This window comes from Eschrichtius robustus, unplaced genomic scaffold, assembly GCF_028021215.1.
Source record: "Eschrichtius robustus isolate mEscRob2 unplaced genomic scaffold, mEscRob2.pri scaffold_26, whole genome shotgun sequence".
Lineage (NCBI taxonomy): Eukaryota > Metazoa > Chordata > Mammalia > Artiodactyla > Eschrichtiidae > Eschrichtius > Eschrichtius robustus.
The window spans coordinates 10,951,413-11,023,501 of NW_027175249.1; positions in this window are offsets into that span (position 1 = coordinate 10,951,413).

The window sequence follows — 72,089 nt, forward strand, 5'->3', positions numbered from 1 at the left end:
AATTCAGGCACTGACAATGTCCCTAACTAAGTCCTTGACACTACTCCTAACTCAGGGCCATACACTATCCTTAATTAAGGCTCTGACACTACTCCTAACTAAGGCACTGACACTGTCCGTAACTAAGGCCTTGACACTATTCTGAACTCAGGCTCTGACACGGTCCCTAACAACGGCCCTGACACTACTCTGAACACAGGCACGGACACTGTCTCTAATAAGGCCGCGACCTTTCACCTATCTCAGGCCCCGACATTCTCCCTAAATAAGGCCTGGGCACTACTCTTTGCACAGGCACTGGCACTGTCCCTAACTAAGGCCCTGACACTACTCCTAAATCAGGCCCTGAAACTACTCCCTACTCTGGCACTGACACTGTCGCTAACTAAGGCCCTGACATTACTCCCAACACCGCCGCTGACACAGTCCTAACTAAGGCCATGACACTACTCCTAACTGAGGCACTGACACTCTCTAACTAAGGCCCTGAGACTATTCGTCACTCAGACCCTGACACTGTACCTAACTAAGGTCCTGACACTACACCTAATTCAGGCACTGACACTGTCCTTAACTATGTCCGTGACACTACTCCTTACTCAGGGCATTACAGTGTCCCTAAATATGGCCCGGAAACTACTCCTACATCAGACCCTGACACTGTCTCTAACTAAGGCCTTGATACTACTCCCATCTCAAGCACTGACACTCTCCCTAACTAAGGCCTTAACACTACTCTGAACATAGACACTGACACTGTTAATAACTAAGGCCCTGACACTGCTCCCGACACAGGCACTGTCACATCCCTAAGTAAGGCCATGACACTACTCCTTACTCAGGCACCGACACTGTCCCTAACGAAGGCCCTGAGACTACTCCTCACTCAGACCCTGACACTGTCCCTAACTAAGGCCCTGACACTACTAACAACTCAGGCACTGACACTTTCCCTAACTAAGACTTTGACAGTACTCCTAACTGAAAGACTGACACTGTCCCTAATTAAGGTCGTGACACTACAACTAACTCAGGCCATGTCACTGTCCGTAACTAAGGCTCTGATACGACGCCTAACTCAGGCACTGACACTGTCCCGAACTAATGTCCTCACACTACTCCCAACTCAGGCCCTAACACTACTCCTAATTCAGGCACTGACAATGTCCCTAACTAAGTCCTTGACGCTACTCCTAACTCAGGGCCATACACTATCCTTAATTAAGGCTCTGACATTACTCCTAACTAAGGCACGGACACTGTCCGTAACTAAGGCCTTGACACTATTCTGAACTCAGGCTCTGAACCTGTCTCTAACTACGGCTCTGACAATACTCCTAACTGAGTCCCTGACACTGTCCCTAACTAAGGCCCTGACACTAATCCCATCTCAAGCACTGACACTCTCCCTAACTAAGGCCTTAACACTACTCTGACCACTGACACTGACACTGTCAATAACTAAGGCCCTGACACTACTCTCAACTCAGGCACTGACACTGTCCCTAACTAAGGGATGACACTATTCCTAACACAGGCCCTAACACTACTCTTAACTCAGACACTGACACTGTTCCTAACTAAGTACGTGACACTACTCCAAGCTCAGGGCCTTACACTGTCCCTAACTAAGGCTCTGACATTACTCCTAACTCAGGTACTAAGGCTGTCCCTAACTAAGGCTCTCACACTACTCCAAACACAAGCACTGACACTGCCCCTAACTAAGGCCCGAAAACGACTCCTGACTCTGGCCTTGACAGTGTCCCTAACTAATGCCGTGACACTATTCCTAACTCAGGCACTGACCCTCTCCCTAACTAAGGCCCTGACACTACTCTTAACACAGGCAGTGACACTGCCCCTAACTAAGGCCCTGGCACTACTCCTAACTCAGGCACTGACACTGTCCCTAATTAAGGTCGTAACACTACTCATAACTCAGGCACTGACACTGACCCTAAATTAGGCCAGGACACTACTCCTAACGCAGGCCCTGACACTGTCCCTAAGTAAGGCCCTGACACTATGCCTAACTCAGGCACTGACACTCATCCTAATCAAAGCCTTTATACTACTCTTAACACAGGCACTGGCACTCTCCTTAGCTAAGGTCCTGACATTACTCCAAATTCACGCGCTGACACTGTCCCTAACAAAGGCCCTAAAACTAATCCTAACACAGGCACTAACACTACTACTAACTCAGGCACTGACACTTTCCATAAGTAAAACCCTCACACTACTCCTAACTGAGGCCCTGACACTGTCCCTAATTAAGGTAGTGACACTACTCCTGACTCAGGCACTCACACTGTCCCTAACTAAAGCCATGACATTACTCCTAACTCAGGCACTGACACTGTCCCTAACTAAGGATCGACACTACTACAAATTCAGGCTCTAAGAGGATTCCTAACTCTGGCACTGACTCTGTCCCTATCTAAGTCTGTGACAGTATTCCTACTTCAGGGCTTTACAAGGTCACAAACTAAGGCCCTCACACTACTCGTAATTCAGGCCCTAACACTACTCCCAACTCAGGCACTGAAATTGTCCCTAACTAAGACATAGAGACTACTCACAACTCAGGCAGTGAACTTTTCCCTAACTAACGCCCTGACACTTTTCCCAACTCAGCCAGTGACACTGTCCCTAATTAAGGCCCTGACACTACTCCTATCTCAGGCACTGACAGTGCCCCTAACTAAGGCACAGACACTACTCCCAACACAGGCACTGAAATTGTCCCTAACTAAGGCCATGACACTTCTCCTAACTCAAGCACTGACACTGTCCCTACCTAAGGCCCTGACACAACTCCTAACTCAGGCACTGACACTGTCCGTAACTAAGGCGCTGACACTACTCCCAACACAGGCGCTGACACTGACCCTAACTAAGGCCATGACACTTCTCCTAACTCAGGCACTGACACTGTCCCTAATGAAGGCCCTGAGACTACTCCTCACTCAGACCCTGACACTGTCCCTAACTAAGGCCCTGACACTACTCCAAACTCAGGCACTGACACTTTCCCTAACTAAGACTTTGACAGTACTCCTAACTGAAACACTGACACTGTCCCTAATTAAGGTCGTGACACTACAACTAACTCAGGCAATGTCACTGTCCGTAACTAAGGCCCTGATACGACGCCTAACTCAGGCACTGACACTGTCCCGAACTAATGTCCTCACACTACTCCCAACTCAGGCCCTAACACTACTCCTAATTCAGGCACTGACAATGTCCCTAACTAAGTCCTTGACACTACTCCTAACTCAGGGCCATACACTATCCTTAATTAAGGCTCTGACACTACTCCTAACTAAGGCACTGACACTGTCCGTAACTAAGGCCTTGACACTATTCTGAACTCAGGCTCTGACACGGTCCCTAACAACGGCCCTGACACTACTCTGAACACAGGCACGGACACTGTCTCTAATAAGGCCGCGACCTTTCACCTATCTCAGGCCCCGACACTCTCCCTAAATAAGGCCTGGGCTCTACTCTTTGCACAGGCACTGGCACTGTCCCTAACTAAGGCCCTGACACTACTCCTAAATCAGGCCCTGAAACTACTCCCTACTCTGGCACTGACACTGTCGCTAACTAAGGCCCTGACATTACTCCCAACACCGCCGCTGACACAGTCCCTAACTAAGGCCATGACACTACTCCTAACTGAGGCACTGACACTCTCTAACTAAGGCCCTGAGACTATTCGTCACTCAGACCCTGACACTGTACCTAACTAAGGTCCTGACACTACACCTAATTCAGGCACTGACACTGTCCTTAACTATGTCCGTGACACTACTCCTTACTCAGGGCATTACAGTGTCCCTAAATATGGCCCGGAAACTACTCCTACATCAGACCCTGACACTGTCTCTAACTAAGGCCTTGATACTACTCCCATCTCAAGCACTGACACTCTCCCTAACTAAGGCCTTAACACTACTCTGAACATAGACACTGACACTGTTAATAACTAAGGCCCTGACACTGCTCCCGACACAGGCACTGTCACATCCCTAAGTAAGGCCATGACACTACTCCTTACTCAGGCACCGACACTGTCCCTAACGAAGGCCCTGAGACTACTCCTCACTCAGACCCTGACACTGTCCCTAACTAAGGCCCTGACACTACTAACAACTCAGGCACTGACACTTTCCCTAACTAAGACTTTGACAGTACTCCTAACTGAAACACTGACACTGTCCCTAATTAAGGTCGTGACACTACAACTAACTCAGGCCATGTCACTGTCCGTAACTAAGGCTCTGATACGACGCCTAACTCAGGCACTGACACTGTCCCGAACTAATGTCCTCACACTACTCCCAACTCAGGCCCTAACACTACTCCTAATTCAGGCACTGACAATGTCCCTAACTAAGTCCTTGACGCTACTCCTAACTCAGGGCCATACACTATCCTTAATTAAGGCTCTGACATTACTCCTAACTAAGGCACGGACACTGTCCGTAACTAAGGCCTTGACACTATTCTGAACTCAGGCTCTGAACCTGTCTCTAACTACGGCTCTGACAATACTCCTAACTGAGTCCCTGACACTGTCCCTAACTAAGGCCCTGACACTAATCCCATCTCAAGCACTGACACTCTCCCTAACTAAGGCCTTAACACTACTCTGACCACTGACACTGACACTGTCAATAACTAAGGCCCTGACACTACTCTCAACTCAGGCACTGACACTGTCCCTAACTAAGGGATGACACTATTCCTAACACAGGCCCTAACACTATTCTTAACTCAGACACTGACACTGTTCCTAACTAAGTACGTGACACTACTCCTAGCTCAGGGCCTTACATTGTCCCTAACTAAGGCTCTGACATTACTCCTAACTCAGGTACTAAGGCTGTCCCTAACTAAGGCTCTCACACTACTCCAAACACAAGCACTGACACTGCCCCTAACTAAGGCCCGAACACGACTCCTAACTCTGGCCTTGACACTGTCCCTAACTAATGCCGTGACACTATTCCTAACTCAGGCACTGACCCTCTCCCTAACTAAGGCCCTGACACTACTCTTAACACAGGCAGTGACACTGCCCCTAACTAAGGCCCTGGCACTACTCCTAACTCAGGCACTGACACTGTCCCTAATTAAGGTCGTAACACTACTCATAACTCAGGCACTGACACTGACCCTAAATTAGGCCAGGACACTACTCCTAACGCAGGCCCTGACACTGTCCCTAAGTAAGGCCCTGACACTATGCCTAACTCAGGCACTGACACTCATCCTAATCAAAGCCTTTATACTACTCTTAACACAGGCACTGGCACTCTCCTTAGCTAAGGTCCTGACATTACTCCAAATTCACGCGCTGACACTGTCCCTAACAAAGGCCCTAAAACTAATCCTAACACAGGCACTAACACTACTACTAACTCAGGCACTGACACTTTCCGTAAGTAAAACCCTCACACTACTCCTAACTGAGGCCCTGACACTGTCCCTAATTAAGGTAGTGACACTACTCCTGACTCAGGCACTCACACTGTCCCTAACTAAAGCCATGACATTACTCCTAACTCAGGCACTGACACTGTCCCTAACTAAGGATCGACACTACTACAAATTCAGGCTCTAAGAGGATTCCTAACTCTGGCACTGACTCTGTCCCTATCTAAGTCTGTGACAGTATTCCTACTTCAGGGCTTTACAAGGTCACAAACTAAGGCCCTCACACTACTCGTAATTCAGGCCCTAACACTACTCCCAACTCAGGCACTGAAATTGTCCCTAACTAAGACATAGAGACTACTCACAACTCAGGCAGTGAACTTTTCCCTAACTAACGCCCTGACACTTTTCCCAACTCAGCCAGTGACACTGTCCCTAACTAAGGCCCTGACACTACTCCTATCTCAGGCACTGACAGTGCCCCTAACTAAGGCACAGACACTACTCCCAACACAGGCACTGAAATTGTCCCTAACTAAGGCCATGACACTTCTCCTAACTCAAGCACTGACACTGTCCCTACCTAAGGCCCTGACACAACTCCTAACTCAGGCACTGACACTGTCCGTAACTAAGGCGCTGACACTACTCCCAACACAGGCGCTGACACTGACCCTAACTAAGGCCATGACACTTCTCCTAACTCAGGCACTGACACTGTCCCTAATGAAGGCCCTGAGACTACTCCTCACTCAGACCCTGACACTGTCCCTAACTAAGGCCCTGACACTACTCCCAACTCAGGCACTGACACTTTCCCTAACTAAGACTTTGACAGTACTCCTAACTGAAACACTGACACTGTCCCTAATTAAGGTCGTGACACTACAACTAACTCAGGCAATGTCACTGTCCGTAACTAAGGCCCTGATACGACGCCTAACTCAGGCACTGACACTGTCCCGAACTAATGTCCTCACACTACTCCCAACTCAGGCCCTAACACTACTCCTAATTCAGGCACTGACAATGTCCCTAACTAAGTCCTTGACACTACTCCTAACTCAGGGCCATACACTATCCTTAATTAAGGCTCTGACACTACTCCTAACTAAGGCACTGACACTGTCCGTAACTAAGGCCTTGACACTATTCTGAACTCAGGCTCTGACACGGTCCCTAACAACGGCCCTGACACTACTCTGAACACAGGCACGGACACTGTCTCTAAAAAGGCCGCGACCTCTCACCTATCTCAGGCCCCGACACTCTCCCTAAATAAGGCCTGGGCACTACTCTTTGCACAGGCACTGGCACTGTCCCTAACTAAGGCCCTGACACTACTCCTAAATCAGGCCCTGAAACTACTCCCTACTCTGGCACTGACACTGTCGCTAACTAAGGCCCTGACATTACTCCCAACACCGCCGCTGACACAGCCCCTAACTAAGGCCATGACACTACTCCTAACTGAGGCACTGACACTCTCTAACTAAGGCCCTGAGACTATTTGTCACTCAGACCCTGACACTGTACCTAACTAAGGTCCTGACACTACACCTAATTCAGGCACTGACACTGTCCTTAACTATGTCCGTGACACTACTCCTTACTCAGGGCATTACAGTGTCCCTAAATATGGCCCGGAAACTACTCCTACCTCAGACCCTGACACTGTCTCTAACTAAGGCCTTGATACTACTCCCATCTCAAGCACTGACACTCTCCCTAACTAAGGCCTTAACACTACTCTGAACATAGACACTGACACTGTTAATAACTAAGGCCCTGACACTGCTCCCGACACAGGCACTGTCACATCCCTAAGTAAGGCCATGACACTACTCCTTACTCAGGCACCGACACTGTCCCTAACGAAGGCCCTGAGACTACTCCTCACTCAGACCCTGACACTGTCCCTAACTAAGGCCCTGACACTACTAACAACTCAGGCACTGACACTTTCCCTAACTAAGACTTTGACAGTACTCCTAACTGAAACACTGACACTGTCCCTAATTTAGGTCGTGACACTACAACTAACTCAGGCCATGTCACTGTCCGTAACTAAGGCTCTGATACGACGCCTAACTCAGGCACTGACACTGTCCTGAACTAATGTCCTCACACTACTCCCAACTCAGGCCCTAACACTACTCCTAATTCAGGCACTGACAATGTCCCTAACTAAGTCCTTGACGCTACTCCTAACTCAGGGCCATACACTATCCTTAATTAAGGCTCTGACATTACTCCTAACTAAGGCACGGACACTGTCCGTAACTAAGGCCTTGACACTATTCTGAACTCAGGCTCTGAACCTGTCTCTAACTACGGCCCTGACAATACTCCTAACTGAGACCCTGACACTGTCCCTAACTAAGGCCCTGACACTAATCCCATCTCAAGCACTGACACTCTCCCTAACTAAGGCCTTAACACTACTCTGACCTCTGACACTGACACTGTCAATAACTAAGGCCCTGACACTACTCTCAACTCAGGCACTGACACTGTCCCTAACTAAGGGATGACACTATTCCTAACACAGGCCCTAACACTACTCTTAACTCAGACACTGACACTGTTCCTAAGTACGTGACACTACTCTTAGCTCAGGGCCTTACACTGTCCCTAACTAAGGCTCTGACATTACTCCTAACTCAGGTACTAAGGCTGTCCCTAACTAAGGCTCTCACACTACTCCAAACACAAGCACTGACACTGCCCCTAACTAAGGCCCGAACACGACTCCTAACTCTGGCCTTGACACTGTCCCTAACTAATGCCGTGCCACTATTCCTAACTCAGGCACTGACCCTCTCCCTAACTAAGGCCCTGACACTACTCTTAACACAGGCAGTGACACTGCCCCTAACTAAGGCCCTGGCACTACTCCTAACTCAGGCACTGACACTGTCCCTAATTAAGGTCGTAACACTACTCATAACTCAGGCAATGACACGGACCCTAAATTAGGCCAGGACACTACTCCTAACGCAGGCCCTGACACTGTCCCTAAGTAAGGCCCTGACACTATGCCTAACTCAGGCACTGACACTCATCCTAATCAAAGCCTTTATACTATTCTTAACACAGGCACTGGCACTCTCCTTAGCTAAGGTCCTGACATTACTCCAAATTCACGCGCTGAAACTGTCCCTAACAAAGGCCCTAACACTAATCCTAACACAGGCACTAACACTACTACTAACTCAGGCACTGACACTTTCCGTAAGTAAAACCCTCACACTACTCCTAACTGAGGCCCTGACACTGTCCCTAATTAAGGTAGTGACACTACTCCTGACTCAGGCACTCACACTGTCCCTAACTAAAGCCATGACATTACTCCTAACTCAGGCACTGACACTGTCCCTAACTAAGGATCGACACTACTACAAATTCAGGCTCTAAGAGGATTCCTAACTCTGGCACTGACTCTGTCCCTATCTAAGTCTGTGACAGTATTCCTACTTCAGGGCTTTACATGGTCACAAACTAAGGCCCTCACACTACTCGTAATTCAGGCCCTAACACTACTCCCAACTCAGGCACTGAAATTGTCCCTAACTAAGACATAGAGACTACTCACAACTCAGGCAGTGAACTTTTCCCTAACTAACGCCCTGACACTTTTCCCAACTCAGCCAGTGACACTGTCCCTAACTAAGGCCCTGACACTACTCCTATCTCAGGCACTGACAGTGCCCCTAACTAAGGCACAGACACTACTCCCAACACAGGCACTGAAATTGTCCCTAACTAAGGCCATGACACTTCTCCTAACTCAAGCACTGACACTGTCCCTACCTAAGGCCCTGACACAACGCCTAACTCAGGCACTGACACTGTCCGTAACTAAGGCACTGACACTACTCCCAACACAGGCGCTGACACTGACCCTAACTAAGGCCATGACACTACTCCTAACTGAGGCACTGACACTCTCTAACTAAGGCCCTGAGACTATTCGTCACTCAGACCCTGACACTGTACCTAACTAAGGTCCTGACACTACACCTAATTCAGGCACTGACACTGTCCTTAACTATGTCCGTGACACTACTCCTTACTCAGGGCGTTACAGTGTCCCTAAATATGGCCCGGAAACTACTCCTACCTCAGACCCTGACACTGTCTCTAACTAAGGCCTTGATACTACTCCCATCTCAAGCACTGACACTCTCCCTAACTAAGGCCTTAACACTACTCTGAACATAGACACTGACACTGTTAATAACTAAGGCCCTGACACTACTCCCGACACAGGCACTGTCACATCCCTAAGTAAGGCCATGACACTACTCCTTACTCAGGCACCGACACTGTCGTAACGAAGGCCCTGACACTACTACCAACTCAGGCACTGACACTTTCCCTAACTAAGATTTGACAGTACTCCTAACTGAAAGACTGACACTGTTCCTAATTAAGGTCGTGACACTACAACTAACTCAGGCCATGTCACTGTCCGTAACTAAGGCCCTGATACGACGCCTAACTCAGGCACTGACACTGTCCCGAACTAATGTCCTCACACTACTCCCAACTCAGGCCCTAACACTACTCCTAATTCAGGCACTGACAATGTCCCTAACTAAGTCCTTGACGCTACTCCTAACTCAGGGCCATACACTATCCTTAATTAAGGCTCTGACATTACTCCTAACTAAGGCACGGACACTGTCCGTAACTAAGGCCTTGACACTATTCTGAACTCAGGCTCTGAACCTGTCTCTAACTACGGCCCTGACAATACTCCTAACTGAGACCCTGACACTGTCCCTAACTAAGGCCCTGACACTAATCCCATCTCAAGCACTGACACTCTCCCTAACTAAGGCCTTAACACTACTCTGACCCCTGACACTGACACTGTCAATAACTAAGGCCCTGACACTACTCTCAACTCAGGCACTGACACTGTCCCTAACTAAGGGATGACACTATTCCTAACACAGGCCCTAACACTACTCTTAACTCAGACACTGACACTGTTCCTAACTAAGTACGTGACACTACTCCTAGCTCAGGGCCTTACACTGTCCCTTACTAAGGCTCTGACATTACTCCTAACTCAGGTACTAAGGCTGTCCCTAACTAAGGCCCTCACACTACTCCAAACACAAGCACTGACACTGCCCCTAACTAAGGCCCGAACACGACTCCTAACTCTGGCCTTGACACTGTCCCTAACTAATGCCGTGACACTATTCCTAACTCAGGCACTGACCCTCTCCCTAACTAAGGCCCTGACACTACTCTTAACACAGGCAGTGACACTGCCCCTAACTAAGGCCCTGGCACTACTCCTAACTCAGGCACTGACACTGTCCCTAATTAAGGTCGTAACACTACTCATAACTCAGGCACTGACACTGACCCTAATTTAGGCCAGGACACTACTCCTAACGCAGGCCCTGACACTGTCCCTAAGTAAGGCCCTGACACTATGCCTAACTCAGGCACTGACACTCATCCTAATCAAAGCCTTTATACTACTCTTAACACAGGCACTGGCACTCTCCTTAGCTAAGGTCCTGACATTACTCCAAATTCACGCGCTGACACTGTCCCTAACAAAGGCCCTAACACTAATCCTAACACAGGCACTAACACTACTACTAACTGAGGCACTGACACTTTCCGTAAGTAAAACCCTCACACTACTCCTAACTCAGGCCCTGACACTGTCCCTAATTAAGGTAGTGACACTACTCCTGACTCAGGCACTCACACTGTCCCTAACTAAAGCCATGACATTACTCCTAACTCAGGCACTGACACTGTCCCTAACTAAGGATCGACACTACTACAAATTCAGGCTCTAAGAGGATTCCTAACTCTGGCACTGACTCTGTCCCTATCTAAGTCTGTGACAGTATTCCTACTTCAGGGCTTTACAAGGTCACAAACTAAGGCCCTCACACTACTCGTAATTCAGGCCCTAACACTACTCCCAACTCAGGCACTGAAATTGTCCCTAACTAAGACATAGAGACTACACACAACTCAGGCAGTGAACTTTTCCCTAACTAACGCCCTGACACTTTTCCCAACTCAGCCAGTGACACTGTCCCTAACTAAGGCCCTGACACTACTCCTATCTCAGGCACTGACAGTGCCCCTAACTAAGGCACAGACACTACTCCCAACACAGGCACTGAAATTGTCCCTAACTAAGGCCATGACACTTCTCCTAACTCAAGCACTGACACTGTCCCTAAGGCCCTGACACAACTCCTATCTCAGCCACTGACACTGTCCCTAACTAAGGCGCTGACACTACTCCCAACACAGGCGCTGACACTGACCCTAACTAAGGCCATGACACTTCTCCTAACTCAGGCACTGACACTGTCCCTAATGAAGGCCCTGAGACTACTCCTCACTCAGACCCTGACACTGTCCCTAACTAAGGCCCTGACACTATGACCAACTCAGGCACTGACACTTTCCCTAACTAAGACTTTGACATTACTCCTAACTGAAACACTGACACTGTCCCTAATTAAGGTTGTGACACTACAACTAACTCAGGCAATGTCACTGTCCGTAACTATGGCCCTGATACGACGCCAAACTCAGGCACTGACACTGTCCCGAACAAATGTCCTCACACTACTCCCAACCCAGGCCCTTACACTATTCCTAATTCAGGCACTGACAATGTCCCTAACTAAGTCCTTGACACTACTCCTAACTCAGGGCCATACACTATCCTTAATTAAGGCTCTGACACTACTCCTAACTAAGGCCCTGACACTACTCCTCACTCAGGCCCTGAAACTACTCCCTACTCAGGCGCTGACTCTGTCCCCTACTATGGCCCTGACACTTCTCCCAACACAGGCGCTGAGACAGTCCCTAACTAAAGCCATGACACTGCTCCTAACTCAGGCACTGACAGTTTCCCTAACTAAGGGATGACACTACTCCTTACTCAGGCACTGACACTGGCTCCAACTAAGGCCCTCACACTACTCCTAACTTAGGCCTTAACGCTACTCTTAACTCAGACACTGACACTGTCCCTAACAAAGACGGTGACACTACTCCTAACTCAGGGCCTTATACTGTCCCTAACTAAGGATCGGAAACTACTCTTAACTCAGGCACTGACACTGTCCCTACCTAAGGCCCTCCCACTACTCCTAACACAATCACTGACACCGTCCCTAACTAAGGCCCTAACACTACTGCTATCTCAGGCACTGACACTCTCCTTAACAAAGGCCTTGACACTACTCTTAACGCAGGCAGTGACACTGCACCTAACTAAGGCCCTGAGACTACTCCCAACTCAGGCACTGACACTTTCTGAAAGTAAATCCCTCACACTATGCCTAACTCAGGCACTGACAATCTCCCTAATTAAGGTCGTGACACTAAACCTAACTCAGGCCCTGACACTGTCCGTAAGTAAATCCCTTACAATACACCCAACTCAGGCCCCGACACTCTCCCATATAAGGCCTGGGCACTACTCTTAGAAGAGGCACTGACACTGTCCCTAACCAAGACCCTGACACTACTCCTAAATCAGGCCCTGAAACTACTCCCTACTCTGGCACTGACACTGTCGCTAACTAAGGTCCTGACACTACTCCCAAAACAGCCGCTGACACAGTCCCTCACTAAGGCCATGACACTACTCCTAACTGAGGCACTGACACTGTCCCTAACTAAGATACTGAGACTATTCCTCACTCATACCCTGACACTGTCCCTAAGTAAGGTCCTGACAGTACACCTAATTCAGGCACTGAAAGTGTCCCTAACTAAGTCCATGACACTACTGCTTACTCAGGGCATTACAGTGTCCCTAACTATGGCCCTGAGACTACTCCTACCTCAGACCCTGAAACTGTCTCTAACTGAGGCCTTGATACTACTCCCATCTCAAGCACTGACACTCTCCCTAACTAAGGCCTTAACACTACTCTGAACACAGACACAGACACTCTCAATAACTAAGGCCCTGACACTACTCTCAACTCAGGCACTGACACTGACCCTAAATTAGGCCATGACACTACTCCTAACGCAGGCCCTGACACTATGCCTAACTCAGGCACTGACACTCTTCCTAACTAAAGCCTTGATACTACTCTTAACACAGGCACTGGCACTCTCCCTAACTAAGGTCCTGACAATTATCCTAATTCACACACTGACACTGTCCCTAACAAAGGCCCTCACACTACTCCTAACACAGGCACTAACACTACTACTAACTCAGGCACTGACACTTTCCGTAAGTAAAACCCTCACACTACTCCTAACTCAGGCCCTGACACTGTCCCTAATTAAGGTAGTGACACTACTCCTGACTTAGGCACTGACACTGTCCATAACTAAAGCCATGACATTCCTCCTAACTCAGGCACTGACACTGTCCCTAACTAAGGATCGACACTACTACAAATTCAGGCTCTAAGAGTATTCCTAACTCAGGCACTGACTCTGTCCCTATCTAAGTCCGTGACACTATTCCTACTTCAGGGCTTTGCAATGTCACAAACTAAGGCCCTCACACTACTCGTAACTCAGGCCCTAACACTACTCCTAACTCAGGCACTGACATTGTCCCTAACTCTGACCTAGACACTACTCACAACTCAGGCACTGAACTTGTCCCTAACTAACGCCCTGACACTTCTCCCAACTCAGGCAGTGACACTGTCCCTAACTACGGCCCTGACACTACTCCTACCTCAGGCACTGACACTGTCCCTAACTAAGGCACAGACACTACTCCCAACACAGGCGCTGACACTGTCCCTAACTAAGGCCATGACACGTCTCCTAACTCAGGCACTGACACTGTCCCTGACTAAGGCCCTGACACTACTGCTATCTCAGGCACTGACACTGTCCCTAAGGGGCTGACACTACTCCCAACACAGGCGCTGAAAGTGTCCTTAACTGAGCCCATGACACTTCTCTTAACTCAGGCACTGATAATGTCCCTAACTAAGACCCACTCACTACTCCTATCTCAGGCACTGACACTGTCGCTAACGAAGGCCCTGACACCTTTCCCACCACAGGCTCTGACGCTGTCCCTAGTAGCTAAGGTCATGACACTTCTCCTAACTCAGGCACTGACACTATCCCTAACGAAGGCCCTGAGACTACTCCTCACTCAGACCCTGACAATGTCCCTAACTAAGGCCCTGACACTACTCCCAACTCAGGCACTGGCACTGTCTCCAACTAAGGCCCTGACACCACTCCTAAATCAAGCCCTGAAACTACTCCTTACCCTGCCACTGACACTGTCCCTAACAAATGCCCTGACACTACTCCCAACTCAGGCACTTGCACTGTCTCTAACTAAGGCCCTGACACTACTCCTAACTCAGGCCCTGACACTACTCCTATCTCAGGCCCTGAAACTACTCCCTACTCAGGCGCTGACACTCTCCCCTACTATGGCCCTGACACTTCTCCCAACACAGGCGCTGAGACAGTCCCTAACTAAAGCCATGACACTGCTCCTAACTCAGGCACTGACAGTTTCCGTAACTAAGGGATGACACTACTCCTTACTCAGGCACTGACACTGGCTCCAACTAAGGCCCTCACACTACTCCTAACTTAGGCCTTAATGCTACTCTTAACTCAGACACTAACACTGTCCCTAACAAAGACGGTGACACTACTCCTAACTCAGGGCCTTATACTGTCCCTAACTAAGGATCAGAAACTACTCTTAACTCAGGCACTGACACTGTCCCTACCTAAGGCCCTCCCACTAAGGCCCTAACACTCCTGCTAAATCAGGCACTGACACTCTCCTTAACAAAGGCCTTGACACTACTCTTAACACAGGCAGTGACACTGCACCTAACTAAGGCCCTGACACTACTCCCAACTCAGGCACTGACACTTTCTGAAAGTAAATCCCTCACACTACGCCTAACTCAGGCACTGACACTGTCCCTAATTAAGGTCGTGACACTACACCTAACTCAGGCCCTGACACTGTCCGTAAGTAAAGCCCTTACAATACACTTAACTCAGGCCCCGACACTCTCCCATATGAGGCCTGGGCACTACTCTTAAAAGAGGCACTGACGCTGTCCCTAACTAAGACATTGAGACTATTCCTCACTCATACCCTGACACTGTCCCTAAGTAAGGTCCTGACAGTACACCTAATTCAGGCCCTGAAAGTGTCCCTAACAAAGTCCATGACACTACTGCTTACTCAGGGCGTTACAGTGTCCCTAACTATGGCCCTGAGACTACTCCTACCTCAGACCCTGAAACTGTCTCTAACTGAGGCCCTGATACTACTCCCATCTCAAGCACTGACACTCTCCCTAACTAAGGCCTTAACACTACTTTGAACACAGACACAGACACTGTCAATAACTAAGGCCCTGACACTACTCTCAACTCAGGCACTGACACTGTCCCTAACTAAGGCCGTGACACTATTCTTAACACAGGCAGTGACACTGCCTCTAACTAAGGCCCTGGCACTACTCCTAGGTCAGGCACTGACACTGTCCAAAATTAAGGTAGTAACACTACTCATAACTCAGGCACTGACCCTGTCCCTAACTAATGTCGTCAAACTACTCCTAACTTAGGCCATAACACTATTCCTAACTCAGGCACTGACACTGACCCTAAATTAGGCCATGACACTACTCCTAACGCAGGCCCTGATACTGTCCCTAAGTAAGGCCCTGACACTATGCCTAACTCAGGCACTGACACTCTCCCTAACTAAAGCCTTGATACTACTCTTAACACAGGCACTGGCCCTCTCCCTAACTAAGGTCCTGACAATACTCCTAATTCACACAATGACACTGTCCCTAACAAAGGCATTCACACTACTCCTAACACAGGCACTAACACTACTACTAACTCAGGCACAGACACTTTCCGTATGTAAAACCCTCACACTACTCCTAACTCAGGCACTGACACAGTCCCTAATAAAGGTAGTGACACTACTCCTGACTCAGGCACTGACAGTGTCCCTAACTAAAGCCATGACATTACTCCTAACTCAGGCACTGACACTGTCCCTAACTAAGGATCGACACTACTACAAATTCAGGCTCTAAGAATATTCCTAACTCTGGCACTGACTCTGTCCCTATCTAAGTCCGTGACACTATTCCTACTTCAGGGCTTTGCAATGTCACAAACTAAGGCCCTCACAGTATTCGTAACTCAGGCCCTAACACTACTCCTAACTCAGGCACTGACATTGTCCCTAACACTGACCTAGACACTACTCACAACTCAGGCACTGAACTTGTCCCTAACTAATGCCCTGACACTTCTCCCAACTCAGGCAGCGACACTGTCGCTAACAAAGCCCCCGACATTACTCCCAACACCGCCGCTGATACAGTCCCTAACTAAGGCCATGACACTACTCCTAACTGAGGCACTGACACTCTCCCTAACTAAGGCCCTGAGACTATTCATCACTCAGACCCTGACACTGTACCTAACTAAGGTCCTGACACTACAATTAATTCAGGCACTGACACTGTCCTTAACTATGTCCATGACACTACTCCTTTCTCAGGGCGTTACAGTGTCCCTAAATATGGCCCGGAAACTACTCCTACCTCAGACCCTGACACTGTCTCTAACTAAGGCCCTGATACTACTCCCATCTCAAGCACTGACACTCTCCCTAACTAAGGCCTTAACACTACTCTGAACATAGACACTGACACTGTTAATAACTAAGGCCCTGACACTACTCCCGACACAGGCACTGACACATCCCTAAGTAAGGCCATGACACTAATCCTTACTCAGGCGCTGACACTGTCCCTAACGAAGGCCCTGAGACTACTCCTCACTCAGACCCTGACACTGTCCCTAACTAAGGCCCTGACACTACTCCCAACTCAGGCACTGACACTTTCCTTAACTAAGATTTTAACAGTACTCCTAACTGAAACAATGACACTGTCCCTAATTAAGGTCGTGACACTACAACTAACTCAGGCAATGTCACTGTCCGTAACTAAGGCCCTGATACGACGCCTAACTCAGGCACTGACACTGTCCCGAACTAATGTCCTCACACTACTCCCAACTCAGGCCCTAACACTACTCCTAATTCAGGCACTGACAATGTCCCTAACTAAGTCCTTGACACTACTCCTAACTCAGTTCCATACACTATCCTTAATTAAGGCTCTGACATTACTCCTAACTAAGGCACGGACACTGTCCATAACTAAGGCCTTGACACTATTCTGAACTCAGGCTCTGAACCTGTCTCTAACTACGGCCCTGACAATACTCCTAACTGAGACCCTGACACTGTCCCTAACTAAGGCCCTGACACTAATCCCATCTCAAGCACTGACACTCTCCCTAACTAAGGCCTTAACACTACTCTGACCACTGACACTGACACTGTCAATAACTAAGGCCCTGACACTACTCTCAACTCAGGCACTGACACTGTCCCTAACTAAGGGATGACACTACTCCTAACACAGGCCCTAACACTACTCTTAACTCAGACACTGACACTGTTCCTAACTAAGTACGTGACACTACTCCTAGCTCAGGGCCTTACACTCTCCCTAACTAAGGCTCTGACATTACTCCTAACTCAGGTACTAACGCTGTCCCTAAATAAGGCCCTCACACTACTCCAAACACAAGCACTGACACTGCCCCTAACTAAGGCCCGAACACGACTCCTAACTCTGGCCTTGACACTGTCCCTAACTAATGCCGTGACACTATTCCTAACTCAGGCACTGACCCTCTCCCTAACTAAGGCCCTGACACTACTCTTAACACAGGCAGTGACACTGCCCCTAACTGAGGCCCTGGCACTACTCCTAACTCAGGCACTGACACTGTCCCTAATTAAGGTCGTAACACTACTCATAACTCAGGCACTGACACGGACCCTAAATTAGGCCAGGACACTACTCCTAACGCAGGCCCTGACACTGTCCCTAAGTAAGGCCCTGACACTATGCCTAACTCAGGCACTGACACTCTTCCTAATCAAAGCCTTGATACTACTCTTAACACAGGCACTGGCACTCTCCCTAGCGAAGGTCCTGACATTACTCCTAATTCACGCGCTGACACTGTCCCTAACAAAGGCCCTCACGCTACTCCTAACACAGGCACTAACACTACTTCTAACTCTGGCACTGACACTTTCCGTAAGTAAAACCCTCACACTACTTCTAACTCAGACACTGACACTGTCCCTAATTAAGGTAGTGACAGTACTCCTGACTCAGGCACTGACACTCTCCCTAACTAAGGATAGACACTACTCCTAATTCCGGCTCTAAGAGTATTCCTAACTCAGGCACTGACTCTGTCCCTATCTAAGTCCGTGACACTATTCCTACTTCAGGGCTTTGCAATGTCACAAACTAAGGCCCTCACACTACTCGTAACTCAGGCCCTAACACTACTCCTAACTCAGGCACTGACATTGTCCCTAACTCTGACCTAGACACTACTCACAACTCAGGCATTGAACTTGTCCCTAACTCACGCTCTGACACTTCTCCCAACTCAGGCAGTGACACTGTCCCTAACTACGGCCCTGACACTACTCCTACCTCAGGCACTGACACTGTCCCTAACTAAGGCACAGACACTACTCCCAACACAGGCGCTGACACTGTCCCTAACTAAGGCCATGACACGTCTCCTAACTCAGGCACTGACACTGTCCCTGACTAAGGCCCTGACACTACTGCTATCTCAGGCACTGACACTGTCCCTAAGGGGCTGACACTACTCCCAACACAGGCGGTGAAACTGTCCTTAACTGAGCCCATGACACTTCTCTTAACTCAGGCACTGATATTGTCCCTAACTAAGACCCAGTCACTACTCCTATCTCAGGCACTGACACTGTCCCTAACGAAGGCCCTGACACCTATCCCACCACAGGCGCTGACGCTGTCCCTAGTAGCTAAGGTCATGACACTTCTCCTAACTCAGGCACTGACACTGTCCCTAACGAAGGCCCTGAGACTACTCCTCACTCAGACCCTGACAATGTCCCTAACTAAGGCCCTGACACTACTCCCAACACAGGCACTGGCACTGTCTCTAACTAAGGCCCTGACACCACTCCTAAATCAAGCCCTGAAACTACTCCTTACCCTGCCACTGACACTGTCCCTAACAAATGCCCTGACACTACTCCCAACTCAGGCACTGGCACTGTCTCTAACTAAGGCCCTGACACTACTCCTAACTCAGGCCCTGAAACTACTCCGTACTCAGGCGCTGACACTCTCCCCTACTATGGCCCTGACACTTCTCCCAACACAGGCGCTGAGACAGTCCCTAACTAAAGCCATGACACTGCTCCAAACTCAGGCACTGACACTGGCTCCAACTAAGGCCCTCACACTACTCCTAACTTAGGCCTTAACGCTACTCTTAACTCAGACACTGACACTGTCCCTAACAAAGACGGTGACACTACTCCTAACTCAGGGCCTTATACTGTCCCTAACTAAGGATCGGAAACTACTCTTAACTCAGGCACTGACACTGTCCCTATCTAAGGCCCTCCCACTACTCCTAACACAATCACTGACACCGTCCCTAACTAAGGCCCTAACACTACTGCTAACTCAGGCACTGACACTCTCCTTAACAAAGGCCTTGACACTACTCTTAACACAGGCAGTGACACTGCACCTAACTAAGGCCCTGACACTACACCCAACTCAGGCACTGACACTTTCTGAAAGTAAATCCCTCACACTACGCCTAACTCAGGCACTGACACTGGCCCTAATTAAGGTCGTGACACTACACCTAACTCAGGCCCTGACACTGTCCGTAAGTAAAGCCCTTACAATACACCCAACTCAGGCCCCGACACTCTCCCATATAAGGCCTGGGCACTACTCTTCGAAGAGGCACTGACACTGTCCCTAACCAAGGCCCTGACACTACTCCTAAATCAGGCCCTGAAACTACTCCCTACTCTGGCACTGACACTGTCGCTAACTAAGGTCCTGACACTACTCCCAAAACAGCCGCTGACACAGTCCCTCACTAAGGCCATGACACTACTCCTAACTGAGGCACTGACACTGTCCCTAACTAAGACACTGAGACTATTCCTCACTCATACCCTGACACTGTCCCTAAGTAAGGTCCTGACAGTACACCTAATTCAGGCACTGAAAGTGTCCCTAACTAATTCCATGACACTACTGCTTACTCAGGGCGTTACAGTGTCCCTAACTATGGCCCTGAGACTACTCCTACCTCAGACCCTGAAACTGTCTCTAACTGAGGCCCTGATACTACTCCCATCTCAAGCACTGACACTCTCCCTAACTAAGGCCTTAACACTACTCTGAACACAGACACAGACACTCTCAATAACTAAGGCCCTGACACTACTCTCAACTCAGGCACTGACACTGTCCCTAACTAAGACCGTGACACTTCTCTTAACACAGGCAGTGACACTTCCCCTAACTAAGGCCCTGGCACTACTCCTAGGCCAGGCACTGGCACTGTCCCTAATTAAGGTCGTAACACTACTCATAACTCAGGCACTGACTCTGTCCCTAACTAAGGTCGTCAAACTACTCCTAACGTAGGCCATAACACTATTCCTAACTCAGGCACTGACACTGACCCTAAATTAGGCCATGACACTACTCCTAACGCAGGCCCTGACACTGTCCCTAAGTAAGGCCCTGACACTATGCCTAACTCAGGCACTGACACTCTCTCTAACTAAAGCCTTGATACTACTCTTAACACAGGCACTGGCACTCTCCTTAACTAAGGTCCTGACAATACTCCTAATTCACACACTGACACTGTCCCTAACAAAGGCCCTCACACTACTCCTAACACAGGCACTAACACTACTACTAACTCAGGCACTGACACTTTCCGTAAGTAAAACCCTCACACTACTCCTAACTCAGGCCCTGACACTGTCCCTAATTAAGGTAGTGACACTACTCCTGACTTAGGCACTGACACTGTCCATAACTAAAGCCATGACATTACTCCTAACTCAGGCACTGACACTGTCCCTAACTAAGGATCGACACTACTACAAATTCAGGCTCTAAGAGGATTCCTAACTCTGGCACTGACTCTGTCCCTATCTAAGTCTGTGACAGTATTCCTACTTCAGGGCTTTACAATGTCACAAACTAAGGCCCTCACACTACTCGTAATTCAGGCCCTAACACTACTCCCAACTCAGGCACTGAAATTGTCCCTAACTAAGACATAGAGACAACTCACAACTCAGGCACTGAACTTTTCCCTAACTAACGCCCTGACACTTCACCCAACTCAGGCAGTGACACTCTCCCTAACTAAGGCCCTGACACTACTCCTATCTCAGGCACTGACACTGCCCCTAACTAAGGCACAGACACTACTCCCAACACAGGCACTGAAATTGTCCCTAACTAAGGCCATGACACTTCTCCTAACTCAAGCACTGACACTGTCCCTAAATAATGCCCTGGCACAACTCCTATCTCATGCACTGACACTGTCCGTAACTAAGGCGCTGACACTACTCCCAACACAGGCGCTGACACTGACCCTAACTAAGGCCATGACACTTCTCCTAACTCAGGCTCTGACACTATCCCTAATGAAGGCCCTGAGACTACTCCTCACTCAGACCCTGACACTGTCCCTAACTAAGGCCCTGACACTACTCCCAACTCAGGCACTGACACTTTCCCTAACTAAGACTTTGACAGTACTCCTAACTGAAACACTGACACTGTCCCTAATTAAGGTCGTGACACTACAACTAACTCAGGCAATGTCACTGTCCGTAACTAAGGCCCTGATACGACGCCTAACTCAGGCACTGACACTGTCCCGAACTAATGTCCTCACACTACTCCCAACTCAGGCCCTAACACTACTCCTAATTCAGGCACTGACAATGTTCCTAACTAAGTCCTTGACACTACTCCTAACTCAGGGCCATACACTATCCTTAATTAAGGCTCTGACACTACTTCTAACTAAGGCACTGACACTGTCCGTAACTAAGGCCTTGACACTATTCTGAACTCAGGCTCTGACACGGTCCCTAACAACGGCCCTGACACTACTCTGAACACAGGCAAGGACACTGTCTCTAATAAGGCCGCGACATTTCACCTATCTCAGGCCCCGACACTCTCCCTAAATAAGGCCTGGGCACTACTCTTTGCACAGGCACTGGCACTGTCCCTAACTAAGGCCCTGACACTACTCCTAAATCAGGCGCTGAAACTACTCCCTACTCTGGAACTGACACTGTCGCTCACTAAGGCCGTGACATTACTCCCAACACCGCCGCTGACACAGTCCCTAACTAAGTCCATGACACTATTCGTAACTGAGGCACTGACACTCTCCCTAACTAAGGCCCTGAGACTATTTGTCACTCAGACCCTGACACTGTACCTGATTAAGGTCCTGACACTACACCTAATTCAGGCACTGACACTGTCCTTAACTATGTCCGTGACACTACTCCTTACTCAGGGCGTTACAGTGTCCCTAAATATGGCCCGGAAACTACTGCTACCTCAGACCCTGACACTGTCTCTAACTAAGGCCTTGATACTACTCCCATCTCAAGCACTGACACTCTCCCTAACTAAGGCCTTAACACTACTCTGAACATAGACACTGACACTGTTAATAACTAATGCCCTGACACTACTCCCGACACAGGCACTGTCACATCCCTAAGTAAGGCCATGACACTACTCCTCACTCAGGCGCTGACACTGTCCCTAACGAAGGCCCTGAGACTACTCCTCACTCAGACCCTGACACTGTCCATAACTAAGGCCCTGACACTACTCCCAACTCAGGCACTGACACTTTCCCTAACTAAGACTTTGACAGTACTCCTAACTGAAAGACTGACACTGTCCCTAATTAAGGTTGTGACACTACAACTAACTCAGGCCATGTCACTGTCCGTAACTAAGGCCCTGATACGACGCCTAACTCAGGCACTCACACTGTCCCGAACTAATGTCCTCACACTACTCCCAACTCAGGCCCTAACACTACTCCTAATTCAGGCACTGACAATGTCCCTAACTAAGTCCTTGACACTACTCCTAACTCAGGGCCATACACTATCCTTAATTAAGGCTCTGACATTACTCCTAACTAAGGCACGGACACTGTCCGTAACTAAGGCCTTGACACTATTCTGAACTCAGGCTCTGAACCTGTCTCTAACTACGGCCCTGACAATACTCCTAACTGAGTCCCTGACACTGTCCCTAACTAAGGCCCTGACACTAATCCCATCTCAAGCACTGACACTCTCCCTAACTAAGGCCTTAACACTACTCTGACCACTGACACTGGCACTGTCAATAACTAAGGCCCTGACACTACTCTCAACTCAGGCACTGACACTGTCCCTAACTAAGGGATGACACTACTCCTAACTCAGGCCCTAACACTACTCTTAACTCAGACACTGACACTGTTCCTAACTAAGTATGTGACACTACTCCTAGCTCAGGGCCTTACACTGTCCCTAACTAAGGCTCTGACATTACTCCTAACTCAGGTACTAAAGCTGTCCCTAACTAAGGCCCTCACACTACTCCAAACACAAGCACTGACACTGCCCCTAACTAAGGCCCGAAAACGACTCCTGACTCTGGCCTTGACAGTGTCCCTAACTAATGCTGTGACACTATTCCTAACTCAGGCACTGACACTCTCCCTAACTAAGGCCCTGACACTACTCTTAACACAGGCAGTGACAATGCCCCTAATTAAGGCCCTGGCACTACTCCTAACTCAGGCACTGACACTGTGCCTAATTAAGGTCGTAACACTACTCATAACTCAGGCACTGACACTGACCCTAAATTAGGCCAGGACACTACTCCTAACGCAGGCCCTGACACTGTCCCTAAGTAAGGCCCTGACACAATGCCTAACGCAGGCACTGACACTCTTCCTAATGAAAGCCTTGATACTACTCTTAACACAGGCACTGGCACTCTCCCTAGCTAAGGTCCTGACATTACTCCTAATTCACGCGCTGACACTGTCCCTAACAAAGCCCCTCACACTACTCCTAACACAGGCACTAACACTACTTCTAACTCTGGCACTGACACTTTCCGTAAGTAAAACCCTCACACTACTTCTAACTCAGACACTGACACTGTCCCTAATTAAGGTATTGACACTACTCCTGACTCAGGAACTGACACTCTCCCTAACTAAGGATAGACACTATTCCTAATTCAGGCTCTAAGAGTATTCCTAACTCAGGCACTGACTCTGTCCCTATCTAAGTCCGTGACACTATTCCTACTTCAGGGCTTTGCAATGTCACAAACTAAGGCCCTCACACTACTCGTAACTCAGGCCCTAACACTACTCCTAACTCAGGCACTGACATTGTCCCTAACTCTGACCTAGACACTACTCACAACTCAGGCACTGAACTTGTCCCTAACTAACGCCCTGACACTTCTCCCAACTCAGGCAGTGACACTGTCCCTAACTACGGCCCTGACACTACTCCTACCTCAGGCACTGACACTGTCCCTAACTAAGGCACAGACACTACTCCCAACACAGGCGCTGACACTGTCCCTAACTAAGGCCATGACACGTCTCCTAACTCAGGCACTGACACTGTCCCTGACTAAGGCCCTGACACTACTGCTATCTCAGGCACTGACACTGTCCCTAAGGGGCTGACACTACTCCCAACACAGGCGCTGAAAGTGTCCTTAACTGAGCCCATGACACTTCTCTTAACTCAGGCACTGATAATGTCCCTAACTAAGACCCACTCACTACTCCTATCTCAGGCACTGACACTGTCGCTAACGAAGGCCCTGACACCTTTCCCACCACAGGCTCTGACGCTGTCCCTAGTAGCTAAGGTCATGACACTTCTCCTAACTCAGGCACTGACACTATCCCTAACGAAGGCCCTGAGACTACTCCTCACTCAGACCCTGACAATGTCCCTAACTAAGGCCCTGACACTACTCCCAACTCAGGCACTGGCACTGTCTCCAACTAAGGCCCTGACACCACTCCTAAATCAAGCCCTGAAACTACTCCTTACCCTGCCACTGACACTGTCCCTAACAAATGCCCTGACACTACTCCCAACTCAGGCACTTGCACTGTCTCTAACTAAGGCCCTGACACTACTCCTAACTCAGGCCCTGACACTACTCCTATCTCAGGCCCTGAAACTACTCCCTACTCAGGCGCTGACACTCTCCCCTACTATGGCCCTGACACTTCTCCCAACACAGGCGCTGAGACAGTCCCTAACTAAAGCCATGACACTGCTCCTAACTCAGGCACTGACAGTTTCCGTAACTAAGGGATGACACTACTCCTTACTCAGGCACTGACACTGGCTCCAACTAAGGCCCTCACACTACTCCTAACTTAGGCCTTAATGCTACTCTTAACTCAGACACTAACACTGTCCCTAACAAAGACGGTGACACTACTCCTAACTCAGGGCCTTATACTGTCCCTAACTAAGGATCAGAAACTACTCTTAACTCAGGCACTGACACTGTCCCTACCTAAGGCCCTCCCACTAAGGCCCTAACACTCCTGCTAAATCAGGCACTGACACTCTCCTTAACAAAGGCCTTGACACTACTCTTAACACAGGCAGTGACACTGCACCTAACTAAGGCCCTGACACTACTCCCAACTCAGGCACTGACACTTTCTGAAAGTAAATCCCTCACACTACGCCTAACTCAGGCACTGACACTGTCCCTAATTAAGGTCGTGACACTACACCTAACTCAGGCCCTGACACTGTCCGTAAGTAAAGCCCTTACAATACACTTAACTCAGGCCCCGACACTCTCCCATATGAGGCCTGGGCACTACTCTTAAAAGAGGCACTGACGCTGTCCCTAACTAAGACATTGAGACTATTCCTCACTCATACCCTGACACTGTCCCTAAGTAAGGTCCAGACAGTACACCTAATTCAGGCCCTGAAAGTGTCCCTAACAAAATCCATGACACTACTGCTTACTCAGGGCGTTACAGTGTCCCTAACTATGGCCCTGAGACTACTCCTACCTCAGACCCTGAAACTGTCTCTAACTGAGGCCCTGATACTACTCCCATCTCAAGCACTGACACTCTCCCTAACTAAGGCCTTAACACTACTTTGAACACAGACACAGACACTGTCAATAACTAAGGCCCTGACACTACTCTCAACTCAGGCACTGACACTGTCCCTAACTAAGGCCGTGACACTATTCTTAACACAGGCAGTGACACTGCCTCTAACTAAGGCCCTGGCACTACTCCTAGGTCAGGCACTGACACTGTCCAAAATTAAGGTAGTAACACTACTCATAACTCAGGCACTGACCCTGTCCCTAACTAATGTCGTCAAACTACTCCTAACTTAGGCCATAACACTATTCCTAACTCAGGCACTGACACTGACCCTAAATTAGGCCATGACACTACTCCTAACGCAGGCCCTGATACTGTCCCTAAGTAAGGCCCTGACACTATGCCTAACTCAGGCACTGACACTCTCCCTAACTAAAGCCTTGATACTACTCTTAACACAGGCACTGGCCCTCTCCCTAACTAAGGTCCTGACAATACTCCTAATTCACACAATGACACTGTCCCTAACAAAGGCATTCACACTACTCCTAACACAGGCACTAACACTACTACTAACTCAGGCACAGACACTTTCCGTATGTAAAACCCTCACACTACTCCTAACTCAGGCACTGACACAGTCCCTAATAAAGGTAGTGACACTACTCCTGACTCAGGCACTGACAGTGTCCCTAACTAAAGCCATGACATTACTCCTAACTCAGGCACTGACACTGTCCCTAACTAAGGATCGACACTACTACAAATTCAGGCTCTAAGAATATTCCTAACTCTGGCACTGACTCTGTCCCTATCTAAGTCCGTGACACTATTCCTACTTCAGGGCTTTGCAATGTCACAAACTAAGGCCCTCACAGTATTCGTAACTCAGGCCCTAACACTACTCCTAACTCAGGCACTGACATTGTCCCTAACACTGACCTAGACACTACTCACAACTCAGGCACTGAACTTGTCCCTAACTAATGCCCTGACACTTCTCCCAACTCAGGCAGCGACACTGTCGCTAACAAAGCCCCCGACATTACTCCCAACACCGCCGCTGATGCAGTCCCTAACTAAGGCCATGACACTACTCCTAACTGAGGCACTGACACTCTCCCTAACTAAGGCCCTGAGACTATTCATCACTCAGACCCTGACACTGTACCTAACTAAGGTCCTGACACTACACTTAATTCAGGCACTGACACTGTCCTTAACTATGTCCATGACACTACTCCTTTCTCAGGGCGTTACAGTGTCCCTAAATATGGCCCGGAAACTACTCCTACCTCAGACCCTGACACTGTCTCTAACTAAGGCCCTGATACTACTCCCATCTCAAGCACTGACACTCTCCCTAACTAAGGCCTTAACACTACTCTGAACATAGACACTGACACTGTTAATAACTAAGGCCCTGACACTACTCCCGACACAGGCACTGACACATCCCTAAGTAAGGCCATGACACTAATCCTTACTCAGGCGCTGACACTGTCCCTAACGAAGGCCCTGAGACTACTCCTCACTCAGACCCTGACACTGTCCCTAACTAAGGCCCTGACACTACTCCCAACTCAGGCACTGACACTTTCCTTAACTAAGATTTTAACAGTACTCCTAACTGAAACAATGACACTGTCCCTAATTAAGGTCGTGACACTACAACTAACTCAGGCAATGTCACTGTCCGTAACTAAGGCCCTGATACGACGCCTAACTCAGGCACTGACACTGTCCCGAACTAATGTCCTCACACTACTCCCAACTCAGGCCCTAACACTACTCCTAATTCAGGCACTGACAATGTCCCTAACTAAGTCCTTGACACTACTCCTAACTCAGGGCCATACACTATCCTTAATTAAGGCTCTGACATTACTCCTAACTAAGGCACGGACACTGTCCGTAACTAAGGCCTTGACACTATTCTGAACTCAGGCTCTGAACCTGTCTCTAACTACGGCCCTGACAATACTCCTAACTGAGACCCTGACACTGTCCCTAACTAAGGCCCTGACACTAATCCCATCTCAAGCACTGACACTCTCCCTAACTAAGGCCTTAACACTACTCTGACCACTGACACTGACACTGTCAATAACTAAGGCCCTGACACTACTCTCAACTCAGGCACTGACACTGTCCCTAACTAAGGGATGACACTACTCCTAACACAGGCCCTAACACTACTCTTAACTCAGACACTGACACTGTTCCTAACTAAGTACGTGACACTACTCCTAGCTCAGGGCCTTACACTCTCCCTAACTAAGGCTCTGACATTACTCCTAACTCAGGTACTAACGCTGTCCCTAAATAAGGCCCTCACACTACTCCAAACACAAGCACTGACACTGCCCCTAACTAAGGCCCGAACACGACTCCTAACTCTGGCCTTGACACTGTCCCTAACTAATGCCGTGACACTATTCCTAACTCAGGCACTGACCCTCTCCCTAACTAAGGCCCTGACACTACTCTTAACACAGGCAGTGACACTGCCCCTAACTGAGGCCCTGGCACTACTCCTAACTCAGGCACTGACACTGTCCCTAATTAAGGTCGTAACACTACTCATAACTCAGGCACTGACACGGACCCTAAATTAGGCCAGGACACTACTCCTAACGCAGGCCCTGACACTGTCCCTAAGTAAGGCCCTGACACTATGCCTAACTCAGGCACTGACACTCTTCCTAATCAAAGCCTTGATACTACTCTTAACACAGGCACTGGCACTCTCCCTAGCGAAGGTCCTGACATTACTCCTAATTCACGCGCTGACACTGTCCCTAACAAAGGCCCTCACGCTACTCCTAACACAGGCACTAACACTACTTCTAACTCTGGCACTGACACTTTCCGTAAGTAAAACCCTCACACTACTTCTAACTCAGACACTGACACTGTCCCTAATTAAGGTAGTGACACTACTCCTGACTCAGGCACTGACACTCTCCCTAACTAAGGATAGACACTACTCCTAATTCCGGCTCTAAGAGTATTCCTAACTCAGGCACTGACTCTGTCCCTATCTAAGTCCGTGACACTATTCCTACTTCAGGGCTTTGCAATGTCACAAACTAAGGCCCTCACACTACTCGTAACTCAGGCCCTAACACTACTCCTAACTCAGGCACTGACATTGTCCCTAACTCTGACCTAGACACTACTCACAACTCAGGCATTGAACTTGTCCCTAACTCACGCTCTGACACTTCTCCCAACTCAGGCAGTGACACTGTCCCTAACTACGGCCCTGACACTACTCCTACCTCAGGCACTGACACTGTCCCTAACTAAGGCACAGACACTACTCCCAACACAGGCGCTGACACTGTCCCTAACTAAGGCCATGACACGTCTCCTAACTCAGGCACTGACACTGTCCCTGACTAAGGCCCTGACACTACTGCTATCTCAGGCACTTACACTGTCCCTAAGGGGCTGACACTACTCCCAACACAGGCGCTGAAACTGTCCTTAACTGAGCCCATGACACTTCTCTTAACTCAGGCACTGATATTGTCCCTAACTAAGACCCAGTCACTACTCCTATCTCAGGCACTGACACTGTCCCTAACGAAGGCCCTGACACCTATCCCACCACAGGCGCTGACGCTGTCCCTAGTAGCTAAGGTCATGACACTTCTCCTAACTCAGGCACTGACACTGTCCCTAACGAAGGCCCTGAGACTACTCCTCACTCAGACCCTGACAATGTCCCTAACTAAGGCCCTGACACTACTCCCAACACAGGCACTGGCACTGTCTCTAACTAAGGCCCTGACACCACTCCTAAATCAAGCCCTGAAACTACTCCTTACCCTGCCACTGACACTGTCCCTAACAAATGCCCTGACACTACTCCCAACTCAGGCACTGGCACTGTCTCTAACTAAGGCCCTGACACTACTCCTAACTCAGGCCCTGAAACTACTCCATACTCAGGCGCTGACACTCTCCCCTACTATGGCCCTGACACTTCTCCCAACACAGGCGCTGAGACAGTCCCTAACTAAAGCCATGACACTGCTCCAAACTCAGGCACTGACACTGGCTCCAACTAAGGCCCTCACACTACTCCTAACTTAGGCCTTAACGCTACTCTTAACTCAGACACTGACACTGTCCCTAACAAAGACGGTGACACTACTCCTAACTCAGGGCCTTATACTGTCCCTAACTAAGGATCAGAAACTACTCTTAACTCAGGCACTGACACTGTCCCTACCTAAGGCCCTCCCACTAAGGCCCTAACACTCCTGCTAAATCAGGCACTGACACTCTCCTTAACAAAGGCCTTGACACTACTCTTAACACAGGCAGTGACACTGCACCTAACTAAGGCCCTGACACTACACCCAACTCAGGCACTGACACTTTCTGAAAGTAAATCCCTCACACTACGCCTAACTCAGGCACTGACACTGGCCCTAATTAAGGTCGTGACACTACACCTAACTCAGGCCCTGACACTGTCCGTAAGTAAAGCCCTTACAATACACCCAACTCAGGCCCCGACACTCTCCCATATAAGGCCTGGGCACTACTCTTCGAAGAGGCACTGACACTGTCCCTAACCAAGGCCCTGACACTACTCCTAAATCAGGCCCTGAAACTACTCCCTACTCTGGCACTGACACTGTCGCTAACTAAGGTCCTGACACTACTCCCAAAACAGCCGCTGACACAGTCCCTCACTAAGGCCATGACACTACTCCTAACTGAGGCACTGACACTGTCCCTAACTAAGACACTGAGACTATTCCTCACTCATACCCTGACACTGTCCCTAAGTAAGGTCCTGACAGTACACCTAATTCAGGCACTGAAAGTGTCCCTAACTAATTCCATGACACTACTGCTTACTCAGGGCGTTACAGTGTCCCTAACTATGGCCCTGAGACTACTCCTACCTCAGACCCTGAAACTGTCTCTAACTGAGGCCCTGATACTACTCCCATCTCAAGCACTGACACTCTCCCTAACTAAGGCCTTAACACTACTCTGAACACAGACACAGACACTCTCAATAACTAAGGCCCTGACACTACTCTCAACTCAGGCACTGACACTGTCCCTAACTAAGACCGTGACACTTCTCTTAACACAGGCAGTGACACTTCCCCTAACTAAGGCCCTGGCACTACTCCTAGGTCAGGCACTGGCACTGTCCCTAATTAAGGTCGTAACACTACTCATAACTCAGGCACTGACTCTGTCCCTAACTAAGGTCGTCAAACTACTCCTAACGTAGGCCATAACACTATTCCTAACTCAGGCACTGACACTGACCCTAAATTAGGCCATGACACTACTCCTAACGCAGGCCCTGACACTGTCCCTAAGTAAGGCCCTGACACTATGCCTAACTCAGGCACTGACACTCTCTCTAACTAAAGCCTTGATACTACTCTTAACACAGGCACTGGCACTCTCCTTAACTAAGGTCCTGACAATACTCCTAATTCACACACTGACACTGTCCCTAACAAAGGCCCTCACACTACTCCTAACACAGGCACTAACACTACTACTAACTCAGGCACTGACACTTTGCGTAAGTAAAACCCTCACACTACTTCTAACTCAGACACTGACACTGTCCCTAATTAAGGTAGTGACACTACTCCTGACTCAGGCACTGACACTCTCCCTAACTAAGGATAGACACTACTCCTAATTCCGGCTCTAAGAGTATTCCTAACTCAGGCACTGACTCTGTCCCTATCTAAGTCCGTGACACTATTCCTACTTCAGGGCTTTGCAATGTCACAAACTAAGGCCCTCACACTACTCGTAACTCAGGCCCTAACACTACTCCTAACTCAGGCACTGACATTGTCCCTAACTCTGACCTAGACACTACTCACAACTCAGGCATTGAACTTGTCCCTAACTCACGCTCTGACACTTCTCCCAACTCAGGCAGTGACACTGTCCCTAACTACGGCCCTGACACTACTCCTACCTCAGGCACTGACACTGTCCCTAACTAAGGCACAGACACTACTCCCAACACAGGCGCTGACACTGTCCCTAACTAAGGCCATGACACGTCTCCTAACTCAGGCACTGACACTGTCCCTGACTAAGGCCCTGACACTACTGCTATCTCAGGCACTTACACTGTCCCTAAGGGGCTGACACTACTCCCAACACAGGCGCTGAAACTGTCCTTAACTGAGCCCATGACACTTCTCTTAACTCAGGCACTGATATTGTCCCTAACTAAGACCCAGTCACTACTCCTATCTCAGGCACTGACACTGTCCCTAACGAAGGCCCTGACACCTATCCCACCACAGGCGCTGACGCTGTCCCTAGTAGCTAAGGTCATGACACTTCTCCTAACTCAGGCACTGACACTGTCCCTAACGAAGGCCCTGAGACTACTCCTCACTCAGACCCTGACAATGTCCCTAACTAAGGCCCTGACACTACTCCCAACACAGGCACTGGCACTGTCTCTAACTAAGGCCCTGACACCACTCCTAAATCAAGCCCTGAAACTACTCCTTACCCTGCCACTGACACTGTCCCTAACAAATGCCCTGACACTACTCCCAACTCAGGCACTGGCACTGTCTCTAACTAAGGCCCTGACACTACTCCTAACTCAGGCCCTGAAACTACTCCATACTCAGGCGCTGACACTCTCCCCTACTATGGCCCTGACACTTCTCCCAACACAGGCGCTGAGACAGTCCCTAACTAAAGCCATGACACTGCTCCAAACTCAGGCACTGACACTGGCTCCAACTAAGGCCCTCACACTACTCCTAACTTAGGCCTTAACGCTACTCTTAACTCAGACACTGACACTGTCCCTAACAAAGACGGTGACACTACTCCTAACTCAGGGCCTTATACTGTCCCTAACTAAGGATCAGAAACTACTCTTAACTCAGGCACTGACACTGTCCCTACCTAAGGCCCTCCCACTAAGGCCCTAACACTCCTGCTAAATCAGGCACTGACACTCTCCTTAACAAAGGCCTTGACACTACTCTTAACACAGGCAGTGACACTGCACCTAACTAAGGCCCTGACACTACACCCAACTCAGGCACTGACACTTTCTGAAAGTAAATCCCTCACACTACGCCTAACTCAGGCACTGACACTGGCCCTAATTAAGGTCGTGACACTACACCTAACTCAGGCCCTGACACTGTCCGTAAGTAAAGCCCTTACAATACACCCAACTCAGGCCCCGACACTCTCCCATATAAGGCCTGGGCACTACTCTTCGAAGAGGCACTGACACTGTCCCTAACCAAGGCCCTGACACTACTCCTAAATCAGGCCCTGAAACTACTCCCTACTCTGGCACTGACACTGTCGCTAACTAAGGTCCTGACACTACTCCCAAAACAGCCGCTGACACAGTCCCTCACTAAGGCCATGACACTACTCCTAACTGAGGCACTGACACTGTCCCTAACTAAGACACTGAGACTATTCCTCACTCATACCCTGACACTGTCCCTAAGTAAGGTCCTGACAGTACACCTAATTCAGGCACTGAAAGTGTCCCTAACTAATTCCATGACACTACTGCTTACTCAGGGCGTTACAGTGTCCCTAACTATGGCCCTGAGACTACTCCTACCTCAGACCCTGAAACTGTCTCTAACTGAGGCCCTGATACTACTCCCATCTCAAGCACTGACACTCTCCCTAACTAAGGCCTTAACACTACTCTGAACACAGACACAGACACTCTCAATAACTAAGGCCCTGACACTACTCTCAACTCAGGCACTGACACTGTCCCTAACTAAGACCGTGACACTTCTCTTAACACAGGCAGTGACACTTCCCCTAACTAAGGCCCTGGCACTACTCCTAGGCCAGGCACTGGCACTGTCCCTAATTAAGGTCGTAACACTACTCATAACTCAGGCACTGACTCTGTCCCTAACTAAGGTCGTCAAACTACTCCTAACGTAGGCCATAACACTATTCCTAACTCAGGCACTGACACTGACCCTAAATTAGGCCATGACACTACTCCTAACGCAGGCCCTGACACTGTCCCTAAGTAAGGCCCTGACACTATGCCTAACTCAGGCACTGACACTCTCTCTAACTAAAGCCTTGATACTACTCTTAACACAGGCACTGGCACTCTCCTTAACTAAGGTCCTGACAATACTCCTAATTCACACACTGACACTGTCCCTAACAAAGGCCCTCACACTACTCCTAACACAGGCACTAACACTACTACTAACTCAGGCACTGACACTTTCCGTAAGTAAAACCCTCACACTACTCCTAACTCAGGCCCTGACACTGTCCCTAATTAAGGTAGTGACACTACTCCTGACTTAGGCACTGACACTGTCCATAACTAAAGCCATGACATTACTCCTAACTCAGGCACTGACACTGTCCCTAACTAAGGATCGACACTACTACAAATTCAGGCTCTAAGAGGATTCCTAACTCTGGCACTGACTCTGTCCCTATCTAAGTCTGTGACAGTATTCCTACTTCAGGGCTTTACAATGTCACAAACTAAGGCCCTCACACTACTCGTAATTCAGGCCCTAACACTACTCCCAACTCAGGCACTGAAATTGTCCCTAACTAAGACATAGAGACAACTCACAACTCAGGCACTGAACTTTTCCCTAACTAACGCCCTGACACTTCACCCAACTCAGGCAGTGACACTCTCCCTAACTAAGGCCCTGACACTACTCCTATCTCAGGCACTGACACTGCCCCTAACTAAGGCACAGACACTACTCCCAACACAGGCACTGAAATTGTCCCTAACTAAGGCCATGACACTTCTCCTAACTCAAGCACTGACACTGTCCCTAAATAATGCCCTGGCACAACTCCTATCTCATGCACTGACACTGTCCGTAACTAAGGCGCTGACACTACTCCCAACACAGGCGCTGACACTGACTCTAACTAAGGCCATGACACTTCTCCTAACTCAGGCTCTGACACTATCCCTAATGAAGGCCCTGAGACTACTCCTCACTCAGACCCTGACACTGTCCCTAACTAAGGCCCTGACACTACTCCCAACTCAGGCACTGACACTTTCCCTAACTAAGACTTTGACAGTACTCCTAACTGAAACACTGACACTGTCCCTAATTAAGGTCGTGACACTACAACTAACTCAGGCAATGTCACTGTCCGTAACTAAGGCCCTGATACGACGCCTAACTCAGGCACTGACACTGTCCCGAACTAATGTCCTCACACTACTCCCAACTCAGGCCCTAACACTACTCCTAATTCAGGCACTGACAATGTTCCTAACTAAGTCCTTGACACTACTCCTAACTCAGGGCCATACACTATCCTTAATTAAGGCTCTGACACTACTTCTAACTAAGGCACTGACACTGTCCGTAACTAAGGCCTTGACACTATTCTGAACTCAGGCTCTGACACGGTCCCTAACAACGGCCCTGACACTACTCTGAACACAGGCAAGGACACTGTCTCTAATAAGGCCGCGACATTTCACCTATCTCAGGCCCCGACACTCTCCCTAAATAAGGCCTGGGCACTACTCTTTGCACAGGCACTGGCACTGTCCCTAACTAAGGCCCTGACACTACTCCTAAATCAGGCGCTGAAACTACTCCCTACTCTGGAACTGACACTGTCGCTCACTAAGGCCGTGACATTACTCCCAACACCGCCGCTGACACAGTCCCTAACTAAGTCCATGACACTATTCGTAACTGAGGCACTGACACTCTCCCTAACTAAGGCCCTGAGACTATTTGTCACTCAGACCCTGACACTGTACCTGATTAAGGTCCTGACACTACACCTAATTCAGGCACTGACACTGTCCTTAACTATGTCCGTGACACTACTCCTTACTCAGGGCGTTACAGTGTCCCTAAATATGGCCCGGAAACTACTGCTACCTCAGACCCTGACACTGTCTCTAACTAAGGCCTTGATACTACTCCCATCTCAAGCACTGACACTCTCCCTAACTAAGGCCTTAACACTACTCTGAACATAGACACTGACACTGTTAATAACTAATGCCCTGACACTACTCCCGACACAGGCACTGTCACATCCCTAAGTAAGGCCATGACACTACTCCTCACTCAGGCGCTGACACTGTCCCTAACGAAGGCCCTGAGACTACTCCTCACTCAGACCCTGACACTGTCCATAACTAAGGCCCTGACACTACTCCCAACTCAGGCACTGACACTTTCCCTAACTAAGACTTTGACAGTACTCCTAACTGAAAGACTGACACTGTCCCTAATTAAGGTTGTGACACTACAACTAACTCAGGCCATGTCACTGTCCGTAACTAAGGCCCTGATACGACGCCTAACTCAGGCACTCACACTGTCCCGAACTAATGTCCTCACACTACTCCCAACTCAGGCCCTAACACTACTCCTAATTCAGGCACTGACAATGTCCCTAACTAAGTCCTTGACACTACTCCTAACTCAGGGCCATACACTATCCTTAATTAAGGCTCTGACATTACTCCTAACTAAGGCACGGACACTGTCCGTAACTAAGGCCTTGACACTATTCTGAACTCAGGCTCTGAACCTGTCTCTAACTACGGCCCTGACAATACTCCTAACTGAGTCCCTGACACTGTCCCTAACTAAGGCCCTGACACTAATCCCATCTCAAGCACTGACACTCTCCCTAACTAAGGCCTTAACACTACTCTGACCACTGACACTGACACTGTCAATAACTAAGGCCCTGACACTACTCTCAACTCAGGCACTGACACTGTCCCTAACTAAGGGATGACACTACTCCTAACTCAGGCCCTAACACTACTCTTAACTCAGACACTGACACTGTTCCTAACTAAGTATGTGACACTACTCCTAGCTCAGGGCCTTACACTGTCCCTAACTAAGGCTCTGACATTACTCCTAACTCAGGTACTAAAGCTGTCCCTAACTAAGGCCCTCACACTACTCCAAACACAAGCACTGACACTGCCCCTAACTAAGGCCCGAAAACGACTCCTGACTCTGGCCTTGACAGTGTCCCTAACTAATGCTGTGACACTATTCCTAACTCAGGCACTGACACTCTCCCTAACTAAGGCCCTGACACTACTCTTAACACAGGCAGTGACAATGCCCCTAATTAAGGCCCTGGCACTACTCCTAACTCAGGCACTGACACTGTGCCTAATTAAGGTCGTAACACTACTCATAACTCAGGCACTGACACTGACCCTAAATTAGGCCAGGACACTACTCCTAACGCAGGCCCTGACACTGTCCCTAAGTAAGGCCCTGACACAATGCCTAACGCAGGCACTGACACTCTTCCTAATGAAAGCCTTGATACTACTCTTAACACAGGCACTGGCACTCTCCCTAGCTAAGGTCCTGACATTACTCCTAATTCACGCGCTGACACTGTCCCTAACAAAGCCCCTCACACTACTCCTAACACAGGCACTAACACTACTTCTAACTCTGGCACTGACACTTTCCGTAAGTAAAACCCTCACACTACTTCTAACTCAGACACTGACACTGTCCCTAATTAAGGTATTGACACTACTCCTGACTCAGGAACTGACACTCTCCCTAACTAAGGATAGACACTATTCCTAATTCAGGCTCTAAGAGTATTCCTAACTCAGGCACTGACTCTGTCCCTATCTAAGTCCGTGACACTATTCCTACTTCAGGGCTTTGCAATGTCACAAACTAAGGCCCTCACACTACTCGTAACTCAGGCCCTAACACTACTCCTAACTCAGGCACTGACATTGTCCCTAACTCTGACCTAGACACTACTCACAACTCAGGCACTGAACTTGTCCCTAACTAACGCCCTGACACTTCTCCCAACTCAGGCAGTGACACTGTCCCTAACTACGGCCCTGACACTACTCCTACCTCAGGCACTGACACTGTCCCTAACTAAGGCACAGACACTACTCCCAACACAGGCGCTGACACTGTCCCTAACTAAGGCCATGACACGTCTCCTAACTCAGGCACTGACACTGTCCCTGACTAAGGCCCTGACACTACTGCTATCTCAGGCACTGACACTGTCCCTAAGGGGCTGACACTACTCCCAACACAGGCGCTGAAAGTGTCCTTAACTGAGCCCATGACACTTCTCTTAACTCAGGCACTGATAATGTCCCTAACTAAGACCCACTCACTACTCCTATCTCAGGCACTGACACTGTCGCTAACGAAGGCCCTGACACCTTTCCCACCACAGGCTCTGACGCTGTCCCTAGTAGCTAAGGTCATGACACTTCTCCTAACTCAGGCACTGACACTATCCCTAACGAAGGCCCTGAGACTACTCCTCACTCAGACCCTGACAATGTCCCTAACTAAGGCCCTGACACTACTCCCAACTCAGGCACTGGCACTGTCTCCAACTAAGGCCCTGACACCACTCCTAAATCAAGCCCTGAAACTACTCCTTACCCTGCCACTGACACTGTCCCTAACAAATGCCCTGACACTACTCCCAACTCAGGCACTTGCACTGTCTCTAACTAAGGCCCTGACACTACTCCTAACTCAGGCCCTGACACTACTCCTATCTCAGGCCCTGAAACTACTCCCTACTCAGGCGCTGACACTCTCCCCTACTATGGCCCTGACACTTCTCCCAACACAGGCGCTGAGACAGTCCCTAACTAAAGCCATGACACTGCTCCTAACTCAGGCACTGACAGTTTCCGTAACTAAGGGATGACACTACTCCTTACTCAGGCACTGACACTGGCTCCAACTAAGGCCCTCACACTACTCCTAACTTAGGCCTTAATGCTACTCTTAACTCAGACACTAACACTGTCCCTAACAAAGACGGTGACACTACTCCTAACTCAGGGCCTTATACTGTCCCTAACTAAGGATCAGAAACTACTCTTAACTCAGGCACTGACACTGTCCCTACCTAAGGCCCTCCCACTAAGGCCCTAACACTCCTGCTAAATCAGGCACTGACACTCTCCTTAACAAAGGCCTTGACACTACTCTTAACACAGGCAGTGACACTGCACCTAACTAAGGCCCTGACACTACTCCCAACTCAGGCACTGACACTTTCTGAAAGTAAATCCCTCACACTACGCCTAACTCAGGCACTGACACTGTCCCTAATTAAGGTCGTGACACTACACCTAACTCAGGCCCTGACACTGTCCGTAAGTAAAGCCCTTAAAATACACCCAACTCAGGCCCCGACACTCTCCCATATGAGGCCTGGGCACTACTCTTAAAAGAGGCACTGACGCTGTCCCTAACTAAGACATTGAGACTATTCCTCACTCATACCCTGACACTGTCCCTAAGTAAGGTCCTGACAGTACACCTAATTCAGGCCCTGAAAGTGTCCCTAACAAAGTCCATGACACTACTGCTTACTCAGGGCGTTACAGTGTCCCTAACTATGGCCCTGAGACTACTCCTACCTCAGACCCTGAAACTGTCTCTAACTGAGGCCCTGATACTACTCCCATCTCAAGCACTGACACTCTCCCTAACTAAGGCCTTAACACTACTTTGAACACAGACACAGACACTGTCAATAACTAAGGCCCTGACACTACTCTCAACTCAGGCACTGACACTGTCCCTAACTAAGGCCGTGACACTATTCTTAACACAGGCAGTGACACTGCCTCTAACTAAGGCCCTGGCACTACTCCTAGGTCAGGCACTGACACTGTCCAAAATTAAGGTAGTAACACTACTCATAACTCAGGCACTGACCCTGTCCCTAACTAATGTCGTCAAACTACTCCTAACTTAGGCCATAACACTATTCCTAACTCAGGCACTGACACTGACCCTAAATTAGGCCATGACACTACTCCTAACGCAGGCCCTGATACTGTCCCTAAGTAAGGCCCTGACACTATGCCTAACTCAGGCACTGACACTCTCCCTAACTAAAGCCTTGATACTACTCTTAACACAGGCACTGGCCCTCTCCCTAACTAAGGTCCTGACAATACTCCTAATTCACACAATGACACTGTCCCTAACAAAGGCATTCACACTACTCCTAACACAGGCACTAACACTACTACTAACTCAGGCACAGACACTTTCCGTATGTAAAACCCTCACACTACTCCTAACTCAGGCACTGACACAGTCCCTAATAAAGGTAGTGACACTACTCCTGACTCAGGCACTGACAGTGTCCCTAACTAAAGCCATGACATTACTCCTAACTCAGGCACTGACACTGTCCCTAACTAAGGATCGACACTACTACAAATTCAGGCTCTAAGAATATTCCTAACTCTGGCACTGACTCTGTCCCTATCTAAGTCCGTGACACTATTCCTACTTCAGGGCTTTGCAATGTCACAAACTAAGGCCCTCACAGTATTCGTAACTCAGGCCCTAACACTACTCCTAACTCAGGCACTGACATTGTCCCTAACACTGACCTAGACACTACTCACAACTCAGGCACTGAACTTGTCCCTAACTAATGCCCTGACACTTCTCCCAACTCAGGCAGCGACACTGTCGCTAACAAAGCCCCCGACATTACTCCCAACACCGCCGCTGATACAGTCCCTAACTAAGGCCATGACACTACTCCTAACTGAGGCACTGACACTCTCCCTAACTAAGGCCCTGAGACTATTCATCACTCAGACCCTGACACTGTACCTAACTAAGGTCCTGACACTACAATTAATTCAGGCACTGACACTGTCCTTAACTATGTCCATGACACTACTCCTTTCTCAGGGCGTTACAGTGTCCCTAAATATGGCCCGGAAACTACTCCTACCTCAGACCCTGACACTGTCTCTAACTAAGGCCCTGATACTACTCCCATCTCAAGCACTGACACTCTCCCTAACTAAGGCCTTAACACTACTCTGAACATAGACACTGACACTGTTAATAACTAAGGCCCTGACACTACTCCCGACACAGGCACTGACACATCCCTAAGTAAGGCCATGACACTAATCCTTACTCAGGCGCTGACACTGTCCCTAACGAAGGCCCTGAGACTACTCCTCACTCAGACCCTGACACTGTCCCTAACTAAGGCCCTGACACTACTCCCAACTCAGGCACTGACACTTTCCTTAACTAAGATTTTAACAGTACTCCTAACTGAAACAATGACACTGTCCCTAATTAAGGTCGTGACACTACAACTAACTCAGGCAATGTCACTGTCCGTAACTAAGGCCCTGATACGACGCCTAACTCAGGCACTGACACTGTCCCGAACTAATGTCCTCACACTACTCCCAACTCAGGCCCTAACACTACTCCTAATTCAGGCACTGACAATGTCCCTAACTAAGTCCTTGACACTACTCCTAACTCAGGGCCATACACTATCCTTAATTAAGGCTCTGACATTACTCCTAACTAAGGCACGGACACTGTCCGTAACTAAGGCCTTGACACTATTCTGAACTCAGGCTCTGAACCTGTCTCTAACTACGGCCCTGACAATACTCCTAACTGAGACCCTGACACTGTCCCTAACTAAGGCCCTGACACTAATCCCATCTCAAGCACTGACACTCTCCCTAACTAAGGCCTTAACACTACTCTGACCACTGACACTGACACTGTCAATAACTAAGGCCCTGACACTACTCTCAACTCAGGCACTGACACTGTCCCTAACTAAGGGATGACACTACTCCTAACACAGGCCCTAACACTACTCTTAACTCAGACACTGACACTGTTCCTAACTAAGTACGTGACACTACTCCTAGCTCAGGGCCTTACACTCTCCCTAACTAAGGCTCTGACATTACTCCTAACTCAGGTACTAACGCTGTCCCTAAATAAGGCCCTCATACTACTCCAAACACAAGCACTGACACTGCCCCTAACTAAGGCCCGAACACGACTCCTAACTCTGGCCTTGACACTGTCCCTAACTAATGCCGTGACACTATTCCTAACTCAGGCACTGACCCTCTCCCTAACTAAGGCCCTGACACTACTCTTAACACAGGCAGTGACACTGCCCCTAACTGAGGCCCTGGCACTACTCCTAACTCAGGCACTGACACTGTCCCTAATTAAGGTCGTAACACTACTCATAACTCAGGCACTGACACGGACCCTAAATTAGGCCAGGACACTACTCCTAACGCAGGCCCTGACACTGTCCCTAAGTAAGGCCCTGACACTATGCCTAACTCAGGCACTGACACTCTTCCTAATCAAAGCCTTGATACTACTCTTAACACAGGCACTGGCACTCTCCCTAGCGAAGGTCCTGACATTACTCCTAATTCACGCGCTGACACTGTCCTTAACAAAGGCCCTCACGCTACTCCTAACACAGGCACTAACACTACTTCTAACTCTGGCACTGACACTTTCCGTAAGTAAAACCCTCACACTACTTCTAACTCAGACACTGACACTGTCCCTAATTAAGGTAGTGACAGTACTCCTGACTCAGGCACTGACACTCTCCCTAACTAAGGATAGACACTACTCCTAATTCCGGCTATAAGAGTATTCCTAACTCAGGCACTGACTCTGTCCCTATCTAAGTCCGTGACACTATTCCTACTTCAGGGCTTTGCAATGTCACAAACTAAGGCCCTCACACTACTCGTAACTCAGGCCCTAACACTACTCCTAACTCAGGCACTGACATTGTCCCTAACTCTGACCTAGACACTACTCACAACTCAGGCATTGAACTTGTCCCTAACTCACGCTCTGACACTTCTCCCAACTCAGGCAGTGACACTGTCCCTAACTACGGCCCTGACACTACTCCTACCTCAGGCACTGACACTGTCCCTAACTAAGGCACAGACACTACTCCCAACACAGGCGCTGACACTGTCCCTAACTAAGGCCATGACACGTCTCCTAACTCAGGCACTGACACTGTCCCTGACTAAGGCCCTGACACTACTGCTATCTCAGGCACTTACACTGTCCCTAAGGGGCTGACACTACTCCCAACACAGGCGCTGAAACTGTCCTTAACTGAGCCCATGACACTTCTCTTAACTCAGGCACTGATATTGTCCCTAACTAAGACCCAGTCACTACTCCTATCTCAGGCACTGACACTGTCCCTAACGAAGGCCCTGACACCTATCCCACCACAGGCGCTGACGCTGTCCCTAGTAGCTAAGGTCATGACACTTCTCCTAACTCAGGCACTGACACTGTCCCTAACGAAGGCCCTGAGACTACTCCTCACTCAGACCCTGACAATGTCCCTAACTAAGGCCCTGACACTACTCCCAACACAGGCACTGGCACTGTCTCTAACTAAGGCCCTGACACCACTCCTAAATCAAGCCCTGAAACTACTCCTTACCCTGCCACTGACACTGTCCCTAACAAATGCCCTGACACTACTCCCAACTCAGGCACTGGCACTGTCTCTAACTAAGGCCCTGACACTACTCCTAACTCAGGCCCTGAAACTACTCCGTACTCAGGCGCTGACACTCTCCCCTACTATGGCCCTGACACTTCTCCCAACACAGGCGCTGAGACAGTCCCTAACTAAAGCCATGACACTGCTCCAAACTCAGGCACTGACACTGGCTCCAACTAAGGCCCTCACACTACTCCTAACTTAGGCCTTAACGCTACTCTTAACTCAGACACTGACACTGTCCCTAACAAAGACGGTGACACTACTCCTAACTCAGGGCCTTATACTGTCCCTAACTAAGGATCGGAAACTACTCTTAACTCAGGCACTGACACTGTCCCTATCTAAGGCCCTCCCACTACTCCTAACACAATCACTGACACCGTCCCTAACTAAGGCCCTAACACTACTGCTAACTCAGGCACTGACACTCTCCTTAACAAAGGCCTTGACACTACTCTTAACACAGGCAGTGACACTGCACCTAACTAAGGCCCTGACACTACACCCAACTCAGGCACTGACACTTTCTGAAAGTAAATCCCTCACACTACGCCTAACTCAGGCACTGACACTGGCCCTAATTAAGGTCGTGACACTACACCTAACTCAGGCCCTGACACTGTCCGTAAGTAAAGCCCTTACAATACACCCAACTCAGGCCCCGACACTCTCCCATATAAGGCCTGGGCACTACTCTTCGAAGAGGCACTGACACTGTCCCTAACCAAGGCCCTGACACTACTCCTAAATCAGGCCCTGAAACTACTCCCTACTCTGGCACTGACACTGTCGCTAACTAAGGTCCTGACACTACTCCCAAAACAGCCGCTGACACAGTCCCTCACTAAGGCCATGACACTACTCCTAACTGAGGCACTGACACTGTCCCTAACTAAGACACTGAGACTATTCCTCACTCATACCCTGACACTGTCCCTAAGTAAGGTCCTGACAGTACACCTAATTCAGGCCCTGAAAGTGTCCCTAACAAAGTCCATGACACTACTGCTTACTCAGGGCGTTACAGTGTCCCTAACTATGGCCCTGAGACTACTCCTACCTCAGACCCTGAAACTGTCTCTAACTGAGGCCCTGATACTACTCCCATCTCAAGCACTGACACTCTCCCTAACTAAGGCCTTAACACTACTCTGAACACAGACACAGACACTCTCAATAACTAAGGCCCTGACACTACTCTCAACTCAGGCACTGACACTGTCCCTAACTAAGACCGTGACACTTCTCTTAACACAGGCAGTGACACTTCCCCTAACTAAGGCCCTGGCACTACTCCTAGGTCAGGCACTGGCACTGTCCCTAATTAAGGTCGTAACACTACTCATAACTCAGGCACTGACTCTGTCCCTAACTAAGGTCGTCAAACTACTCCTAACGTAGGCCATAACACTATTCCTAACTCAGGCACTGACACTGACCCTAAATTAGGCCATGACACTACTCCTAACGCAGGCCCTGACACTGTCCCTAAGTAAGGCCCTGACACTATGCCTAACTCAGGCACTGACACTCTCTCTAACTAAAGCCTTGATACTACTCTTAACACAGGCACTGGCACTCTCCTTAACTAAGGTCCTGACAATACTCCTAATTCACACACTGACACTGTCCCTAACAAAGGCCCTCACACTACTCCTAACACAGGCACTAACACTACTACTAACTCAGGCACTGACACTTTCCGTAAGTAAAACCCTCACACTACTCCTAACTCAGGCCCTGACACTGTCCCTAATTAAGGTAGTGACACTACTCCTGACTTAGGCACTGACACTGTCCATAACTAAAGCCATGACATTACTCCTAACTCAGGCACTGACACTGTCCCTAACTAAGGATCGACACTACTACAAATTCAGGCTCTAAGAGGATTCCTAACTCTGGCACTGACTCTGTCCCTATCTAAGTCTGTGACAGTATTCCTACTTCAGGGCTTTACAATGTCACAAACTAAGGCCCTCACACTACTCGTAATTCAGGCCCTAACACTACTCCCAACTCAGGCACTGAAATTGTCCCTAACTAAGACATAGAGACAACTCACAACTCAGGCACTGAACTTTTCCCTAACTAACGCCCTGACACTTCACCCAACTCAGGCAGTGACACTCTCCCTAACTAAGGCCCTGACACTACTCCTATCTCAGGCACTGACACTGCCCCTAACTAAGGCACAGACACTACTCCCAACACAGGCACTGAAATTGTCCCTAACTAAGGCCATGACACTTCTCCTAACTCAAGCACTGACACTGTCCCTAAATAATGCCCTGGCACAACTCCTATCTCATGCACTGACACTGTCCGTAACTAAGGCGCTGACACTACTCCCAACACAGGCGCTGACACTGACTCTAACTAAGGCCATGACACTTCTCCTAACTCAGGCTCTGACACTATCCCTAATGAAGGCCCTGAGACTACTCCTCACTCAGACCCTGACACTGTCCCTAACTAAGGCCCTGACACTACTCCCAACTCAGGCACTGACACTTTCCCTAACTAAGACTTTGACAGTACTCCTAACTGAAACACTGACACTGTCCCTAATTAAGGTCGTGACACTACAACTAACTCAGGCAATGTCACTGTCCGTAACTAAGGCCCTGATACGACGCCTAACTCAGGCACTGACACTGTCCCGAACTAATGTCCTCACACTACTCCCAACTCAGGCCCTAACACTACTCCTAATTCAGGCACTGACAATGTTCCTAACTAAGTCCTTGACACTACTCCTAACTCAGGGCCATACACTATCCTTAATTAAGGCTCTGACACTACTTCTAACTAAGGCACTGACACTGTCCGTAACTAAGGCCTTGACACTATTCTGAACTCAGGCTCTGACACGGTCCCTAACAACGGCCCTGACACTACTCTGAACACAGGCAAGGACACTGTCTCTAATAAGGCCGCGACATTTCACCTATCTCAGGCCCCGACACTCTCCCTAAATAAGGCCTGGGCACTACTCTTTGCACAGGCACTGGCACTGTCCCTAACTAAGGCCCTGACACTACTCCTAAATCAGGCGCTGAAACTACTCCCTACTCTGGAACTGACACTGTCGCTCACTAAGGCCGTGACATTACTCCCAACACCGCCGCTGACACAGTCCCTAACTAAGTCCATGACACTATTCGTAACTGAGGCACTGACACTCTCCCTAACTAAGGCCCTGAGACTATTTGTCACTCAGACCCTGACACTGTACCTGATTAAGGTCCTGACACTACACCTAATTCAGGCACTGACACTGTCCTTAACTATGTCCGTGACACTACTCCTTACTCAGGGCGTTACAGTGTCCCTAAATATGGCCCGGAAACTACTGCTACCTCAGACCCTGACACTGTCTCTAACTAAGGCCTTGATACTACTCCCATCTCAAGCACTGACACTCTCCCTAACTAAGGCCTTAACACTACTCTGAACATAGACACTGACACTGTTAATAACTAATGCCCTGACACTACTCCCGACACAGGCACTGTCACATCCCTAAGTAAGGCCATGACACTACTCCTCACTCAGGCGCTGACACTGTCCCTAACGAAGGCCCTGAGACTACTCCTCACTCAGACCCTGACACTGTCCCTAACTAAGGCCCTGACACTACTCCCAACTCAGGCACTGACACTTTCCCTAACTAAGACTTTGACAGTACTCCTAACTGAAAGACTGACACTGTCCCTAATTAAGGTTGTGACACTACAACTAACTCAGGCCATGTCACTGTCCGTAACTAAGGCCCTGATACGACGCCTAACTCAGGCACTCACACTGTCCCGAACTAATGTCCTCACACTACTCCCAACTCAGGCCCTAACACTACTCCTAATTCAGGCACTGACAATGTCCCTAACTAAGTCCTTGACACTACTCCTAACTCAGGGCCATACACTATCCTTAATTAAGGCTCTGACATTACTCCTAACTAAGGCACGGACACTGTCCGTAACTAAGGCCTTGACACTATTCTGAACTCAGGCTCTGAACCTGTCTCTAACTACGGCCCTGACAATACTCCTAACTGAGTCCCTGACACTGTCCCTAACTAAGGCCCTGACACTAATCCCATCTCAAGCACTGACACTCTCCCTAACTAAGGCCTTAACACTACTCTGACCACTGACACTGACACTGTCAATAACTAAGGCCCTGACACTACTCTCAACTCAGGCACTGACACTGTCCCTAACTAAGGGATGACACTACTCCTAACTCAGGCCCTAACACTACTCTTAACTCAGACACTGACACTGTTCCTAACTAAGTATGTGACACTACTCCTAGCTCAGGGCCTTACACTGTCCCTAACTAAGGCTCTGACATTACTCCTAACTCAGGTACTAAAGCTGTCCCTAACTAAGGCCCTCACACTACTCCAAACACAAGCACTGACACTGCCCCTAACTAAGGCCCGAAAACGACTCCTGACTCTGGCCTTGACAGTGTCCCTAACTAATGCTGTGACACTATTCCTAACTCAGGCACTGACACTCTCCCTAACTAAGGCCCTGACACTACTCTTAACACAGGCAGTGACAATGCCCCTAATTAAGGCCCTGGCACTACTCCTAACTCAGGCACTGACACTGTGCCTAATTAAGGTCGTAACACTACTCATAACTCAGGCACTGACACTGACCCTAAATTAGGCCAGGACACTACTCCTAACGCAGGCCCTGACACTGTCCCTAAGTAAGGCCCTGACACAATGCCTATCGCAGGCACTGACACTCTTCCTAATGAAAGCCTTGATACTACTCTTAACACAGGCACTGGCACTCTCCCTAGCTAAGGTCCTGACATTACTCCTAATTCACGCGCTGACACTGTCCCTAACAAAGCCCCTCACACTACTCCTAACACAGGCACTAACACTACTTCTAACTCTGGCACTGACACTTTCCGTAAGTAAAACCCTCACACTACTTCTAACTCAGACACTGACACTGTCCCTAATTAAGGTATTGACACTACTCCTGACTCAGGAACTGACACTCTCCCTAACTAAGGATAGACACTATTCCTAATTCAGGCTCTAAGAGTATTCCTAACTCAGGCACTGACTCTGTCCCTATCTAAGTCCGTGACACTATTCCTACTTCAGGGCTTTGCAATGTCACAAACTAAGGCCCTCACACTACTCGTAACTCAGGCCCTAACACTACTCCTAACTCAGGCACTGACATTGTCCCTAACTCTGACCTAGACACTACTCACAACTCAGGCACTGAACTTGTCCCTAACTAACGCCCTGACACTTCTCCCAACTCAGGCAGTGACACTGTCCCTAACTACGGCCCTGACACTACTCCTACCTCAGGCACTGACACTGTCCCTAACTAAGGCACAGACACTACTCCCAACACAGGCGCTGACACTGTCCCTAACTATGGCCATGACACGTCTCCTAACTCAGGCACTGACACTGTCCCTGACTAAGGCCCTGACACTACTGCTATCTCAGGCACTGACACTGTCCCTAAGGGGCTGACACTACTCCCAACACAGGCGCTGAAAGTGTCCTTAACTGAGCCCATGACACTTCTCTTAACTCAGGCACTGATAATGTCCCTAACTAAGACCCACTCACTACTCCTATCTCAGGCACTGACACTGTCGCTAACGAAGGCCCTGACACCTTTCCCACCACAGGCTCTGACGCTGTCCCTAGTAGCTAAGGTCATGACACTTCTCCTAACTCAGGCACTGACACTATCCCTAACGAAGGCCCTGAGACTACTCCTCACTCAGACCCTGACAATGTCCCTAACTAAGGCCCTGACACTACTCCCAACTCAGGCACTGGCACTGTCTCCAACTAAGGCCCTGACACCACTCCTAAATCAAGCCCTGAAACTACTCCTTACCCTGCCACTGACACTGTCCCTAACAAATGCCCTGACACTACTCCCAACTCAGGCACTTGCACTGTCTCTAACTAAGGCCCTGACACTACTCCTAACTCAGGCCCTGACACTACTCCTATCTCAGGCCCTGAAACTACTCCCTACTCAGGCGCTGACACTCTCCCCTACTATGGCCCTGACACTTCTCCCAACACAGGCGCTGAGACAGTCCCTAACTAAAGCCATGACACTGCTCCTAACTCAGGCACTGACAGTTTCCGTAACTAAGGGATGACACTACTCCTTACTCAGGCACTGACACTGGCTCCAACTAAGGCCCTCACACTACTCCTAACTTAGGCCTTAATGCTACTCTTAACTCAGACACTAACACTGTCCCTAACAAAGACGGTGACACTACTCCTAACTCAGGGCCTTATACTGTCCCTAACTAAGGATCAGAAACTACTCTTAACTCAGGCACTGACACTGTCCCTACCTAAGGCCCTCCCACTAAGGCCCTAACACTCCTGCTAAATCAGGCACTGACACTCTCCTTAACAAAGGCCTTGACACTACTCTTAACACAGGCAGTGACACTGCACCTAACTAAGGCCCTGACACTACTCCCAACTCAGGCACTGACACTTTCTGAAAGTAAATCCCTCACACTACGCCTAACTCAGGCACTGACACTGTCCCTAATTAAGGTCGTGACACTACACCTAACTCAGGCCCTGACACTGTCCGTAAGTAAAGCCCTTACAATACACTTAACTCAGGCCCCGACACTCTCCCATATGAGGCCTGGGCACTACTCTTAAAAGAGGCACTGACGCTGTCCCTAACTAAGACATTGAGACTATTCCTCACTCATACCCTGACACTGTCCCTAAGTAAGGTCCTGACAGTACACCTAATTCAGGCCCTGAAAGTGTCCCTAACAAAGTCCATGACACTACTGCTTACTCAGGGCGTTACAGTGTCCCTAACTATGGCCCTGAGACTACTCCTACCTCAGACCCTGAAACTGTCTCTAACTGAGGCCCTGATACTACTCCCATCTCAAGCACTGACACTCTCCCTAACTAAGGCCTTAACAATACTTTGAACACAGACACAGACACTGTCAATAACTAAGGCCCTGACACTACTCTCAACTCAGGCACTGACACTGTCCCTAACTAAGGGATGACACTACTCCTAACACAGGCCCTAACACTACTCTTAACTCAGACACTGACACTGTTCCTAACTAAGTACGTGACACTACTCCTAGCTCAGGGCCTTACACTGTCCCTAACTAAGGCTCTGACATTACTCCTAACTCAGGTACTAACGCTGTCCCTAACTAAGGCCCTCACACTACTCCAAACACAAGCACTGACACTGCCCCTAACTAAGGCCCGAACACGACTCCTAACTCTGGCCTTGACACTGTCCCTAACTAATGCCGTGACACTATTCCTAACTCAGGCACTGACCATCTCCCTAACTAAGGCCCTGACACTACTCTTAACACAGGCAGTGACACTGCCCCTAACTAAGGCCCTGGCACTACTCCTAATTCAGGCACTGACACTGTCCCTAATTAAGGTCGTAACACTACTCATAACTCAGGCACTGACACTGACCCTAAATTAGGCCAGGACACTACTCCTAACGCAGGCCCTGACACTGTCCCTAAGTAAGGCCCTGACACTATGCCTAACTCAGGCACTGACACTCTTCCTAATCAAAGCCTTGATACTACTCTTAACACAGGCACTGGCACTCTCCTTAGCTAAGGTCCTGACATTACTCCTAATTCACGCGCTGACACTGTCCCTAACAAAGGCCCTCACGCTACTCCTAACACAGGCACTAACACTACTTCTAACTCTGGCACTGACACTTTCCGTAAGTAAAACCCTCACACTACTTCTAACTCAGACACTGACACTGTTCCTAATTAAGGTAGTGACACTACTCCTGACTCAGGCACTGACACTGTCCCTAACTAAGGATAGACACTACCCCTAATTCAGGCTCTAAGAGTATTCCTAACTCAGGCACTGACTCTGTCCCTATCTAAGTCCGTGACACTATTCCTACTTCAGGGCTTTGCAATGTCACAAACTAAGGCCCTCACACTACTCGTAACTCAGGCCCTAACACTACTCCTAACTCAGGCACTGACATTGTCCCTAACTCTGACCTAGACTCTACTCACAACTCAGGCACTGAACTTGTCCCTAACTAGCGCCCTGACACTTCTCCCAACTCAGGCAGTGACACTGTCCCTAACTACGGCCCTGACACTACTCCTACCTCAGGCACTGACACTGTCCCTAACTAAGGCACAGACACTACTCCCAACACAGGCGATGACACTGTCCCTGACTAAGGCCCTGACACTACTGCTATCTCAGGCACTGACCCTGTCCCTAAGGGGCTGACACTACTCCCAACACAGGCGCTGAAACTGTCCTTAACTGAGCCCATGACACTTCTCTTAACTCAGGCACTGATAATGTCCCTAACTAAGACCCAGTCACTACTCCTATCTCAGGCACTGACACTGTCCCTAACGAAGGCCCTGACACCTATCCCACCACAGGCGCTGATGCTGTCCCTAGTAGCTAAGGTCATGACACTTCTCCTAACTCAGGCACTGACACTGTCCCTAACGAAGGCCCTGAGACTACTCCTCACTCAGACCCTGACAATGTCCCTAACTAAGGCCCTGACACTACTCCCAACTCAGGCACTGGCACTGTCTCTAACTAAGGCCCTGACACCACTCCTAAATCAAGCCCTGAAACTACTCCTTACCCTGCCACTGACACTGTCCCTAACAAATGCCCTGACACTACTCCCAACTCAGGCACTGGCACTGTCTCTAACTAAGGCCTTGACACTACTCCTAACTCAGGCCCTGAAACTACTCCCTACTCAGGCGCTGACACTCTCCCCTACTATGGCCCTAACACTTCTCCCAAAACAGGCGCTGAGACAGTCCCTAACTAAAGCCATGACACTACTCCTAACTCAGGCACTGACAGTTTCCCTAACTAAGGGATGACACTACTCCTTACTCAGGCACTGACACTGGCTCCAACTAAGGCCCTCACACTACTCCTAACTTAGGCCTTAACGCTACTCTTAACTCAGACACTGACACTGTCCCTAACAAAGACGGTGACACTACTCCTAACTCAGGGCCTTATACTGTCCCTAACTAAGGATCGGAAACTACTCTTAACTCAGGCACTGACACTGTCCCTACCTAAGGCCCTCCCACTACTCCTAACACAATCACTGACACCGTCCCTAACTAAGGCCCTAACACTACTGCTAACTCAGGCACTGACACTCTCCTTAACAAAGGCCTTGACACTACTCTTAACACAGGCAGTGACACTGCACCTAACTAAGGCCCTGACACTACTCCCAACTCAGGCACTGACACTTTTTGAAAGTAAATCCCTCACACTACGCCTAACTCAGGCACTGACACTGTCCCTAATTAAGGTCGTGACACTAAACCTAACTCAGGCCCTGACACTGTCCGTAAGTAAAGCCCTTACAATAGACCTAACTCAGGACCCGACACTCTCCCATATAAGGCCTGGGCACTACTCTTAGAAGAGGCACTGACACTGTCCCTAACCAAGGCCCTGACACTACTCCTAAATCAGGCCCTGAAACTACTCCCTACTCTGGCACTGACACTGTCGCTAACTAAGGTCCTGACACTACTCCCAAAACAGCCGCTGACACAGTCCCTCACTAAGTCCATGACACTACTCCTAACTGAGGCACTGACACTGTCCCTAACTAAAACACTGAGACTATTCCTCACTCATACCCTGACACTGTCCCTAAGTAAGGTCCTGACAGTACACCTAGTTCAGGCACTGAAAGTGTCCCTAACTAAGTCCATGACACTACTCCTTACTCAGGGCATTACAGTGTCCCTAACTATGGCCCTGAGACTACTCCTACCTCAGACCCTGAAACTGTCTCTAACTGAGGCCTTGATACTACTCCCATCTCAAGCACTGACACTCTCCCTAACTAAGGCCTTAACACTACTCTGAACACAGACACAGACACTCTCAATAACTAAGGCCCTGACACTACTCTCAACTCAGGCACTGACACTGACCCTAAATTAGGCCATGACACTACTCCTAACGCAGGCCCTGACACTATGCCTAACTCAGGCACTGACACTCTTCCTAACTAAAGCCTTGATACTACTCTTAACACAGGCACTGGCACTCTCTCTAACTAAGGTCCTGACAATTATCCTAATTCACACACTGCCACTGTCCTAACAAAGGCACTCACACTACTCCTAACACAGGCACTAACACTACTACTAACTCAGGCACTGACACTTTCCGTAAGTAAAACCCTCACACTACTCCTAACTCAGGCCCTGACACTGTCCCTAATTAAGGTAGTGACACTACTCCTGACTTAGGCACTGACACTGTCCATAACTAAAGCCATGACATTACTCCTAACTCAGGCACTGACACTGTCCCTAACTAAGGATCGACACTACTACAAATTCAGGCTCTAAGAGGATTCCTAACTCTGGCACTGACTCTGTCCCTATCTAAGTCTGTGACAGTATTCCTACTTCAGGGCTTTACAATGTCACAAACTAAGGCCCTCACACTACTCGTAATTTAGGCCCTAACACTACTCCTAACTCAGGCACTGAAATTGTCCCTAACTAAGACATAGACACTACTCAAAACTCAGGCACGGAACTTTTCGCTAACTAACGCCCTGACACTTCTCCCAACTCAGGCAGTGACACTGTCCCTAACTAAGGCCCTGACACTACTCCTATATCAGGAACTGACACTGCCCCTAACTAAGGCACAGACACCACTCCCAACACAGGCACTGAAATTGTCCCTAACTAAGGCCATGACACTTCTCCTAACTCAAGCACTGACACTGTCCCTAAGGCCCTGACACAACTCCTATCTCAACCACTGACACTGTCCCTAACTAAGGCGCTGACACTACTCCCAACACAGGCGCTGACACTGACCCTAACTAAGGCCATGACACTTCTCCTAACTCAGGCACTGACACTGTCCCTAATGAAGGCCCTGAGACTACTCCTCACTCAGACCCTGACACTGTCCCTAACTAAGGCCCTGACACTATGACCAACTCAGGCACTGACACTTTCCCTATCTAAGACTTTGACATTACTCCTAACTGAAACACTGACACTGTCCCTAATTAAGGTTGTGACACTACAACTAACTCAGGCAATGTCACTGTCCGTAACTATGGCCCTGATACGACGCCAAACTCAGGCACTGACACTGTCCCGAACTAATGTCCTCACACTACTCCCAACCCAGGCCCTTACACTATTCCTAATTCAGGCACTGACAATGTGCCTAACTAAGTCCTTGACACTACTCCTAACTCAGGGCCATACACTATCCTTAATTAAGGCTCTGACACTACTCCTAACTAAGGCCCTGACACTACTCCTAACTCAGGCCCTGAAACTACTCCCTACTCAGGCGCTGACTCTGTCCCCTACTATGGCCCTGACACTTCTCCCAACACAGGCGCTGAGACAGTCCCTAACTAAAGCCATGACACTACTCCTAACTCAGGCACTGACAGTTTCCCTAACTAAGGGATGACACTACTCCTTACTCAGGCACTGACACTGGCTCCAACTAAGGCCCTCACACTACTCCTAACTTAGGCCTTAACGCTACTCTTAACTCAGACACTGACAGTGTCCCTAACAAAGACGGTGACACTACTCCTAACTCAGGGCCTTATACTGTCCCTAACTAAGGATCGGAAACTACTCTTAACTCAGGCACTGACACTGTCCCTACCTAAGGCCCTCCCACTACTCCTAACACAATCACTGACACCGTCCCTAACTAAGGCCCTAACACTACTGCTATCTCAGGCACTGACACTCTCCTTAACAAAGGCCTTGACACTACTCTTAACACAGGCAGTGACACTGCACCTAACTAAGGCCCTGAGACTACTCCCAACTCAGGCACTGACACTTTCTGAGAGTAAATCCCTCACACTACGCCTAACTCAGGCACTGACACTGTCCCTAATTAAGGTCGTGACACTAAACCTAACTCAGGCCCTGACACTGTCCGTAAGTAAATCCCTTACAATACACCCAACTCAGGCCCCGACACTCTCCCATATAAGGCCTGGGCACTACTCTTAGAAGAGGCACTGACACTGTCCCTAAACAAGACCCTGACACTACTCCTAAATCAGGCCCTGAAACTACTCCCTAATCTGACACTGACACTGTCGCTAACTAAGGTCCTGACACTACTCCCAAAACAGCCGCTGACCCAGTCCCTCACTAAGGCCATGACACTACTCCTAACTGAGGCACTGACACTGTCCCTAACTAAGATACTGAGACTATTCCTCACTCATACCCTGACACTGTCCCTAAGTAAGGTCCTGACAGTACACCTAATTCAGGCACTGAAAGTGTCCCTAACTAAGTCCATGACACTACTGCTTACTCAGGGCATTACAGTGTCCCTAACTATGGCCCTGAGACTACTCCTACCTCAGACCCTGAAACTGTCTCTAACTGAGGCCTTGATACTACTCCCATCTCAAGCACTGACACTCTCCCTAACAAAGGCCTTAACACTTCTCTGAACACAGACACAGACACTCTCAATAACTAAGGCCCTGACACTACTCTCAACTCAGGCACTGACACTGACCCTAAATTATGCCATGACACTACTCCTAACGCAGGCCCTGACACTGTCCCTAACTAAGACCCTGACACTACTCCCAACTCAGGCACTGACACTTTCCCTAAGACTTTGACAGTACTCCTAACTGAAACACTGACACTGTCCCTAATTAATGTCGTGACACTACAACTAACTCAGGCCATGTCACTGTCCGTAACTAAGGCCCTGATACGACGCCTAACTCAGGCACTGACACTGTCCCGAACTAATGTCCTCACACTACTCCCAACTCAGGCCCTAACACTACTCCTAATTCAGGCACTGACAATGTCCCTAACTAAGTCCTTGACACTACTCCTAACTCAGGGCCATACACTATCCTTAATTAAGGCTCTGACATTACTCCTAACTAAGGCACGGACACTGTCCGTAACTAAGGCCTTGACACTATTCTGAACTCAGGCTCTGAACCTGTCTCTAACTACGGCCCTGACAATACTCCTAACTGAGACCCTGACACTGTCCCTAACTAAGGCCCTGACACTAATCCCATCTCAAGCACTGACACTCTCCCTAACTAAGGCCTTAACACTACTCTGACCACTGACACTGACACTGTCAATAACTAAGGCCCTGACACTACTCTCAACTCAGGCACTGACACTGTCCCTAACTAAGGGATGACACTACTCCTAACACAGGCCCTAACACTACTCTTAACTCAGACACTGACACTGTTCCTAACTAAGTACGTGACACTACTCCTAGCTCAGGGCCTTACGCGGTCCCTAACTAAGGCTCTGACATTACTCCTAACTCAGGTACTAACGCTGTCCCTAACTAAGGCCCTCACACTACTCCAAACACAAGCACTGACACTGCCCCTAACTAAGGCCCGAACACGACTCCTAACTCTGGCCTTGACACTGTCCCTAACTAATGCCGTGACACTATTCCTAACTCAGGCACTGACCCTCTCCCTAACTAAGGCCCTGACACTACTCTTAACACAGGCAGTGACACTGCCCCTAAATGAGGCCCTGGCACTACTCCTAACTCAGGCACTGACACTGTCCCTAATTAAGGTCGTAACACTACTCATAACTCAGGCACTGACACGGACCCTAAATTAGGCCAGGACACTACTCCTAACGCAGGCCCTGACACTGTCCCTAAGTAAGGCCCTGACACTATGCCTAATTCAGGCACTGACACTCTTCCTAATCAAAGCCTTGATACTACTCTTAACACAGGCACTGGCACTCTCCCTAGCGAAGGTCCTGACATTACTCCTAATTCACGCGCTGACACTGTCCCTAACAAAGGCCTTCACGCTACTCCTAACACAGGCACTAACACTACTTCTAACTCTGGCACTGACACTTTCCGTAAGTAAAACCCTCACACTACTTCTAACTCAGACACTGACACTGTCCCTAATTAAGGTAGTGACACTACTCCTGATTCAGGCACTGACACTGTCCCTAACTAAGGATAGACACTACCCCTAATTCAGGCTCTAAGAGTATTCCTAACTCAGGCACTGACTCTGTCCCTATCTAAGTCCGTGACACTATTCCTACTTCAGGGCTTTGCAATGTCACAAACTAAGGCCCTCACACTACTCGTAACTCAGGCCCTAACACTACTCCTAACTCAGGCACTGACATTGTCCCTAACTCTGACCTAGACTCTACTCACAACTCAGGCACTGAACTTGTCCCTAACTAGCGCCCTGACACTTCTCCCAACTCAGGCAGTGACACTGTCCCTAACTACGGCCCTGAAACTACTCCTACCTCAGGCACTGACACTGTCCCTAACTAAGGCACAGACACTACTCCCAACACAGGCGATGACACTGTCCCTGACTAAGGCCCTGACACTACTGCTATCTCAGGCACTGACACTGTCCCTAAGGGGCTGACACTACTCCCAACACAGGCGCTGAAACTGTCCTTAACTGAGCCCATGACACTTCTCTTAACTCAGGCACTGATAATGTCCCTAACTAAGACCCAGTCACTACTCCTATCTCAGGCACTGACACTGTCCCTAACGAAGGCCCTGACACCTATCCCACCACAGGCGCTGATGCTGTCCCTAGTAGCTAAGGTCATGACACTTCTCCTAACTCAGGCACTGACACTGTCCCTAACGAAGGCCCTGAGACTACTCCTCACTCAGACCCTGAAAATGTCCCTAACTAAGGCCCTGACACTACTCCCAACTCAGGCAATGGCACTGTCTCTAACTAAGGCCCTGACACCACTCCTAAATCAAGCCCTGAATCTACTCCTTACCCTGCCACTGACACTGTCCCTAACAAATGCCCTGACACTACTCCCAACTCAGGCACTGGCACTGTCTCTAACTAAGACCTTGACACTACTCCTAACTCAGGCCCTGAAACTACTCCCTACTCAGGCGCTGACACTCTCCCCTACTATGGCCCTGACACTTCTCCCAAAACAGGCGCTGAGACAGTCCCTAACTAAAGCCATGACACTACTCCTAACTCAGGCACTGACAGTTTCCCTAACTAAGGGATGACACTACTCCTTACTCAGGCACTGACACTGGCTCCAACTAAGGCCCTCACACTACTCCTAACTTAGGCCTTAACGCTACTCTTAACTCAGACACTGACACTGTCCCTAACAAAGACGGTGACACTACTCCTAACTCAGGGCCTTATACTGTCCCTAACTAAGGATCGGAAACTACTCTTAACTCAGGCACTGACACTGTCCCTACCTAAGGCCCTCCCACTACTCCTAACACAATCACTGACACCGTCCCTAACTAAGGCCCTAACACTACTGCTAACTCAGGCACTGACACTCTCCTTAACAAAGGCCTTGACACTACTCTTAACACAGGCAGTGACACTGCACCTAACTAAGGCCCTGACACTACTCCCAACTCAGGCACTGACACTTTTTGAAAGTAAATCCCTCACACGACGCCTAACTCAGGCACTGACACTGTCCCTAATTAAGGTCGTGACACTAAACCTAACTCAGGCCCTGACACTGTCCGTAAGTAAAGCCCTTACAATAGACCTAACTCAGGACCCGACACTCTCCCATATAAGGCCTGGGCACTACTCTTAGAAGAGGCACTGACACTGTCCCTAACCAAGACCCTGACACTACTCCTAAATCAGGCCCTGAAACTACTCCCTACTCTGACACTGACACTGTCGCTAACTAAGGTCCTGACACTACTCCCAAAACAGCCGCTGACCCAGTCCCTCACTAAGGCCATGACACTACTCCTAACTGAGGCACTGACACTGTCCCTAACTAAGATACTGAGACTATTCCTCACTCATACCCTGACACTGTCCCTAAGTAAGGTCCTGACAGTACACCTAATTCAGGCACTGAAAGTGTCCCTAACTAAGTCCATGACACTACTCCTTACTCAGGGCATTACAGTGTCCCTAACTATGGCCCTGAGACTACTCCTACCTCAGACCCTGAAACTGTCTCTAACTGAGGCCTTGATACTACTCCCATCTCAAGCACTGACACTCTCCCTAACAAAGGCCTTAACACTACTCTGAACACAGACCCAGACACTCTCAATAACTAAGGCCCTGACACTACTCTCAACTCAGGCACTGACACTGACCCTAAATTAGGCCATGACACTACTCCTAACGCAGGCCCTGACACTGTCCCTAACTAAGACCCTGACACTACTCCCAACTCAGGCACTGACACTTTCCCTAAGACTTTGACAGTACTCCTAACTGAAACACTGACACTGTCCCTAATTAATGTCGTGACACTACAACTAACTCAGGCCTTGTCACTGTCCGTAACTAAGGCCCTGATACGACGCCTAACTCAGGCACTTACACTGTCCCGAACTAATGTCCTCACACTACTCCCAACTCAGGCCCTAACACTACTCCTAATTCAGGCAGTGACAATGTCCCTAACTAAGTCCTTGACACTACTCCTAACTCAGGGCCATACACTATCCTTAATTAAGGCTCTGACATTACTCCTAACTAAGGCACGGACACTGTCCGTAACTAAGGCCTTGACACTATTCTGAACTCAGGCTCTGAACCTGTCTCTAACTACGGCCCTGACAATACTCCTAACTGAGACCCTGACACTGTCCCTAACTAAGGCCCTGACACTAATCCCATCTCAAGCACTGACACTCTCCCTAACTAAGGCCTTAACACTACTCTGACCACTGACACTGACACTGTCAATAACTAAGGCCCTGACACTACTCTCAACTCAGGCACTGACACTGTCCCTAACTAAGGGATGACACTACTCCTAACACAGGCCCTAACACTACTCTTAACTCAGACACTGACACTGTTACTAACTAAGTACGTGACACTACTCCTAGCTCAGGGCCTTACGCGGTCCCTAACTAAGGCTCTGACATTACTCCTAACTCAGGTACTAACGCTGTCCCTAACTAAGGCCCTCACACTACTCCAAACACAAGCACTGACACTGCCCCTAACTAAGGCCCGAACACGACTCCTAACTCTGGCCTTGACACTGTCCCTAACTAATGCCGTGACACTATTCCTAACTCAGGCACTGACCCTCTCCCTAACTAAGGCCCTGACACTACTCTTAACACAGGCAGTGACACTGCCCCTAACTAAGGCCCTGGCACTACTCCTAACTCAGGCACTGACACTGTCCCTAATTAAGGTCGTAACACTACTCATAACTCAGGCACTGACACTGACCCTAAATTAGGCCAGGACACTTCTCCTAACGCAGGCCCTGACACTGTCCCTAAGTAAGGCCCTGACACTATGCCTAACTCAGGCACTGACACTCTTCCTAATCAAAGCCTTGATACTACTCTTAACACAGGCACTGGCACTCTCCCTAGCGAAGGTCCTGACATTACTCCTAATTCACGCGCTGACACTGTCCCTAACAAAGGCCTTCACGCTACTCCTAACACAGGCACTAACACTACTTCTAACTCTGGCACTGACACTTTCCGTAAGTAAAACCCTCACACTACTTCTAACTCAGACACTGACACTGTCCCTAATTAAGGTAGTGACACTACTCCTGATTCAGGCACTGACACTGTCCCTAACTAAGGATAGACACTACCCCTAATTCAGGCTCTAAGAGTATTCCTAACTCAGGCACTGACTCTGTCCCTATCTAAGTCCGTGACACTATTCCTACTTCAGGGCTTTGCAATGTCACAAACTAAGGCCCTCACACTACTCGTAACTCAGGCCCTAACACTACTCCTAACTCAGGCACTGACATTGTCCCTAACTCTGACCTAGACTCTACTCACAACTCAGGCACTGAACTTGTCCCTAACTAGCGCCCTGACACTTCTCCCAACTCAGGCAGTGACACTGTCCCTAACTACGGCCCTGAAACTACTCCTACCTCAGGCACTGACACTGTCCCTAACTAAGGCACAGACACTACTCCCAACACAGGCGATGACACTGTCCCTGACTAAGGCCCTGACACTACTGCTATCTCAGGCACTGACACTGTCCCTAAGGGGCTGACACTACTCCCAACACAGGCGCTGAAACTGTCCTTAACTGAGCCCATGACACTTCTCTTAACTCAGGCACTGATAATGTCCCTAACTAAGACCCAGTCACTACTCCTATCTCAGGCACTGACACTGTCCCTAACGAAGGCCCTGACACCTATCCCACCACAGGCGCTGATGCTGTCCCTAGTAGCTAAGGTCATGACACTTCTCCTAACTCAGGCACTGACACTGTCCCTAACGAAGGCCCTGAGACTACTCCTCACTCAGACCCTGAAAATGTCCCTAACTAAGGCCCTGACACTACTCCCAACTCAGGCAATGGCACTGTCTCTAACTAAGGCCCTGACACCACTCCTAAATCAAGCCCTGAATCTACTCCTTACCCTGCCACTGACACTGTCCCTAACAAATGCCCTGACACTACTCCCAACTCAGGCACTGGCACTGTCTCTAACTAAGACCTTGACACTACTCCTAACTCAGGCCCTGAAACTACTCCCTACTCAGGCGCTGACACTCTCCCCTACTATGGCCCTGACACTTCTCCCAAAACAGGCGCTGAGACAGTCCCTAACTAAAGCCATGACACTACTCCTAACTCAGGCACTGACAGTTTCCCTAACTAAGGGATGACACTACTCCTTACTCAGGCACTGACACTGGCTCCAACTAAGGCCCTCACACTACTCCTAACTTAGGCCTTAACGCTACTCTTAACTCAGACACTGACACTGTCCCTAACAAAGACGGTGACACTACTCCTAACTCAGGGCCTTATACTGTCCCTAACTAAGGATTGGAAACTACTCTTAACTCAGGCACTGACACTGTCCCTACCTAAGGCCCTCCCACTACTCCTAACACAATCACTGACACCGTCCCTAACTAAGGCCCTAACACTACTGCTAACTCAGGCACTGACACTCTCCTTAACAAAGGCCTTGACACTACTCTTAACACAGGCAGTGACACTGCACCTAACTAAGGCCCTGACACTACTCCCAACTCAGGCACTGACACTTTTTGAAAGTAAATCCCTCACACGACGCCTAACTCAGGCACTGACACTGTCCCTAATTAAGGTCGTGACACTAAACCTAACTCAGGCCCTGACACTGTCCGTAAGTAAAGCCCTTACAATAGACCTAACTCAGGACCCGACACTCTCCCATATAAGGCCTGGGCACTACTCTTAGAAGAGGCACTGACACTGTCCCTAACCAAGACCCTGACACTACTCCTAAATCAGGCCCTGAAACTACTCCCTACTCTGACACTGACACTGTCGCTAACTAAGGTCCTGACACTACTCCCAAAACAGCCGCTGACCCAGTCCCTCACTAAGGCCATGACACTACTCCTAACTGAGGCACTGACACTGTCCCTAACTAAGATACTGAGACTATTCCTCACTCATACCCTGACACTGTCCCTAAGTAAGGTCCTGACAGTACACCTAATTCAGGCACTGAAAGTGTCCCTAACTAAGTCCATGACACTACTCCTTACTCAGGGCATTACAGTGTCCCTAACTATGGCCCTGAGACTACTCCTACCTCAGACCCTGAAACTGTCTCTAACTGAGGCCTTGATACTACTCCCATCTCAAGCACTGACACTCTCCCTAACAAAGGCCTTAACACTACTCTGAACACAGACACAGACACTCTCAATAACTAAGGCCCTGACACTACTCTCAACTCAGGCACTGACACTGACCCTAAATTAGGCCATGACACTACTCCTAACGCAGGCCCTGACACTGTCCCTAACTAAGACCCTGACACTACTCCCAACTCAGGCACTGACACTTTCCCTAAGACTTTGACAGTACTCCTAACTGAAACAATGACACTGTCCCTAATTAATGTCGTGACACTACAACTAACTCAGGCCTTGTCACTGTTCGTAACTAAGGCCCTGATACGACGCCTAACTCAGGCACTTACACTGTCCCGAACTAATGTCCTCACACTACTCCCAACTCAGGCCCTAACACTACTCCTAATTCAGGCACTGACAATGTCCCTAACTAAGTCCTTGACACTACTCCTAACTCAGGGCCATACACTATCCTTAATTAAGGCTCTGACATTACTCCTAACTAAGGCACGGACACTGTCCGTAACTAAGGCCTTGACACTATTCTGAACTCAGGCTCTGAACCTGTCTCTAACTACGGCCCTGACAATACTCCTAACTGAGACCCTGACACTGTCCCTAACTAAGGCCCTGACACTAATCCCATCTCAAGCACTGACACTCTCCCTAACTAAGGCCTTAACACTACTCTGACCACTGACACTGACACTGTCAATAACTAAGGCCCTGACACTACTCTCAACTCAGGCACTGACACTGTCCCTAACTAAGGGATGACACTACTCCTAACACAGGCCCTAACACTACTCTTAACTCAGACACTGACACTGTTACTAACTAAGTACGTGACACTACTCCTAGCTCAGGGCCTTACGCGGTCCCTAACTAAGGCTCTGACATTACTCCTAACTCAGGTACTAACGCTGTCCCTAACTAAGGCCCTCACACTACTCCAAACACAAGCACTGACACTGCCCCTAACTAAGGCCCGAACACGACTCCTAACTCTGGCCTTGACACTGTCCCTAACTAATGCCGTGACACTATTCCTAACTCAGGCACTGACCCTCTCCCTAACTAAGGCCCTGACACTACTCTTAACACAGGCAGTGACACTGCCCCTAAATGAGGCCCTGGCACTACTCCTAACTCAGGCACTGACACTGTCCCTAATTAAGGTCGTAACACTACTCATAACTCAGGCACTGACACGGACCCTAAATTAGGCCAGGACACTACTCCTAACGCAGGCCCTGACACTGTCCCTAAGTAAGGCCCTGACACTATGCCTAACTCAGGCACTGACACTCTTCCTAATCAAAGCCTTGATACTACTCTTAACACAGGCACTGGCACTCTCCCTAGCGAAGGTCCTGACATTACTCCTAATTCACGCGCTGACACTGTCCCTAACAAAGGCCTTCACGCTACTCCTAACACAGGCACTAACACTACTTCTAACTCTGGCACTGACACTTTCCGTAAGTAAAACCCTCACACTACTTCTAACTCAGACACTGACACTGTCCCTAATTAAGGTAGTGACACTACTCCTGACTCAGGCACTGACACTGTCCCTAACTAAGGATAGACACTACCCCTAATTCAGGCTCTAAAAGTATTCCTAACTCAGGCACTGACTCTGTCCCTATCTAAGTCCGTGACACTATTCCTACTTCAGGGCTTTGCAATGTCACAAACTAAGGCCCTCACACTACTCGTAACTCAGGCCCTAACACTACTCCTAACTCAGGCACTGACATTGTCCCTAACTCTGACCTAGACTCTACTCACAACTCAGGCACTGAACTTGTCCCTAACTAGCGCCCTGACACTTCTCCCAACTCAGGCAGTGACACTGTCCCTAACTACGGCCCTGAAACTACTCCTACCTCAGGCACTGAAATTGTCCCTAACTAACGCCCTGACACTTCTCCCAACTCAGGCAGTGACACTGTCCCTAACTACGGCCCTGACACTACTCCTACCTCAGGCACTGACACTGTCCCTAACTAAGTCACAGACACTACTCCCAACACAGGCGCTGACACTGTCCCTAACTAAGGTCATGACACGTCTCCTAACTCAGGCACTGACACTGTCCCTGACTAAGGCCCTGACACTACTGCTATCTCAGGCACTGACCCTGTCCCTAAGGGGCTGACACTACTCCCAACACAGGCGCTGAAACTGTCCTTAACTGAGCCCATGACACTTCTCTTAACTCAGGCACTGATAATGTCCCTAACTAAGACCCAGTCACTACTCCTATCTCAGGCACTGACACTGTCCCTAACGAAGGCCCTGACACCTATCCCACCACAGGCGCTGACGCTGTCCCTAGTAGCTAAGGTCATGACACTTCTCCTAACTCAGGCACTGACACTGTCCCTAACGAAGGCCCTGAGACTACTCCTCACTCAGACCCTGACAATGTCCCTAACTAAGGCCCTGACACTACTCCCAACTCAGGCACTGGCACTGTCTCTAACTAAGGCCCTGACACTACTCCTAACTCAGGCCCTGAAACTACTCCCTACTCAGGCGCTGACACTCTCCCCTACTATGGCCCTGACACTTCTCCCAACACAGGCGCTGAGACAGTCCCTAACTAAAGCCATGACACTGCTCCAAACTCAGGCACTGACACTGGCTCCAACTAAGGCCCTCACACTACTCCTAACTTAGGCCTTAACGCTACTCTTAACTCAGACACTGACACTGTCCCTAACAAAGACTGTGACACTACTCCTAACTCAGGGCCTTATACTGTCCCTAACTAAGGATCGGAAACTACTCTTAACTCAGGCACTGACACTGTCCCTACCTAAGGCCCTCCCACTACTCCTAACACAATCACTGACACCGTCCCTAACTAAGGCCCTAACACTACTGCTAACTCAGGCACTGACACTCTCCTTAACAAAGGCCTTGACACTACTCTTATCACAGGCAGCGACACTGCACCTAACTAAGGCCCTGACACTACTCCCAACTCAGGCACTGACACTTTCTGAAAGTAAATCCCTCACACTACGCCTAACTCAGGCACTGACACTGTCCCTAATTAAGGTCGTGACACTACACCTAACTCAGGCCCTGACACTGTCCGTAAGTAAAGCCCTTACAATAGACCTAACTCAGGCCCCGACACTCTCCCATATAAGGCCTGGGCACTACTCTTAGAAGAGGCACTGACCCTGTCCCTAACCAAGGCTCTGACACTACTCCTAAATCAGGCCCTGAAACTACTCCCTACTCTGGCACTGACACTGTCGCTAACTAAGGTCCTGACACTACTCCCAAAACAGCCACTGACACAGTCCCTCACTAAGGCCATGACACTACTCCTAACTGAGGCACTGACACTGTCCCTAACTAAAACACTGAGACTATTCCTCACTCATACCCTGACACTGTCCCTAAGTAAGGTCCTGACAGTACACCTAGTTCAGGCACTGAAAGTGTCCCTAACTAAGTCCATGACACTACTGCTTACTCAGGGCGTTACAGTGTCCCTAACTATGGCCCTGAGACTACTCCTACCTCAGACCCTGAAACTGTCTCTAACTGAGGCCTTGATACTACTCCCATCTCAAGCACTGACACTCTCCCTAACTAAGGCCTTAACACTACTCTGAACACAGACACAGAGACTCTCAATAACTAAGGCCCTGACACTACTCTCAACTCAGGCACTGACACTGACCCTAAATTAGGCCATGACACTACTCCTAACGCAGGCCCTGACACTATGCCTAACTCAGGCACTGACACTCTTCCTAACTAAAGCCTTGATACTACTCTTAACACAGGCACTGGCACTCTCCCTAACTAAGGTCCTGACAATTATCCTAATTCACACACTGACACTGTCCCTAACAAAGGCCCTCACACTACTCCAAACACAGGCACTAACACTACTACTAACTCAGGCACTGACACTTTCCGTAAGCAAAACCCTCACACTACTCCTAACTCAGGCCCTGACACTGTCCCTAATTAAGGTAGTGACACTACTCCTGACTTAGGCACTGACACTGTCCATAACTAAAGCCATGACATTACTCCTAACTCAGGCACTGACACTGTCCCTAACTAAGGATCGACACTACTACAAATTCAGGCTCTAAGAGGATTCCTAACTCTGGCACTGACTCTGTCCCTATCTAAGTCTGTGACAGTATTCCTACTTCAGGGCTTTACAATGTCACAAACTAAGGCCCTCACACTACTCGTAATTCAGGCCCTAACACTACTCCCAACTCAGGATCTGAAATTGTCCCTAACTAAGACATAGACACTACTCACAACTCAGGCATGGAACTTTTCGCTAACTAACGCCCTGACACTTCTCCCAACTCAGGCAGTGACACTATCCCTAACTAAGGCCCTGACACTACTCCTATATCAGGAACTGACAATGCCCCTAACTAAGGCACAGACACCACTCCCAACACAGGCCCTGAAATGGTCCCTAACTAAGGCCATGACACTTCTCCTAACTCAAGCACTGAAACTGTCCCTAAGGCCCTGACACAACTCCTATCTCAGGCACTGACACTGTCCCTAACTAAGGCGCTGACACTACTCCCAACAGAGGCGCTGACACTGACCCTAACTAAGGCCATGACACTTTTCCTAACTCAGGCACTGACACTGTCCCTAATGAAGGCCCTGAGACTACTCCTCACTCAGACCATGACACTGTCCCTAACTAAGGCCCTGACACTACTCCCAACTCAGGCACTGACACTTTCCCTAACAAAGACTTTGACATTACTCTTAACTGAAACACTGACACTGTCCCTAATTAAGGTTGTGACACTACAACTAACTCAGGCAATGTCACTGTCCGTAACTATGGCCCTGATACGACGCCAAACTCATGCACTGACACTGTCCCGAACTAATGTCCTCACACTACTCCCAACTCAGGCCCTAACACTATTCCTAATTCAGGCACTGACAATGTCCCTAACTAAGTCCTTGACACTACTCCTAACTCAGGGCCATACACTATCCTTAATTAAGGCTCTGACACTACTCCTAACTAAGGCCCTGACACTACTCCTAACTCAGGCCCTGAAACTACTCCCTACTCAGGCGCTGACTCTGTCCCCTACTATGGCCCTGACACTTCTCCCAACACAGGCGCTGAGACAGTCCCTAACTAAAGCCATGACACTGCTCCTAACTCAGGCACTGACAGTTTCCCTAACTAAGGGATGACACTACTCCTTACTCAGGCACTGACACTGGCTCCAACTAAGGCCCTCACACTACTCCTAACTTAGGCCTTAACGCTACTCTTAACTCAGACACTGACAATGTCCCTAACAAAGACGGTGACACTACTCTTAACTCAGGGCCTTATACTGTCCCTAACTAAGGATCGGAAACTACTCTTAACTCAGGCACTGACACTGTCCCTACCTAAGGCCCTCCCACTACTCCTAACACAATCACTGACACCGTCCCTAACTAAGGCCCTAACACTACTGCTATCTCAGGCACTGACACTCTCCTTAACAAAGGCCTTGACACTACTCTTAACACAGGCAGTGACACTGCACCTAACTAAGGCCCTGACACTACTCCCAACTCAGGCACTGACACTTTCTGAAAGTAAATCCCTCACACTACGCCTAACTCAGGCACTGACACTGTCTCTAATTAAGGTCGTGACACTAAACCTAACACAGGCCCTGACACTGTCCGTAAGTAAAGCCCTTACAATACACCCAACTCAGGCCCCGACACTCTCCCATATAAGGCCTGGGCACTACTCTTAGAAGAGGCACTGACACTGTCCCTAACCAAGGCCCTGACACTACTCCTAAATCAGGCCCTGAAACTACTCCCTACTCTGGCACTGACGCTGTCGCTAACTAAGGTCCTGACACTACTCCCAAAACAGCCGCTGACACAGTCCCTCACTAAGGCCATGACACTACTCCTAACTGAGGCACTGACACTGTCCCTAACTAAGATACTGAGACTATTCCTCACTCATACCCTGACATTGTCCCTAAGTAAGGTCCTGACAGTACACCTAATTCAGGCACTGAAAGTGTCCCTCACTAAGTCCATGACACTACTGCTTACTCAGGGCATTACAGTGTCCCTAACTATGGCCCTGAGACTACTCCTAACTCAGACCCTGAAAATGTCTCTAACTGAGGCCTTGATACTACTCCCATCTCAAGCACTGACACTCTCCCTAACAAAGGCCTTAACACTACTCTGAACACAGACACAGACACTCTCAATAACTAAGGCCCTGACACTACTCTCAACTCAGGCACTGACACTGACCCTAAATTATGCCATGACACTACTCCTAACGCAGGCCCTGACACTGTCCCTAACTAAGACCCTGACACTACTCCCAACTCAGGCACTGACACTTTCCCTAAGACTTTGACAGTACTCCTAACTGAAACACTGACACTGTCCCTAATTAATGTCGTGACACTACAACTAACTCAGGCCATGTCACTGTCCGTAACTAAGGCCCTGATACGACGCCAAACTCAGGCACTGACACTGTCCCGAACTAATGTCCTCACACTACTCCCAACCCAGGCCCTTACACTATTCCTAATTCAGGCACTGACAATGTCCCTAACTAAGTCCTTGACACTACTCCTAACTCAGGGCCATACACTATCCTTAATTAAGGCTCTGACATTACTCCTAACTAAGGCACGGACACTGTCCGTAACTAAGGCCTTGACACTATTCTGAACTCAGGCTCTGAACCTGTCTCTAACTACGGCCCTGACAATACTCCTAACTGAGACCCTGACACTGTCCCTAACTAAGGCCCTGACACTAATCCCATCTCAAGCACTGACACTCTCCCTAACTAAGGCCTTAACACTACTCTGACCACTGACACTGACACTGTCAATAACTAAGGCCCTGACACTACTCTCAACTCAGGCACTGACACTGTCCCTAACTAAGGGATGACACTACTCCTAACACAGGCCCTAACACTACTCTTAACTCAGACACTGACACTGTTACTAACTAAGTACGTGACACTACTCCTAGCTCAGGGCCTTACACTGTCCCTATTAAGGCTCTGACATTACTCCTAACTCAGGTACTAACGCTGTCCCTAACTAAGGCCCTCACACTACTCCAAACACAAGCACTGACACTGCCCCTAACTAAGGCCCGAACACGACTCCTAACTCTGGCCTTGACACTGTCCCTAACTAATGCCGTGACACTATTCCTAACTCAGGCACTGACCCTCTCCCTAACTAAGGCCCTGACACTACTCTTAACACAGGCAGTGACACTGCCCCTAACTAAGGCCCTGGCACTACTCCTAACTCAGGCACTGACACTGTCCCTAATTAAGGTCGTAACACTACTCATAACTCAGGCACTGACACTGACCCTAAATTAGGCCAGGACACTTCTCCTAACGCAGGCCCTGACACTGTCCCTAAGTAAGGCCCTGACACTATGCCTAACTCAGGCACTGACACTCTTCCTCATCAAAGCCTTGATACTACTCTTAACACAGGCACTGGCACTCTCCCTAGCGAAGGTCCTGACATTACTCCTAATTCACGCGCTCACACCGTCCCTAACAAAGGCCCTCACGCTACTCCTAACACAGGCACTAACACTACTTCTAACTCTGGCACTGACACTTTCCGTAAGTAAAACCCTCACACTACTTCTAACTCAGACACTGACACTGTCCCTAATTAAGGTAGTGACACTACTCCTGACTCAGGCACTGACACTGTCCCTAACTAAGGATAGACACTACTCCTAATTCAGGCTCTAAGAGTATTCCTAACTCAGGCACTGACTCTGTCCCTATCTAAGTCCGTGACACTATTCCTACTTCAGGGCTTTGCAATGTCACAAACTAAGGCCCTCACACTACTCGTAACTCAGGCCCTAACACTACTCCTAACTCAGGCACTGACATTGTCCCTAACTCTGACCTAGACACTACTCACAACTCAGGCACTGAACTTGTCCCTAACTAACGCCCTGACACTTCTCCCAACTCAGGCAGTGACACTGTCCCTAACTACGGCCCTGACACTACTCCTACCTCAGGCACTGACACTGTCCCTAACTAAGGCACAGACACTACTCCCAACACAGGCGCTGACACTGTCCCTAACTAAGGCCATGACACGTCTCCTAACTCAGGCACTGACACTGTCCCTGACTAAGGCCCTGACACTACTGCTATCTCAGGCACTGACACTGTCCCTAAGGGGCTGACACTACTCCCAACACAGGCGCTGAAAGTGTCCTTAAC